The sequence below is a fragment of the Eleginops maclovinus genome, chromosome 2 (assembly GCF_036324505.1).
Source record: "Eleginops maclovinus isolate JMC-PN-2008 ecotype Puerto Natales chromosome 2, JC_Emac_rtc_rv5, whole genome shotgun sequence".
NCBI lineage: Eukaryota > Metazoa > Chordata > Actinopteri > Perciformes > Eleginopidae > Eleginops > Eleginops maclovinus.
Genome location: NC_086350.1, coordinates 21,848,985 through 21,911,307, shown reverse-complemented (window position 1 = coordinate 21,911,307; position 62,323 = coordinate 21,848,985). Strand labels below are relative to the sequence as shown.

Below are 62,323 nucleotides of genomic sequence, written 5' to 3'. Positions count from 1 at the left end.
AAGTTGATGCTGTATGTTTGAGGCCATGTCCGCGATACGGTGACTCACAGTGTCGTTTGACAGTGGGATGGTCAGCAGCTTCTTTGCAGCGGCCTCTCCGATCATCTCACGGCACATATCAACAGCGGCAGGCAGAACCGACTCCTCCGCTATGGTGAACGCCTTCTTGCTCTGTAGCCACACGTCTGGCTACGAGGTAGCTGGGTGCACATTTGGAGCTGCCAGTCAGTGACACGACCGACCTTTTCTGCATCTGCAGCCCATTTTCTTTTCTTTTGAGAAATTCCACCGGCTTTCCCACGAGCGTCGGGTCGGCCGCTGTAGTTTTGAGGGCTTTAGTGCTTTTGACAGCTTTAGTGCCTTTGACAGCGTTAGCCCACACTCCACACACTGGGCTCTCGGCACTGCCTCGGTGCCTCCGTTTATGAAGCCGTGTTTTATATAATTGGGATTGTACCGACGCAAAAATGTACTCTTTTATGGGGGGTCGGCACGATGTTCGTAATTTTTCCCTTTTTAAAAACGTCTCCATAATTTTATATATATATAAAATGTTATATATCTATAAAATATATATATATATATATAGCGTAGAGAAAAAGACAGTCTTCTTCTCTGTCTATTGCAGCTTGTTAAACAACTGACTGATGCATTACCGCCACCACGTGGTCGAAAGCTGCATTGTAACTGAGCTTCTCATGGATAACATATCTCTGGTGTCTTCAGTTGATAACCTTCAGTTGATAACCTTCAGTCCCGCGGCCCTTGCGGCCCACAAGTGCAAAACTGAAAGTGTTTTGCGACCCTCTAGGTGGCGCCGGCGGCCCAAGTTTGGGCCGCGGCCCTACGGTTAAGAATCACTGCTCAAAAATAATTTGTTTTGGGGTGTGATGACAATGTTGAGCCTCTAGGGGCTGCTATTTAATCTTAACAGGCCCTGCAGATGGGGAAACAGCCTGTGTGTGTGTGTGTGTGTGTGTGTGTGTGTGTGTGTGTGTGTGTGTGTGTGTGTGTGTGTGTGTGTGTGTGTGTGTGTGTGTGTGTGTGTGTGTCTGTGTGTGTGTGTGTGTGTCTGTGTGTGTGTGTGTGTGTGTGTGTGTGTGTGTGTGTGTGTGTGTGTGTGTGTGTGTATGTGTGTGTGTGTGTGTGTGTGTGTGTGTGTGTGTATTCGCCATACTTTACCACAACATAGATCATCATTAGGCATATATTGAGTATTACGTTATATGTTTGTGGCTTTTTATGAAGTCAATGTTCATATATGATAGTACATGTGTGTCAAAGTGAGGTCCCTGCGGACACACATCTCCCCTCTGGGGAACGGATGACTTAAACGGAAAACATAATTACCCAGAGGGCCCTGGGGTCGAGAGAACTGGCAGTATGCCGATTATAGCGCAGCGCCCCCCATACAGAGCTCCTACAGTACGCCCTTACACCAGACCGTAGGTGTGTAACATGTCTGGATTTGTCTTACACTCAAACACATGTTGCACATTAACCTGTCCACTCCTTAGTATACTACGGAAGAGTATTAGGGCCACATGAAGAGAAAATATTTTTGAAATTTCTGAGAAAAAAAGTCAGAATTTTCGAGAAAAAAAGTCAGAAATCTGCCAGGAACGGCGGAAGTGGGCTACGAGCAGTGTCCGAACTACGGGGGGACTCGGGGGATCTGAGACCCCCTGAAACTGACAAGAGATCCCCCGAAAACATGATTTGGGAAATGTTGGGGGGTCTCTAAAATATCAGTCAAGTCAAGCGCAAGAGCAAGCGCCCCCCCCGAGAAAAATGGGACCCCCCGAAAATCTCGGCATAGTTCGAACACTGGCTACGAGTCCCTCCCAACAGAGCCTTCCGTAGAAGTGGGCTATGAGTCACTCCAGTTACAGGATGGCATGAGGAGGGCATCGGGATCGATCGGCATGCCATGGCTGTATCAGGTGAGTGAATTAACTTATATGAGGTGATAGTGTTCGTTTTGTAGGCATAGGTTAGTCTAGCTGCTTACTATGATTGCGTAAACTCATACCAGAGACGGTATATGAACTATCGTTGCCCATACAGCTCTGTTAAATCTCTGTCATCGCTGCCGTCCATTTGGGCTTATGTGCTGATGGCTGCATTGATATCTTTAAGAAAGACTCAAATGAATCATATTCATCAGGGTAACTTAACGCATTTGTGGGTTAATATAGGCCTACTGTAGGCCTTGTGCTTTCCTGCGATGTTAAGCCGGAATGGCAAGCACGTTTTCCATTGAGCCTGTTGTCAGTTAGGTGTCCTTCGAGCTAGGTAGCTTAACGTGCGTCTGCACAGCCCAAGTTTCCCATCGATAAAATATCATGCCACTTTTTAATTGACAAAGTTGATTTTACTGAACAGTGTATTTCAGTTACTTGCATAGGCTACGTCCCTATCAGTGCTAATTTCAAAATACAAAATGGACAGTTCCACGTTTCTACTGTTCCTGTAATTGTCCTCTGACATGCGTGGTGTAGTTTTAAAATGAAATATCAGCCATATACTCAACATACAGCCATATAATATTTTATTATGCATGGGCAGCATACTAATAAGGGGGAAGGCCTATAGAACACAATTCTGTAATAAAAGTTTAGGGGTTCAAGAAATTAAGATTAGACTATACCTGTCGCCCGTATAAGACAGATAAATAGCTTGATAAACCCTGCTATGGGTTATTATTTACCCATCTTAAAACTGGCGTTTCATTTTGTGTGACACTTCACCTGTCATCTAGCACATTTAGTACTTCAAGTAAAACCAGCAGCACTTGTGAACCACTGCTGATAAGAAAGTACCGGTACCTATTGAATAGCCCATATTCACCAGCATTGGCAGACAGTGCAAACAAATATTATTGTGTAAACTGGTCATAGTGCAACGATTACATAACATTGTTAATTGTGCTGCATCTTCTTTACAGGACTATCCGTGTCCAGTGTCACTGTGTCTGATTTCCTACGCCCACGAGGAGTCCTAGAGGAAGTAATAAAACACTTAGAGGAGGACAAGGTAAAGTGTGTGTAAACGTCAGTCTGTGCTTGTCTGGACTAGTCTGTGACATGAATGTTAAAATGTAGAATGAATGTAAATGTAAACACCAAATGTGTGGAACTTTTACACATATGCCTTTTACACATGCCACACTCACAGAAGAACACACTTACATATATATACATAACATATAGATACAACAGTCACATACACTGAGCTTTAGTCATATCTATTTGTTATTGTGAGAGTAAAACAACTTACATTTATTTTGATAATTTCACAGATTGACAAAGATGTCATTCCCTGCATGGAAGATGGAGACCTGGCTAAATACATTTCCTCATTTGGGGATCGTCTGGCATTGAAGATTTTCTGCAGAAATGGGACAACACAAAAAACCAAAATGGGTCTTTTTGAAAAGCTTAGGGTCAAGCTTAAGAAGCGAAATAATGCTGAGGAAAATGAAAATAGGAAAACAAAACAGGCCAGAAAAGCTGAGGAAAACAAAACACAAGATGTAGAGCCAGCTGATTCATCATCAGGTTCTTCAAACAAGAGGCGGAAAGCAACCCATCGAAAGATTGAAATTGGATGGTTGCACTGTGAGGGAGAACAAAGGAAACAAATACGAGGTAAACAGGGAGGAGGGACAAGAATGGTACCTATTGGAATAGAATGTGGAATGGATGAGGTCCTTCAAAAAGGAAAGAGGCTCTTCTTTCCAGATGGATTGTCATCAAAAGGACATGAATCTGAGTTCAACTTTGAATTGAGGGACTACAAACAGAACCCTGTCCAAGAGGATGTAACCGTTGGATTTATCTATGATACTTTGTGCATGGGACGGTTGCGATTTTATGTTGCTACTTCCCCCAAGGAGTTGAAGGATGATAGTGCCACAGATGGTGAAAAATCAAAATGCGGTGTAATAACAATAGATGAGGATGAGGAGGATGATCACCAGGACTCACATGATGCTTCACAACAGGATGATCTTCAGTGTGATTCAGAGCAGAATAAAAGTGAAAGAGTACAAGAGGAAGAGGATGGTGTTACAATCACTGGCATACGATATGGCACACTGTTTGAATGTGACCTGGTAACTGACATTGAATCAGAAGTAACCTTTGGTCCGTGTTGTCGTGAAATTGAAACTGACGCTGACGATGACACAGAACCATTTGATTTTGGGTTTCAGCCCCAACTGCAGCCACTCATAACCTCGGATGTTTCCTCGTCATTGCATTCTGCCTCCTCACTTCAGCAAGTCATGGACCCACCACCTGAGCAAGCGCTCTCCACATCAACAGTATCCAATGATGCATCTCCAGCACAACTACCTGGCTCCACATCACAGGCCAGTCTCGCCAAAATAATAACCATACACCATAGTAATTGCCCTGCTCACTGGTTTTAACCAGTGCAGATGTGTGTAGATCTCTGAAAAGGATCAACGCACACAGGGCTCCGGGACCTGATGGCATCCCTGGCCGTGCTCTCAAGGTGTGTGCAGTTCAGCTGGCAGATGTGTTCACAGACATTTTCAATAGGTCACTGCTCCAGTCTGTAGTCCCCACATGCTTTAAAGAGTCCATCATTGTCCCTGTCCCCAAAAAGACAAAACCCATCTGCCTCAATGACTACCGCCCAGTTGCACTCACCTCCATCATCATGAAGTGCTTTGAGCGGTTAGTCAAAACTTTTATCACCTCCTCCCTCCCTGACTCACTGGACCCCCTGCAGTTTGCCTACAGAGCAAACAGGTCCACGGATGATGCCATCTCCCTCACCCTCCACACTGCCCTCTCCCACCTGGACCAGAGGAACACTTATGTGAGAATGCTGTTCATTGACTACAGTTCAGCATTCAACACCATTGTGCCCTCCAAGCTCATCATTAAGCTCAGGGACCTTGGGCTCAACAGCGCCCTCTGTGACTGGATCATGAGCTTCCTGACGGGCAGATCCCAGGCAGTGCGGATGGGGAACATCACATCCTCCACCTTGACCCTCAACACCGGAGCCCCTCAGGGTTGTGTGCTCAGCCCTCTCCTCTACTCCCTGTTCACGCACGACTGCGTGGCCACACACAGCTCCAACACCATCATCAAGTTTGCTGACGACACGACCGTCATCGGCCTGATCACAGACGGCGACGAGACGGCGTACAGAGAGGAGGTCAGAGCCCTGACATCTTGGTGCCAGGACAACAACCTCCATCTCAACGTCAGCAAAACAAAGGAGCTGATTGTGGACTACAGGAAGAGGCAGAGAGAGGCACACACACCCATCACCATCGACGGGACTCCTGTGGAGAGAGTCAGCAGCTTCAGGTTCCTCGGGGTAAACATCAGTGAGGACCTGACATGGACACATCACACCAGGGTCATATCCAAGACGGCTCGACAGCGGCTCTTCTTCCTCCGCAGGCTGCGGAAGTTCAACATGGACTCCAGGATACTCTGCAACTTCTACAGGTGCACCATCGAGAGTATCCTGACTGGCTGCATCACCGCCTGGTATGGCAGTTGCACCGCCCTCAACCGTAAGACTCTACAGAGGGTGGTGAAAACTGCTCAGCACATCACCAGGACGGAGCTGCCATCCATGGAGGACCTCTACACCCAGCGGTGTAGGAAGAAGGCCGGTAGGATATTAAAGGACCCCCATCACCCCAGCAACAATCTGTTCTGTCTGCTGCCGTCTGGCAGACGGTACCGCAGCATCCGGACCAAGACCACCAGACTCAGAGACAGTTTTATACCACAGGCTATAAGACTACTGAACTCCTGAGCTGTGTGAATGTCTACTCACATCTTTTTATAGTACACACATACATATATATATATATATATATATATATATATTATACACATCTGCCATACATATCTGTTTATAGTACACACATACATATATATACTGTATATTATACACATCTGCCATACATATCTGTTTATAGTACACATATCTATATATTGTACATATCTGCCATATACATCTGCTATACATAATATATGCATCTGCCCATACCTCCTCATTCAACAGTGTAAAGTGTTTAAATACTTTCAATGTATTCCACATATGTATATATTTCACATCCTCAAATCTTTATTGTTGTTATTGTAAATATTCTTCTCTCTTTTTGCACTATTTTATTTATGTTATTTGCACCATGTATGTGGAGTTGTTGGAGGAGCACGCGACATAAGATTTTCATTGCCAACATATACGCTGTATCTGCTGTGCATATGACAAATAAAACCTTGAAACCTTGAAACCTTGAAACCTAAATGAGTTGATTAAAGGGTTCATGGATCCTACTTTGCTCACCCGCCCATTAATTATGAGAAGAATACTTCCAGATAACAGTGTAGAAAAGGGGATTGGCGAAGGTGTTGTCAGAGATATTTACTGTTCTTTTTGGCAAGAATTTTATGATCGCTGTACTGTTGGAACAGCAGTCAAAGTTCCATTCATTAGGCATGACTTTAGCTGTGAAACCTGGAAGGCCATTGCCAGAATTGTGCTTTCAGGTTTACAAACATGTCAGTATTTGCCGATAAAATTAGCTCTTCCTCTGATGGAGGACCTCTTTCATGGATCTGTGTGCAGCAACCTCCTAGAAAGCATCCTTCAGTATGCGAGTATTCAGGACCAGGACATTCTCAAAAAGTCGCTTGAGGATTTCTCATCAGTTGATCCCAGCGAGCTCATGGAAGTCCTTGAGAACTACGAGTGCCGAAAGATGATCAAAGCGGAAACGCTTCCACAGATCCTGAAGGAGATTGCACATAAAGAACTAGTACAAAAACATAGGTATGTAATTGATTGTTGGAAGCAGGTGATGCATGGAAAGGTCAACATTGCTCATGATGACCTACTGGCACGCTATCAGGCACTCAGACCCAATCCAAGACGAGTTCAAGGTCTACTTGACTTCCAAGAGGTCATGACCTCAAAACAGCAAGAGGTGGAAAACCACTTGAGAAGATATCTTAGAGAGTTAGACGAGGACCATCTCGGAAAATTCCTGCGTTTCACAACTGGTAGTGATATAATCACTTGTACCAAAATCCAGGTTGTCTTTACAAAAATGTCAGACTTCTCCAGGAGGCCTATTGGCCACACATGTGGATTTGTGCTGGAGGTGTCAGATAGTTACGATAACTTCCCAGATTTTAGATCAGAATTCAATGCTGTTTTGGAGAGCAACATCTGGGTTATGGACATTGTCTAGGCTTCTGATGTTTTGCCCTGTCACATGCATATTGCTCAGGGATGTTTTTACAGGGCTTTGAAAACGCTGCTACCTGAAACGTTAATTCTGTAACATATATGTTTATGTTCTCTAGCACTTCAGCTGTTTTTTTTTTATACAGCCAATTGTATAATTGCACTCATGTTTTATACAGTTTAGGCTATGTGTTCATTGAACACAATTTGTGTTTAGGCCTATGTATTTGAGTCTGACTGAGATTTGTATGTTTTGGCTTGTCACATGCATATTGTTCATAAATGTTTCTACATGCATTTGAAAGTTATTCCTCTTGAAATATTGATCTATACTTTTATGTATACTGTTCTCTAGCACTACATAACTTTTGTTGTATGCATTTTTTTGTATTTGTACTTTTTTTGTAAAGGTTTTGTTTTTGTAAAGCTGTCATGTTTTATATGGTGTAGGCCTATGTGCTGTTTGAACACAATAGGCCTATGTGCTGTTTGAACACAATAGGCCTATGTGTTGTTTGTTGGAACTTGAGCTGCTCAGTGTACTTGAGTACATTGAAAACAATAAGTAAAATGAGTTTTAAGTAAACGCTTTCGAAACCATTTAAGAAGTCAGTGATTTTATTTGTCACTTACATTGTTATTCAGTGATGGCATGCTGTGAGGTCTGTGGCAGGGTAAGCAGCGTGTCACAACAGCACTGTCCAGTGCAAAATCAAACAAAAGTAAGATAGATAAAAATAAAATATGTCAAGTTAGTTTCTGAGGGGGATAAAGGGATGAATTGTACAGCCTCATCACTGCTGGTAGAAAAGAACAGTATCTTCTAGTCAAAACAGTCAGAGGAAATCACCCAGTAAAGGTCGCTCAACAGACTTGCCAATCAGTGGATTAGAATGTTCAGCTTGTCCAGTATCCATTTCTCCGGTGGCATCCCCACTGAGTCCAGTTGAATTGCTCCACCAATGACTGAGCAGGCCTTCCTGATCAGCTTTTACAGTTTGTTTGTGTATTTTGCTTTCACACTTCCACTAGATGTCACTGTCTGATAGCACATTTGTAGCAGGTTACTGCAGACATTAAAGGATTTTAACTGTAGTAGAAAATACAGATCGCTCCACCCCTTCTTATAAGGGGCCTCTGTATTCCTAGACCACACCAGTCTCTCATCTAAGTGCACACCAAGGTATTTGTAGGAGTGCACAACTTCCACATCAACTCCACAGATGAAAATCTTAGGTCAGATCTTACCAACATTTACCTGAAGATGATTTTTGGGTACACCACTCAAAAAACTTGTCAAGCACCCTTTACTCTGTCTCCTGTTGCCTGTCAGTACACCCCATGATGACGGAGTTACATACTCTGATATATTAATATTGCTAATGTTTATACTCCATTTGATAATACAATTGTTCTTATTCTGTGGTGCAGGGCTACTATGTCACATTCTAAACATTATATAGCCATAACCTATAAAGTCTTACTTCTGAAGTACTTCATGTTTGTTTTCAATCTTTTTTAAGTTCAGGTTATTGTCACTTCCAACAAAAGCTGAGATCATACTGATAAATAAATATAGCTGAGTCTTAAAAAGGACCACATGAACAAAATACAAGGGCATTTTGGAAAAGCATGCAATTTAATGTGACAGACATTTTAATTTATATGCATACTATGTACATTTTATACAATTTATATACATCATCAAGCAGCATAAAATAAAACATTACAACATATTCTATGTAGTTTACATTCAGTATGGATAATGCTGTTTGTGGTGGAGATGGGCACAGCAGTGGAGGCAGAGGAGATGGGCACATCAGCCGAGACGGTGGTGATGGGCACAGCAGTGGAGGCAGAGGAGATGGCAGCCAGTCCTCAAAGATTATTTCGTATCTCCTCTCGTAACAGTGTGTACAGTTCAGCAGCATCAAACGCATCTTTAGGAGTGTCCCATCCATTTTCCTGCATCAGCAACACTGACAGATCAAAGACATCTTCATCACAAGGCAATTGACCCTTGGGTCTGCACTCCTCCTTGCAAAAGTCGATTTCCTCTTGATCAAACAACTTCAGTCTGTCCTCTCCACCAAAAATCTGTAGGGCTGTGTAGAGTAGGACTGGGCAACCCCCAGAGTCACCCCTGGATGGAACTGGTCTGATTCGATGAGAATTCCATGTCCGTACAACCTCGTCCAGCTCTTTCTGCAAGACAATGGATAGTGCTTAATTAGTCTACATGATCAACTGATTTTGTCAATGACGATACATCAAAATCATTTACTGTGTATTTTTACAATATGACACAGGAGCAGTGTTTTGATTACCTCCATGCAAAGTAGTAGCCAAGGGTTTTTTTATGGCCTATATTGCCTGTGTGTGTGTGTGTGTGTGTGTGTGTGTGTGTGTGTGTGTGTGTGTGTGTGTGTGTGTGTGTGTGTGTGTGTGTGTGTGGAGAATTATTGTCTTGATGCACATATAACCTACCGGAAGTAGTTCGAGGAAGCAAAATTGCATGAGACTCTTATCCACAAAATCCCCGGAGAAGTGACCAGCATCTTGCACCGATTTGAAAAGGCTCATCCAAAATCGGACGCTCTGCTTTCGAAGGATACCCCACCAGGATTCGATGCGCTGATTCGTACAGGAAGCTCTTTTCGCTGGCAAATGCATCGCCGTGTTCTCTTCTTAGGAAGTTTTGCATGCCCTCAACGTGACCGTTCTCAGTGCCCCTGTCAGCTCGCAGCCGCTCTGGACAGCCCCCAACACGCTCAACACACTGGAGGTAGTAGGAAGCAATGACTTTGGGATCATTATTGGTGGTGTAAGCCTCCATCCATAAGACATAACGACTGTAGCCATCGATGCACCCGTTGATGCAAATCCCAAATGGCTTCAATTTGTCATATGAATCCATATGCCAAAGTGCATTAGGCCCACGGGTTGTATACAGGCGCCGCCTCAGACGATGGGCCTGTCTCATTTCTACCCCGTGTGGATCAAGTGCTTTGATGATCTGCCTTACTGTTTCTTGCGAGACTACCAATCCCCTCTGAACTGCTCGAAGGTGCAGCCAACGATACCCCTGCATCTGGCCATTTCCCCTCAGTTCCTCCTGCACGAAGGCTATCACTTGGTCTATGTCGGTCTGATTACGCCTCCTGAAAAGACCAAGTTTGCGTCAACGCCTCTTTAACGTACGGATAGAAATAATAATATTGTGATTCTGCGCCAAGACACCAAGGATCTCCTTGTTATTTAACCCAATCCTGAAATAACACTCAATTAAGTCTACCATTTCAGCAGCAAACCAAACACGAACCAGCTCTGTTGTGAAGGACTAGTAGCCCACTACTTTAAAATACTATATGTTAATCTGTTGAGAATTTTCAGAAATACCTTACTTTAAATTAAGAGGCTTGAAAGTCCTTTTTTAAAATTCCTACTTATAAAATGAAAAGTGGATGCCATTATTCTTTCTCTAAAAAAGGGAACTAAGCGTTTCAGCTTCAAATCAATTCAAAATCAAACATTAAGTTGAGGCTATTTCAGTTTAGTAAGTTGAAATACTGTTTGTGGTTCAAAAGGAGCAGCCTTGAAATATGAATAAGCAGTGTCAACTAATTTAGTGAAATATTTGCAGAGACTGTATGTTGTCCCCTGATGTTGTGATGAAGAAGCAGTGATTCACACCAGGGGGCTGCAGGGCACAGCATGACTGTACTGAACAGAGGCACCTTGGGGTAAGAATAAATAAAAACACTGGTCTGGATTAATCCTGTCATGTAGGTCCCACTTGCTGAAATTTGCAGTCACCCTAAAGTTTTAATAATGCATTATTTCAACCTGAATTGTTTTCAGAGACTTCTATACAAACCTTTTAGAACAAGTTGTGTCATAGCAGCAACAGAAATAACACATTAGAGAACATATATATTTTAAAGGCAATTCTGCATGGGCTTAAATTTACTTTGTTGCCTAGAACGTTTTTTTTTTACCTACATTTTGTTCTTGTTACCTTCACCAGCCGTATAATGTGAGCCGCTATTCCAACAACAAATATGCAGCCATACACATGATCTGAGGCCTGTGATGTAAAGCAAAGAAAGAAAGGCACCAGGTATGAAAAAGATAGATTTATTTAATGACAAATTTAAACAGAAAAAAGTCAGGGAGTTGATGGGGAGCAGCAACATCACTGAGACTCCACATGAGGAGAAGGGGAGATATGATTGGCTTGACCTCCCTCAGACAAAAAAAAGAAAAAGAAAAGACTTACCACACAAACAAGAGGACGGAGAGACAAATAGATGAGGAAAAAAACAATCCAACTCTGGGGCGGGGGTGTGGTGGGGGCACAAACCGTCAGAAGAACGACACAACTTGCTTTTTAACTACAAACACTGAAGTTTAGCCACAAGTTTTACAACTGCCTTTTAATTTTTGTTTTTTTAAAGTCATTACAAAAAATGATAATTATGATAACCCCCATTTAAGAATAACAATAGCAACATTTGTAACGGTAGAAACTGTCCCTCGTTCCTGGTTGGGTGTTCAGTCATCAGTGGTTGAGGTGGAGGAGAAATGAAAGAGCAAGAAGGGAGAGTGAGCGCACACACACACACACACACACACACACACACACACACACACACACACACACACACACACACACACACACACACACACACACACACACACACACACACACACACACACACACACACACACACACACACACACACACACACACACACACACACACACACACACACACACACACACACACACACACACACACACACACACACACACACACACACACACACACACACACACACACACACACACACACACACACACACACACACACACACACACACACACACACACACACACACACACACACACACACACACACACACACACACACACACACACACACACACCTCTCCTCTCCTCTCATACAAAAAAAAGACAACTAAAATAATTAAAAAGAAACAGACTTAAAAAATAAACCCCAAAAGAAAACTGACTCGACTGAAATGTTTTTCTTTCCTCGTTCTGAAAAAAACAACAAAAAAAGGACTCCTCTAATCCTCGGTCAACAATGCTCCGACACGCGATCATCCACACGCAGCCTGTAATGCAGGGTGTGTTTTCGTGTGTGTGTTACACCTCCACTTTTACCCGTCCAGTCCCATGAAAGTATTATTCTCTTTTAAGGATCCAGGGCCGTTGTAGCTGCGGGGCTTTCCAAATCCATACCGTGCGAGAGCGGGAGGAATAACTAGTTATGACGATGGTCTACTATTTAAAGAGCGTCACAATCTTTAGCCTCGGGTGGAGCGAGTGAGGGATGTTCTGTGGAGCGTCTGCAGTCATGGACATAACTGGGTGGCTATGGGTGCTACAGCCGTCCAATCACAGGTGGAGATAAAACAGCCAAAATCTGCGATATCCCGGGCGCTAACAGATGAACACACGGGTGTGGAGCGTTTAATCCAAGAGGGAGTTTGAATACAAACAGCAGGGAATGGTGGGGGGTGTACTGACCGGGAGTCCGTGTTGTGGTATAGCTTGAGCCTTCCTCATCGTGTAGTCGCCACAGCACGTTTGAGAGCATCTGTGAGTGAAGGGCGGGGCTGTAGTGTGTAAAATGCCAGAGGATGACTGAGGGGAAGTAGACGGCGACTAACGGCGATATTTGACTGAACAGCTCGTCAGTTTGGGTTTGGTGACCGAGAGAGGGCGGGACCTGCATGTGCGTGCATGCGTCTCACATATATATGTTTAGAAGTCCATCACTACACAGTTTTTTCCTCGTGTTTATGCATTCCTCCATTCATTCATCCATCCATCCATCCATCCCCACCCCTTGGCTGCCCGATCAGACAGTCCAGTTCCACGTCTCAAGGGGTGAGGCAGAGAAAGGGGGTGGGAGGAGACGCTGTGAAGTCACAACGAGTTTGACCCCCTTAAAAAAATGCCCCCCGGACAATCTGTAACTTTTTGACCCTCTTTTTTTCTGGAAAAGTTTTTCTTAGCACATGGAGATGGTGACGTTGATCCCCAGGTTGCCGTTCTCGGCGAACAGCTGTGCGATGGACGTGTCGAACACCAGGCAGTCGCTGTTCATGATCGCCGTGGCGATGCCCTCGTGGATGGAGCGCGGCGTGGCCTCCCAGGTGAGGCGGCGCCGATGCCCGTTGAGCTCCAGCCGGTAGGCGAAGTTCTCCGCCTGCTTGCGGGTCCCGATGAGCTGCACGATGGCGAAGAACTGCTGGTGGCCGTCGTACTTCTCCTGCTTCTCCAGCACTAGCATGAAGTGGAAGCCGAAGCAGGACTGCATCATCACCCAGTCCACCGCGCCCGGGAGGTTGATGTCCGTGGCCAGGAACACGATGTCCTCCCCCTGGAAGGACACATGGCAGAAGCAGGTTCATTAACCGGTTTTCTTGTAGTAATACATTTGTAGGTTCAATACCAAAGGAATGACATCATCAGGGTCATTTTCTCTCCACACAGAGAGAAAACACTCCGAAAAACCTGACTTTGATATAAATTATCAGTGCCCTTTAATTTGAAATGATATTCATACTGATGTTTCCAGATTTGGAAGGCAGTGCCAGATTAAAATAGAGGGAACAGACTCTTAAAACTAAGACATTTGTAGAACCGGTTTGGCTAGTGATAAAAGCATACAAGAAACTATAGCTCTAATGATAAATACATCCACAGTTTAATTTGGAGACCTGTAGAACAATTCACCCTTTCATCGGGATGTGAAGCCAATACCCCCTTAACCTCATTCGTGAAAGTCTTCCTGAGAAACCTCACTGTAATCCTTCATTGCTATCAGGGAGCAGAGGAAGCTAAGTGGAAGATGTCTGACCTGCAGCGTGGTGATGGACTTGTGCTGGTGCATCAGGTGAGGCATGACGGCGTCCAGGGAGCCCTGCCACTTGCAGGAGGCGCCGGGACAGGGGCAGGAGTACGGCCGGAACTCACAGAGCTCTTCGTGCTCCGTCTTGTCGGTGTGAGGCAGGGTGACGTCGCAGCCCGACGAGGCGTACTTGCAGGGGAAGAGGACCGAGTTCGCCACCTTCTCCATGGCCAGGTTCCTGATGGAGCCCAGGGGCCCTCGGCAGGTGGGGCAGCAGGTGAGCTTGGGCCGGCAGTTCGAGCATACCTGGGAAGGCACACGGAAAACAAGTCAGCGTTTTCATCCACAACTTAGGAGTTCAGCGTGAAATTTCAAGCAGCCAAGATTTGTTAGCATAGCCTGGCTAATTCTTTCTGTACTCGTCTAAAGATACATTCCTCAGTTTACTATACCTTTCAAAAGCCAACACTTAAAAACAACTGACCTTTAAGTCTGTGTCAAGGAACATGTTCTTCTAAATGACACTCAAGGTGAAGAGTTTTCAGTCTGCTGAATCAGTCCACACATTTGGCAGCCATTATTAATATTTGCAGCTGATGCCAAAGAAAGTCTCTTTAAGGACGACTATTCTACTATATTTTGAGATTTGGAACGACTTCCTGTTCTCGCGTTGAAAGCAGAGGACATTGAAGGGGAACTGTTTCAGCAAATACAGCTCAAGACACATCTATTTAGATTAGCTTTTTTTTGCGACACACGCCTTTAAATGGTCTTTTAGTCTTTATAATTGACCTACTTTTATTATTGTTTTATTTTATTGGTCTTAACTTTATTATTTATTCAACAGTTTGAACAACAAAATGTCATTTTAAGTTTGTCTTTTAATATTTTGACCCTTTATTATAATTGTGAAGTTTTTTTACCATCATCCTTTTACATTTTATTGTACAAGTCTGCTTTTATTTTGTATCTTTGCATCAGTCATGTGTCTTATTTTTCCTTCCTGTTTATTTTTAATATTTGATATGCTGCATGTCTGAAAATGTCTCAACGTCTGATCTGAGGGGAATTTCTTGTCGTTTGTTTTTAACCTGAGTTGTGTGCCATTTTGTAAAGCACTTTGAACTGCACGTGCTGTATGAAAAGTGCTATATAAATAAAGCCTTTCCAAAAGCCATACATGTTATAAAGTACAGTGCTTAAATGTGTGACGCCGTCAGCTATATAACATGAGACTGTTGCATAAAAGATACATTGGGATTAATGTTATAGCCAAGGAACGTTTCTTGGGGCATATATTTTTTTAATATTAGTAACAAATATGTTGTGGGTTTCTCATCTGCAGACTTTATTTTTGATGACATCACAAGTTGGAGACTTAATTCTAGTAGCTCGAATTCAAAAATCGCACAAACACACAGGTAGTAGTACTAAAACAGCAGAACGTTCTCAATGGCTTTAAATGCATTTAGTCCTCAAAAACCAGGGTAATTTTTAATGTGATTAGGGCCGTTAAATGAGCACTAATGAAGCCTCACTTGTTCGACAGTGAAATTAGCCAAGTAATAAAACTACTCAATCCATGAGGAAATGTTGTTTAGTTAACACATTTTACTTTATGCAGTGACAAAATATAATGCAAGTAACACTCTGGGTATCAGTCTAAAATGTGGTGCAACAAGCAGCTCAATGGGTCGCTATCATTTTTTATCCATGTCTGAGCTCCCCGAGTCCCCTAAAACATACAACTGGTAAAAGGGGCTTTTATCCACTGCCCTAGAACACCTTACCCAGAAAAATGAGAGGCAAACTCAGTGGACATTTTTAAACAAAAGCTGAAAACATACTTTAATTCAAAGCTTTTAATTAGCAATATCCCTCTTCTATTGCTTTTTCATTTTTGATGAATTTGTGTATGTATTATTCTATTTTATTTATTAATTGTATATTTTTTCTTTCTTTTATCGAGTACTTTTAGAATTTATGCATTTGCCAAGAGGTTTAAGATTTGACTTGAATTAAATGTCCGTTGGTTGTTTGTTGAAGCGCTTTAAGCTGCATCCTGTGTATGAAAAGTGCAATAAAAACAAAGCTTTACTATAATTAAAAGTAGTAGTACATACCAGGTGTCCAGACTGGCACTGCAGGATGGGGGGGAGCACATAGTCGAAGCAGACAGGGCACTCAAACAGGCTGGCCAGGTCGCTGTTGGAGGCGGTGGTGCCTGACAGGGTGGGGACGCGCTGGGAGGGGGGGCACTTGGAGGTTCCAGTGGGCAGCGCGGTGGCAGTCTGGCGACTCATTTCTGAAGCAGGGAGAGAGGGAGAGGGTCTGATGAGGGTTTCGGAACATCACATAGCACTATACGTGACATCACTTCCTGCACCTCTGAGCTCTGACCTCTGAGTCCCTGGCTGTTTACCTCCGACACATCTGCATCAACACTGAGGGACTCGGCTAAAAAGGAGAGAGTGTTAAAGAGTGGTAAAAGAGAAGGGGGGGGGCGGCGTGACCACATGGTGAACTTCAACATTGCTTGGTGCTCCTAAGCGTAAATATAGTTTCTTTACTCTGGTTTTTGTTCAGTTTTTCATTGCTGAGTAATACTGTAACATAGAAGATATTGTAGTTATTATTTTTTCGTAGAACCAGTCCCCAAACTTTTTTGAACGACAGATCAGTTTCAAGCAACACAATATTTTTCACGGACTTCAAAGTATGGTGGGATACAGGGCTGTCGGAGCGGCCCGGGAACGCCTAACCAACATTTGCAGCAATCATAAGGGGCCTTTCATATGCAGCGTTTCTGTGTGCTCGAATCAATACTGGTCAACGTAGACGCCTCTTACGGCGGTGTCCTGATGCGCTCGCTTATGAAATGATGACAAAAACCCAATCACAGCTGGAATATATATTTCCCGTTTCCCCTAATTTCTGAAGTAACGTATTTTGTGACTGAGATGAGCGTCTTGACATGTGTGAGACACAGACGCACAAAATAAAACATCTTTCAAACTGAAAAATCAAATGTTTTATTATTCAATCTTTCTGTGCGGCCCGGGACCAAATGACCCGGCCGTGGACTGGGGGTTGGGGACCACTGACATAAGATATCTCCATTGATATTCCCCTCCTGAATGTTCAAAGCTTCTCTGTGTCATAAACAGCTTTTGCTATCAAGTGAGTACCACTAAAAGTGGGGTTAATCACAAATCAAAGGGAAAATCCCTCTGCTTCCGTAAAGGGAACCCTGGCCATGCAAAACTTTATTAAAATACAGGATGGCAGGTCTCATATAATTGATCAAAGCTTGTTATGGTTTTCTGTGATTTCTTTTTCCCCCTGGTGTGACCAGCAGTGGGATTTTCTCAAACTCAGTCAGTCATTGTCAGACTTCTGCATTCATAAGGGTGGCTGTATTGCTGGCTCCCACAATGCTGCAGTGCTTCAAACCAAAGTGAATGCTTCCTCTGCTGGTTTGGACACAATTTATTAGGAGCATCTTAAGGGGCTAAAACCCTTTCTTTACTGCTTTATGAGTAAAGAGTAGAGAACATGTCCATATTCTCTTTGCCCGGAGCCCACCATGTGCAACACGTCTATTATTTTCCCAGCAACTTTTCATGGATACTCAGACTTTCTTGGTCTCATGTTTAAAAAAAGAACCACCAGACAATAAAGTGAGCTCAGATGTGGTGTGCTTGTGTGTGTGTGTGTAGCTGCTGTTTCCTATCGTGCTGAGCAGTTGTCCTGGTAACAGGTTTGTGGTTAAGTATGGGATGGCCTGTGGAGCAGAGAAAAGGAGAGGGGTAGATAGGAGCGGAGTCTAAACGATGGGCAGGACAATAGGTGTGTGCTAAGGGAGAGGGGGCAGCAGGAGAGAGGGAAGGCGGAGACGTGGACAGTAAGAGCGTAAACTTAAGAGGAACACGGCAAAATGAGGTCGGGTTGAGAGGACAATGGAGGAGGTGAGGAAAAGGAACAAATGTGCAAAGAGTGACAGTGAGGAGATAAAAAGGGAGGAAAGGGCAGGGTGATTAAGTGGGTGTCAAATGACATTTCTTCTCTTGGCAGTAACGGGTTTAGGTGGTATGACTGTGCATGCCTTTTGTCCCCAAATACTCTATCGCTATCTGGCCTAGCTCATGCTTTTTATAGCACTACCCAAAGACCGATGCAGCACAGAGAGGGGAGAGGATAGTAGGTGTGGGAGGCGAAGACAAAAGAGAATCTGATGGTGAGACAACGCAGCAATATGTACACAGACAGAACTACAGCTGGGGAATCAACAGCCAGCAGCACAACTCTGCCAGGGCTGTAGTGATGGCTGCACAAGGCTAATTTAGCAGCTTATTCAACATGTTTGCAGTGTTAAAAGAAGATTCTGCAGATATCAAGGAGCATTAAAGGTGGTCTTTGCACGAGTGTTAAGGAATATGTTCTTAATGCAGCACTTAAGTCTTCCTTTTGATAATTTGATGAAATATATTGGACCATTTGAGTAAATCTATCCAAAGCCGAGAATTGTTTGGTTTGGCTTCCCCCTTGTCTCATAAGGATTAAATCACCCTGCAGCTCTTCCTTATATGGGTCACTTCGTCTCAAAATGATGAGGAGGTGTAACCTTCCTAAACCCTGTGTGCACAGTGTGTTAAATCCTGGCCAAAATATCACAGGAATGGTCAGCGGTAGTGCATTTAACCTAAAATATTCATGTTCTGCCATGGTCTGCAGTGGTGCAAACAATATTTGTTTTTAGTGTACGGAATTAGCTAATCACATGAATGAGCTAAACTATGTTTAGGACTGAGAATATCGATTTACTTCATATTCTAAATAACATACAAAATATTTTCCATCAGGGTTTTGGGTTGGCCCAAAAACAATGACTGTTAAATGAAATGTGCTGCTTTTAATGACGTCGTAATGACCTGGATAAGCTTCCCTTTTACGTCCGGCTCGGCAGCTGGCAGACCACCTCTGTCGGTGCATCTGTTGGAGTAAAGCGTGCACACATGCAAACTGCAGAGGTTCAAAAAACTGGACCTAATGTAAGACAGTGTGAGCTGGATGTTACCGTGTTTGCCGGCTTGTAAACACATCTGCTGTGGTGGAGATAATGCCTGAGCGGCTATAAATAGCACTTCTTAGCGGGCTAGCATGCTAGCAGCAGCACTAAGAGCAGTTGGACCAAATTAGCTCAGGACATTCAGTTAGGCCAAGGCCACGGTCACAGTCGGCTAGCATGCCTGATAAGAATAACCTACAGTGAGCTTTGGTGCAGGCGGCACTCACTGGATAATAGCAAGACAATGCTATCATCCAAAGAGTCATTTGCTGTAGATGGGTGGGCTTATGAGACATGTAAGTATTGTAAGTATGTTTTAGTGTATGGTATCCATGTAAAAGTTTTAGAAAAAAGGGAGTTAATATTCAACTGTTAAACAAATCTTATTCGTTTATAAACAACTGCGTGAAACTCAATGATGCTTGTCACTTAAATAAGAATAGCTGATCCCCCTTAACGATCAGTCCACCTTAAGTCAGTTTGAGCTTTTTGCTTCCCTTTAACTCGTCTACAGGTAGTGGTTTTGAGACTTAGAAAAGACCGGGAAAGCAGCTGCATGTGTTCACAACCTTGCAGGCAGCTTCTAACCCAACACATGAGCGGGGGATTTGGTTGTGCAGCTGGCGATTAATAGTGCATTTTACCTTTTTGTGCATAGGGTTGTAGCTTCACAACTCAACCATGGCAGCCCTGCTCGCAAGGCATGGGTAGCAGCTAATGATCGGATACCTAAGGTCAGCTATCGGTCGGAATTTTTCCAAATTAGCATTTCTATCTTACAAAAACTATGTTATTATGAAGGAGGACTGTGTTTAACAAGCCTTGATGGTGACTCAACTAGTCTGTCAGTCACAACTGCCAGCTGTGTGTGCAGTGTGTGAAACACTGCAGGGACATGAGCTGTGAAGCATGACGTCAGAGAGAAATGTGTACGGCTGGAAGCATGATAATAGGTTTTTATTTTATTTTAAATCAGATACATTCTCTTTTAAATCAGGCAAAAGTAGCCTAGAAGAAAGCAATGTGTTACAGTTGATACAGCCGGAGTGCTGGACAGTCAGCAGAATTACTGTATGGCTGAAAATTCCCTACTGAAACACACTGGACTTCATCCAGGAGGCCATGAAAGACGGGTGTTGTAGTCTCACGGCTGAGAAACGTTTAAGCCGACACACCCAATTTTAATTCAACCATGAGGTGTTTCATCTGTTCCGAGCTGATATAACAACGTATGATAGGAATTCTGAAGTGAGATTCCCACTCACGCATTCTCTCAGGAATTTTTGAAAACGCCAGCTCAGTTGTGATTGATGTGATTAACACGTTGCTTCTGATTGGCTGAGCTACACACACTCTGGGTCTCGGGCACGCAAACAGCAGAACTGGGGACAGTATGATGGCAAAAACATTAAAGCATGTTCCATCCACTTTAAAAGGTCATGATGGTTTGTGTAGCTTAGTTGTTAACAACCAAGAAAGTTCATTCTGATACAAATCTCGCCTAGCTGCGTTAGCTAGCAGCACATAAGGCTCCAACAAATAGCAACAAGCCCAGCGTAAGAGAGCCAGTAGGGGGGGATAAACATAATATCACTTGTCCAGTTGGCACATGGGGGTGTAGGAAGTGACACTGGCAAGATAAAGGAAAAAAGTATGTACAAGCAAGCCTCAGCACCCTTTTGTTGTAAGCAGGTGTCTCAGAAAAGGCTTTTACAGGCTGGATTTACAGTTACGAGAAGCAGCAGCTCATTAGGGATAATACCTCTCCAGAGAGAACAACATTACACATTCAAGAAAAAAAAAAGGCACAACAAAAAGGTGTGAGCTCATGTTTTCACCCCCTCCTTCTCTCAGAGGAGACAGAAAGAGTGAGTCAGCTAAGCAGATAGAGAGAGTGCAATGAGCACCAACTGCTTTGTGTCGAGGAGGAAGGAGGAAGGAGGATGACAGAAGGAGAGCAGACACAAACAATGACTGGGCAAAACGTCCTGTGCTCAGACAGAGCACCAAAATGGTGAAAGGGAAAGTAGAAACATGAACAAATTTGTGTTTAAAAGTGTGTTAATACAACATTTTTTAACAGAAAGGCAATTATACAGCTCTTACAAGAGATGTTAAAGAAAACAAGTAAAAGGTGCTTCATTTGGCTCAAAAGGAACAAACTGGAAATCTGGCAACAAAACAGACGGTCAACGATTGTCATTAAACCAGGTTCCTACAGCTTTCGGCAAGTTGGATTAGATACTTTTTAATTCATTTATGAAAACTTGTTGTGAATAAAACTCTTCTTCCAATGTCTTAACATTTGTAAGGCTTTTTAAAGAATGATTGATGACACTTTAATACCAAGGCCAAACATCTGAAATTATTGATTTAAATGCCTTTTCCCTCTTTTTCGGGGATACTCAGAAACCCTCTTAGACATAAGTGTAGGACAAAGAGACGTAAAGAAAAACACCAAAGAAACAAATACCAACCTTCGTCCATAAGATTTCCAAATAAGGCGGTCGTCTTCTCTTGAAATGTGGGGACCTCTGAAAAGAGAGAATAGGAAAAAACAGAGGGTAAACAAACATGATTTAGAGGGAAAAGTATTTTTCTGTCGGGGAATTATGCCTACCAATTACTCCACAACCATACACTTACGATAAGCCTGAGGTAACAGATGTTATTCACCACAGACTGACAGTAACACATGAAGCAGATCTTATTTACACCATGAGTCTCATGTTTATGGTTTATATCTCTGCTATCTATCAGAGGAGGAAGGGCACTTACATAGACTAAGCAGTTCTCCTTCGAGGCATTAAAGCCCTGCAGTGCTGAACTTCTAATGCAATGTACATTAGACTAGACTACTACAAATCATCGATTCTCACTTCCTGGCACTGTTTATTCATATTGCATAAAGCAGATAAGCTTTATACGGAAGGTAAAAGTGTGTGGCCCCTAATTATGGAGTTATGATCCTAATATGCCGATGCATTGCTTTCCAGACGAACAGCTGCTGGAGTCTTTTCACCAACACGTCTGGTTGGTGCTGAAAAACGGTCACTTTTTTAACACATTGCTGCCATTACACCACGCAGATATAATGCTGGAGTCAGTATTATGTGCAACTGGCATTCAGAAGCTTTTTCTTTTGCAGCCAATTAAACCATTACATAGTGAAGCAAACTTTCAACTGAAACAAACATAACCCCTTTTATTATTATTATGTGAGAAAGAGCTTACTTGTGACAGAACTAGGGATGCACCGATTGAAAAAATGTCGGCCGATGTTAAGAATAATAATTTTTGCCGATACCAATGCCCGATGTTTTAATATGTACACTATAATAATAGAATAATGCAGACTAAGCCAGCCTACCCCTTTAAGAGAGAGAGTAGGGGATGTGTGTGCATGTGTAAGAGCGAGAGAGTTTGAGCGAGCCATAGTACGTTTCTGGAAGTTAACGGGAGTAGCAGCAAGTATTACAAAGTCACAAATATCAACAACGGCCTCCCAAGAGCACTGAAGAATGGATTTAATTTACCGATCCTGCAGACACCCGCTACACGGGGCGGAAGTCCTACAGCATGCGCAGCAGCAGCTCCTCACAGAGGAGAGGAGAGCCCGCCCCCCCGGATGACTAAATTACGGCAGACCCACAGTCACTGTTCTAATCCTTCAAAAATGATGCCCTGACTTCAGATTTGGTCCGTCAGATTTAAAAACAACGATGCTAAAGTGACTTCTCCCGGTCATGTAGCACAACATATACATCGGTGACTGCCATCGGTGGTGTCACCTTATTTTACCGATGGTGGTAAATGGCGCTAACATCGGCCGATGCCGTTGTCTCACCGATGTATCGGTGCATCCCTAGACAGAACTCTAAAAAAAAAACAAAGGTCACTTCTGAAGTGGAAATCAAAAATCATGGTACATTCAAATTTGGAATTATCAAAAGTAATTCATCCAAAATAATGTCAATATGTGTACATTTAAGAGAAGAAGCCCACCAGCTTCCCTTCCACTTGCAACACGCAAACCCAGAGTATATTTTCTAAACAGCATGTACCTGCATAGCTTATTGAGTCAATTGTTGTGGGGAAAAACTGAAAAGATAACATATGAAAACTGCTGTGACATTCCCTCAGCCAAGTTTTCATATCCACAAGGCAGAAAAGCAAGAATGGTGTACTCATGTAAACGTTACACACTTTGAAAGCATACTTGTTTCACAGAAAACTAGGGAAATATCCATGTTAGCAACATTTAAAGGCCTTTTCTTATAAAGTAGATGGCTTAATCAAACTTCAGCAGATTAATAAGAGCGTTATGCGCTACACATGCCAGAAGATGTTGCACTGGGAAGGCACTGACTCTTTTCTGTTTCTCCTGTTATCAGAACTCTCGGCTAGGAAAACTTCCTGTGGTTGGAGCTGCACTATGAAGTAGGATGTGTTTTTAAAGGAATAAGCTTTGCACAGGCTGTATCTCTGCTGAAGCCAATGTCAACAGAAGAGTCGTCTCATTTTCACATATCACAGTTTTTCGCTCACATCGAGCTTGCAAAAATTACATTGAATGCCATTGGAGAGTAAATAATAAATAAAATGATGAAACAAGTTGTGGGGTTGTCTTTCTACAGCTGTGAATTGGACTAAAAAAGGAAGCTTTTTTTAGCCACATGTTTTAAAGAGTTTGATTTAAGCATATCACATTAGCGTCAATCAAAGTCGTTTCAAATAATAGACAATGTAAATAAACAGCATTGGAAGGTATAAGGAAGACTTGTAATTCATTTATACTACTTTTACAAATGTTCTAACCACATATTATTTGAAATTACTGGTACTTTCAGAGAAAGATATTTACATATCAGTGTTATATTATTGCATAACTGTTCGTCATGTGTTAGACTTGGTGTGGGTACATCATCAAGTCATCATTTTGGTATTGTGATAACACTCCCCTGAACTTCTTCGCCCTTCCCCTATACCCGCGGTACAAACCAACATATGACTTCAATCCAACTGATGGAACCCATGACTGAAGTGAGTACTTTCCTCCCCACATACATGTTCTGTGGGAAACAGTCACGTTAGTTCTTGCTGTGATCTGCTCGTCGTACCGTCTATTTGAAATCAAATTTATGATGGCTTTCTATGAAAAATGCATCCAAAAGTATATCTTCTCAAGGTCAGATAAATAAAGTGTTCTCCACTGCAGCTCAACAGACAAACACGGTCAAGGAAAGTACAGATGTGCCCAAACAAAAGGCCTTTCCCTTTGGAATATGCACTTGATTTGCCTAGTTTGGATGAGCACCAGATAAATACTGAATACTCCAGTCATGCTTATATGGGAACGCAGCGTGTGTAAACCCACATAAACATTGTCATTGAAAAATTGGATTATTATAGTGCTTGTAAACCAAGCCGCTGTTGCGCTAATGGATCAGCACAAATTAAAGCAACCGTCCGGAGGGTTTTAAAATGCATCTACATTTCCGCTTATCAAACACTAACAAAGCTTTCTCTGTTTCAGAAGAGGGAGTCTGACTTATTTGAATGTGCAAAGTATTTGTGGTTTTCTGTTTCACAGCAGACAGATCCCCAGGGAGAGGTCTGGCTCTACTCCATCTAAACAAAGCCCTAATCCAAAATGCTTTAAGGTTTACTCTAAGTCACCCAAGTCAATCTGCAGCGAGCGCCAACTTGCCCCGAGACAAAAAACATAAACATTCGCACACTATAAAAAGACACAACAGACAGATGAAAAATGGAAGAGGCAAATATTCAAAAGATACCAAGACCGCTGACTTGACAAAGAAGCCAAGAAAACATGACAGAAAGGAAAAGAAACAAGGAAGGATGGATATGGGATAAAGCTACAGTAAAGAGGATATGGAAGGAGATGAGATAAAGAGGCAGATAAACAGAGGACAAGCAGAGGGGGAGGCAGAAAACAAGCCAGGCTACAATACAAACATGCCACTCTTTGTTCTGAACTCATAGCCCACTCTTCTCTCCATCACACACACATTGTACAGTTTTAACACACACCACCAAATATACATTTACCATGAACACACATGGCACGCTCGCTTCAAAACTCTCCTGTACTCAGCAACATGCGATTTAGCATACTTTCTGTCAGGACGGCTCCCTGAACACACCGAGTCAATTTATCAACCTGACAAAGCCGGGCTGAGCAGAGGAAAATATGACGCTTTGCAACACTGCAGCTGCAGCTACAAGGCTCCAGCTACAGGTCACACACGGAGCTAATGAGGAGAAAAGGTGCAAATGTTTCCAGAAGAGAGTTGGCCTTTCATGTGATTATTATCTTTTCATTCACCTTTAGTCCTGTGCACGCTACTTGTGGCTACACACGAGAAGAGTCTGAACAAGGAATTCCAGGGCGGAGCTTGCAGGGCTACGCTAGCTGGCTTTGATTTCACTTGGACCAGAGACATAGGGGTAGAGCGCTCACGCAGCCCCTCCACTCCATATTTCTCTGGCCTTTTCCATGGAAACCGCACTGTTGCTGTCCAAAACACACTACAAAACAGAGGATCACATTTCTTCCATCTAGTCCCCCGTTTAGGAAGCATATGCTCATGAGGGTCCAGGGAGAGCTGTGATGAAAGAATGGGAGCTGTGTCCAGACAAGGGCAAAAATAAAAAACAGGAATCCAATACACCGGCTTTACAGGCCAAAATGGGAGCCAAATTAAGAAGGAAAAGCAAAAGCAGTTTTCTCTGAGCTGTGCTTCCTGTCACACTGAAACCTTGCAAAATAGTCAACAGTCTGTCAGTGTGTGTGTGGTCAGTCTTCCACTCCCTGGCTCCTCCCAATCAGCCACTAGGAACTAAAGGAAACACGAGAGTTTAGCCAAAACAGCGTAGAGCGTCTCTAACACTGGATAATGATGCTTTCACAAAGTTCCACCTTTCTCCAGCTGCCAGCTCTTCAGGGACTGCAGCTCTAACAAGACATATCCTCTTCCAAATCCATTTTCCAAACCGCACAAAAGCACAATTCCCACGGAGAAGGAATGCTTGGTTTCTGTGGAAAACCAATATTTGATGTTGTAAAAAGGAGCTGCTGGAAGAATAATCCTTTTGAGTGGAAAAACAAACCCTGCTCTCTCTTGCTTTCCCGGTGGAAGAGGGATGTAGCTCACGAGAGAGGAAAAGGAGGGAGAGTCCCGGACAAAGTAACTCTCCCTCTGACTTTTCTCTGCTGTGTTCTTTTATTCAGGCCATGTTCTCTCTGTCCCCTGGAGTGTGTAGGTGTCACTGCTGCTGGGTGTGTTTCTGTGCGAGACACAGAGCAGCTTAGCCGGCATCCAATGTCAGTCCAAACAGAGCAGGCTCACACACTAACCTCACAAATAACCTCTTCCTGTCGTCGACACATCATTTCTCTTTCAGACAGACTTTCAATCGATTCTTTACTAAATGTATTTGCCCCGCTACACTTTATCTCTCATGTCAGTAACTCTCCTTTCCTCTCTGCTCCTACTCTTTTGCTCTCCCTCAGCCTGCATATTTTGCCGGACATTCTCTCCCTTTCTCCCACTTGTGTTTCTTTCTCTCTGCCCCCTCCCTCCCTCCCTCCGCCCGATGCTGTGGTTCTGCAAGTCTCAGATTTCAGCCTCGTCTGGCTGGAGGCTGCACCAGCAGCTGCCCTCGTTGACACCATACCTCACTTTCTCCCTGCCTTTTCTTTGCATTCCATCGTTGTATTGCCTTCCCCTCTCACGGCTTGCCACAGTGTTCTAGGTGTAAGTATCAAATTCCATCAACTTCTCACCACCAAAATTGTAAAATGTGAAAAATTGAAGCGTGTTTTACAACGGAGTGCAGGCTTCGGCGAAATTACATGTTTGCAGATCAAACAATGTGACATTTTCCTAAGGTCATCTTCACTCATGATAAAATGTGAACTTGTTACCCTCTAGAATCTTTCCAGTAGTGCAAAAATGTTCACCCCTCCATCACACACACACACACACACACACACACACACACACACACACACACACACACACACACACACACACACACACACACACACACACACACACACACACACACACACACACACACACACACACACACACACACACACACACACACACACACACACACACACACACACACACACACACACACACACACACACACACACACACACACACACACACACACACACACACACACACACACACACGCTCAGGGGGGCTGAGTGGATGGACTGTTTCGTACTTTATGTAAAAAGAATGTCATGTTTATAGAACAGACAACAACAAACCTTTACCAAAGTGCTATGAAAAGGAGAAAAACACAGCAGTAGATAAGAGCATAGGTTCATTTTCAAACCTGGGATGAAACATATAGCTCTGAGCGAATTGCTAGGTTCAGGAAGAGTTGGCCTAAAAATTGGATTTGAAGGACAAATTATGAACGTGATTCTATACGACCATCTCTTCTTATGGTGCAACACCGGCATCCTTCAGATATAACATCATGCATGCCTAAAATAAAAGATTATTTATGATTAATCTTGCAACCCTTGGATTATATGAACTACAATGGCTACATGATATTGGGGAAAACTTATATTGTAATGTTTATGTTCTGTGAGAAAATGTGAATATTGCAAATGTGTCAAACTAGTCAAATATTACTTAGAGTCATTGACCTTTTCATCTATACAGTTCTAAATTATCCTTATTTTTTTAAAAGATATCTCTCTTTAGTTTAGATTAAAAGCTTCTTTAGGCGTGTGCTGCTTCAAAGAAGGTAGGAGACACGCTGCTGCTCCCCCTCCCATGCATTCTGTTCCCCATCGTTACACTACATCTGTTCACATTATCCCCACACAATATAAAACATAAAGCAGTCAGAAATCCAGCAGCAGAAACTAATATAGGCACAAAGAGAACCCACTGTGACACACACACTGAGCTATAAAACAGCACTAGTGACACTAGCCAATGCCAAAAGTGTGTTATTAAAGGGGCAGGGCAGCAGATACAACAATGAGCCATCTGGACCAAGCAGCAGACAACACACACACACACACACACACACACACACACACACACACACACACACAAAGAGTAGGAGCAGGGTAGAGATTATTTACATTTCAAGCTTGATATTTGTCATGCCAATAAAGCATTACTGATCTGAAAATACAGAAGAAAGAGAAAACATGATGTGTGAGTTCTAGAGCGTGCCTTGGCACTGATGCTGGAAATGTCGAGCCCACATTTCCAGATGAAATGACTGCTGCTGTTTCTCCCAAAAGAGGTCCAGCTTGTACTAATTTGATAAGAGAAACATTTTATTTACTGTAGTCTGTGTAATTGTACAAAAATAATCCATTTAACACCACTTTGGGAGATCTAATTATCCCACTTGAGATTTCATTGGTTCATCATGAGTACATCTTGCAGCTGACTGAGGTGAATGTAGCATTAACATACAGAATGACCCCTGGGTTATAGGTCAATGGGGGGAGGACAATGTGAAGTCCATTTAAAATCTTTGACCTGATAGAGTATTGAACCACCACCTTTGATAACTCCATGTCTAAGAGGTCACATTTGGATGTGAAATAAACACAACAACGCATGATGTCTACCATTTGTTTAACAACTAGATAGTGAATATTACTGGTTACTGCGCGTGTGAAAGAGACAATGGACGTTTTGCATTTCACAGCCAATTCACTTTTAATGAGAGGTAGTCCCTCTGTCTGTTCAGAGCTAGATGTGGTTACAGAGGAAACCACTCAAGACAACAGAAGACATCGGGAAGTGGAAAGTGTTACCCAGCCTTTCTTGGCTTCAAGCTTTCTTAAGCTTAGGTGTAGTTGCAATGCATTTTCAATGGGTCCTGCAGTTTGTTTAGAAAGTGTTCTTGTTTTAAGCAAAGGCAAAAAAGATCATTAAAACTCATTCTTGTTTTGGATCCGAGACTTTGTGAACTAGTCAGAGAACACCACACCATGTATTCAAACTAAGGACATTTTGTTAGGCGTGAGCAGCATGAGCAGCACAGACCAGCCCTGTCTCCAAAAGCATTCCTGAATGAAACTCAGCATATCCTTTAGTTAGAGGGTAATATTGTACCTTCTTTTTCGCCTTGGCAGACACAAGTTTTCCACAGTGTGTTTTCCACTGAGTAACAGTGAAGCTTAGCAGCTTGTTACCATGGAGAAGCCACACAGAGCTTGGGATATCAGGGGCAGGGGCAAAATTCAGATCCACAAACACAACACGGTTTGTGTTTAAACAAGCAGACAAAGACTTGCATCATGCGTGAGAGAAATACGGTGAGCGGTTAAGCAAGCAGGGACTCCCTTTGGCATTAGTAACAGATCTAGAATTACCTCAATATTACAGAGCCAATGAGTCCCTCTCTGTTACTCCCTCTCTCTCTCTCACACATACACACAGTCACACACCATCAGGCTGGCAGGAACAGCTGTCACTTATGAGGTAGAGATGAGCATTATTCAGTGGACATGTGCTGCCGAAAACCAAATGTCTGCTAGGTCATAGACACATGCACGCACATTACATGTGCCTCCCCCCCACCTCACCTCCTTTATAGATTCAGTTTCGCCTGAGAGCACCAATAGAGTTGTGAAGTGGCCCCAGGGCACCCCTGTTTCTGGAACTGAACATCTCATTCATCTTTCCCACAGACCATGTTACATGACTCACAGTTGGAGCTCTTCTATGGTTTGGATGGGGATTAAACTCGGCTGCTTAAATCATCAATACAATAAAAATAAACCTACAGCCTACATTTCGAGATATACTGGATTACATGATCTCCCTTTCTAATCCTTGTTTGTTTGTGGGTGAACTCCACTTCTACGAATACTTTTGTTCCACCCTACATCAAAAATCAAAGCACTTTGGATTTGTTAGCACTCTAACTTATGCCTCTTTTCCATATCAATGGCAGCCAATGCTAATTTGTATTAAAGACATTATCAAAATCCTTACCCACAGAGGTATGCAGGTATATCTTCTAGTGTCTGATTAGCCAATCTCTATACATTTAGTCAACAAAACAACATGTTACATATAGACCTATTTCAATATTGTGACAACCCCTTGATATCATAAAAAGGCTTAAGATCTAACATAAAACACAACCTGTGAAGACAATCCCCTCTGTTATGCAATGGGACACTGGTAATGTACACACTTTTGTATTTAATGCAATCACAATAAAAAACCTGACATGCTGAAGAATTAAAATCATGATACCTTCTCAGGTCAGAATGGCGATGCCCTGTGCTCAGGTCCCATGCTCACAGCGCACAGAAAGTAATTAGCCAGTGATGTCTTTGGCTTTTTTCCTATTCTCTTTAAATGAACACGGCTTTGAAGCATACACCAAGTTAATCAGCTAGCTATTCATCACATAACCAAGCCTTAATTTCTTCTCTATGGCAGAGCGATAAAAGGGCACAAAGGTACTATTACCCCCCTGGTTTCGTTCAGTGTGCAGTTAGTTCCACTGCATCCTCAACTGTCTGCATGCTTAGTGATTACACCATTACCCTTTGCAAAACTCCCTCTGTAAATGAAATCAGCCACCAAACACACAGAGGGAAATACTTAAACACAGCCTGGAAAACTGTTTCTAACCTTTATGGTTCACAGAAAGGCCACATACCAACAAAACCATGTGAGAAAGGGTCACAATTCAGCACAGTGCTGACCTGTGTAATGCTGCTCTATTGTGAACCTACACAGCGTAGGATCTGTGAATATTAATTAATTTGACAACAGGCTAACAAATGTATGCGAATACAGACGAGGTGATCTAATAACATTCAGAATCTGTTTTATCACCAATTAGTTACACTCATACGAGGCCATCGTATAGCTCAGTGGGTAGAGCAGGCGGCCATATACTGGGGTTTGATCGCCATGCGGTGGACCGAGGTTCGAATCCGGCCTGAGTCCCTTTGCCGCGCGTCTTCCCCTCTGTCTCCCCGTCTCTGAACTGCACTATATTAAAAAGGCACTGGTTGCTTAAAAAATTAAAATAAAATGAGTACTATTATAAAAACTATTGTAACAAATAAAAACAAAGACAATATTTACACAAAATAAAATGAAGTGAGAGACTGAGTGCAGTCAAATATGAGATACTGTATTCAATTGGAGAGCTGTGCAGATTTAAAAACAGTTAGTGTGAAACAGAAATGTGCAAAATCTTGGGTAAGATTTTCATATTGGCATACGTTGCTAGAGGTGAGCAGTTTTGCAATTCAACAGTGACATTTGTATTTTTATTGAATTCTGTAGCTTGAATGATTTATCCTGATGTGGATTCTGATGATTGTATTCTTTTTTTAAAAATGGCAACCCTGAAGCATCAAACCACGGTATTTGAAAAGGTTCCAACCCCAAAACTGTTCCTGAGTTTGTGGCACTTTACCTTCCAATTAAACAAATAAAAAAGCAAGCCTTTTGTTTATAACATTTTACATAGGGTGTTACCAGTTTCTCAATCTGGTCCCTATCACTGTTAATAAACAGTGCAAGTCGTATAAAATTGCCAAGTGTGATTGAGAGAGAAACGTGTGTATAACAGCAAATAGCAGATGTGTTAGCTGTGTGTCGCAGTGCAGTGTTTACTGTTTATTCTTCTTTTAATAATAGCTACGACTCTTCACAACTCAATCTGCACTCTCTTCTCTTTCTAGCCACCAGCTGATAAAAGTGAAGGGGCTGGGGTCGGAAGTTAGCAACAACAGTCCAGGCTGACCTTTAATGTGTCCAGATATTCCCATAACAACAGGTGTTTATTTTTGTTAAAAAAAGAATAGAAAGTCTGAAAGAGCAGGGAAATAACTGTCAAGTCATATTTAAGTTGCTTATTCGAGTTGATATTAGTTTAATTGAGGGGTAAATGCATCATATGTACCTACATAAGATAATGGACATAAATACTTGCACATTTATATATATAAATGTGCAAGTATTTATGTCATATAATATACATAATTATTCACATATGAATACATGTTACATGTTTTAGCTTTATTCTGATGTTATTTTAATTTATACTGTTACGTTTCTTATTATCAATGTGTGTACTTTTACCTGCCATATCCTTATTGATGTTGCTGCTATGACACCTGAATTTCCCTATGGGGATAAATCAAGATGTTCCTATCTTATATGTGCATATGATATTGTCTCATTGATCACAGGGTTCTGAACTTGTGATTCATAGCGCTTCATTTACAGTAAATAGTATAGGTATTTCATTAGGATGTGTCTTTCCTATCATGACATAAATCCCTGTCATCTTGGCATCTGTCAACATCATCCACATATGAAAACCTCCTAGGTGGCTACATTACCAAACGACTAAGCCTCTCTAAATGCTAAGGAAAACCCTCGGGTCAAAACAAGTTCATCTCGCCTGCTGCATAAAAGACATCCAACACACAATACGAGCACACTCAGCAAAAAACAAGGATCTATTATTTTCTTCCTCGGGATAGTATGCAGGTCTTTTTAAATCATTACACCTCATATCAAGACCACAATAGCAAAATGTGTGATTCACATCCACTTTACCCCGAGCAGATGCCCAACAGGTCATAATACATATGATAAGGTAAGGCTATTACCTGAATTTATTCTCACAATTCCATCTCATCCGGATCCTGGACACTCTTAATTGCAGTTTCAATGTAGCAACAAAAAAATAAAATCACAAAATTGGTGTAGTGTGTTTTAAAAGCACTAGCCTATACAAAACTATAAAGCAGTGTTTTAAAGTTATTAATGTCAATTAGGGCGACTGGGATTAATGAAAGAAATTTAAATGAACCACCTTGCAGCACCAGATGGATATAAAAATAATTACAAAGTATGGACAGATGTGTTGTAATTCCAATGTTTCGAAACAAAATGGGACCATCTCTCTCCAGATCAATGCCATCCAGCTCCCAGGCCAGCCTTGAGCTTAAATGGATGAAAACTGAATCTATATTTGGTGTAAATCATCAAAGGACGGGACACCCTGCTGCTGAGCAGACTGATGGATGCTAATCCTCACTGTTGAGAGTCAAACCCAGGCTTAATGTGCACATCTTTAAAAATACAAAAATTAACATCACACACATCATTTCTTTCAATAATAGGTATATCTTTGTTTTGTATTGGCTGACAATCTTCCAATCCCCATAAAACAGTACTATGTATGTGCGCCTTTTTAAAATAGATACATTTAAAAGCACTACAGCATTTCAACAAGCTGTGCAAAAAGTAAACATGAAATGAATGTAAATAAAACCCCTTGTTTTTGCTATTAATAGTTTCAATGTGACCATCAATAAAGGAATGACATCAAGCTTCTTCTTTTAAAGCTTAACTATATATGTAATGATTCAACAACTCAAATTGAAGTAATGTCTTCCACAGGAAATTGGTTAGCTAAGTTTACCAGCAGCTGCTTGTGTATAATGTGCTTTGAACTAAGTATTGAGTAGTTGTCATTAATATGATGGAGTCACACTATTGTAGCTAAGGCTACAGTCGAACCCTTTTCAGTCGGTTTAGGTTAGGATTCTCACTATTTCAAAAGTTATGATTATCATGTTTTATGCGTATGCAAGTTGTACAAGTTGACAAAAATACACTGAAACTAAACTTAAATTGTTGTACTTGCTGAGAAGCCTACCTGGGTATCACTTTAGGGTATTCAAATAATTTAACACTCTCACCAGCATGTCATATGACTACTTTGACTCTTTAAAAGTGTTGCAATGACATGCAAACATCTTTCTGAAAGAGTACTTGCATTTAACCTGTGTACAACTTTTGATAGCGTTGACAATGACTTTTCACTCTTTATTCCCTATGTTGAAAACATACTTTCCAGCATTTATCCATCCCACCTCAACCTCTCTAGAGACCGCGTTAGCCAAAATGACAACAAACAAAAGGGATCATTGATAAGACTCCCTTACTTGAGTAAGTTAAATATAGGGTCATACTGAGATACAGTTTAGCCAGCATATTTCATAACACATCTACAGGTGTCCACGTTACCAACACAAATGAGACCTGCTGCACTTGCACACAGTGGGAACATGTTTAAAAGCAGATAAAGCTAAGGAACAAGATCAACTAAAAGCTGACATTCACTCGTCCTCCCCTTAGGGACAGGTCACACACACAGTCACGGTGGATCTCTGACAGCAGCCGCAGTCGTTACTGAGAGTAAACACTAGTCATCACTTCCTCTACAGCAGTCTCTTAACCAGGTTATGCCAGTAACGTTGCTACACAAAACAAAGCCATGTTGAGTTTCTGTTGACCTCAACTAACCTGCTTTGAAACCAAAAAGGCCTTGCCTGACAAGGCAGACAACGGCGTAGCCTAGCTGGCATCAACTGTTACATACATACAAGGCCTTGTCTTGCCGTAAAGCAGTACCCCATAGCATACAAGCTAGCTGAATCGGTGACTTGTTAGCTTAGCAGGTATGTGGACAAGCTATGAAAGAGATACCTTAGCGTTTTTCCTGCACAGCTCTGAGTGTGTTGACAACCACGTTTGCTCGCCAGGCAAACTATTTCACTGCATATAACGGTCATGTGTACGTTTTTAACGTCACGACAAAAACAAGCTAGCGACACGGCTAGCCATCCTTTTACCAAGCTCAGCTAGCCAACACTAGCAGCGCGCTAATGAAGGAAGCTAACGTCTGCTACAGCAGGGCTGTTGTTTTCCCCCAACAGATACTACTCTCGAAAACCCGATGTTTCCCTCACCACGGCACACCCGCTTACCTCGGACGAAATATCCTTCAGTTCACTGCAGATAAATAGTTGACTGTATGGCGAGGTGATAGACCCAGGGTCCCTCTTTATCGTCTTTCATTCGTTAGCTCGGTGTACACATTCGCTCCTGGAGCAGAGACGAGACGCCAGGCGTTAAGTACCAGCCACCAGAACGCGCACAGTTGTTGAAGTTTGTCGCGGGAGCGCGCTCTGCACGAATCATACACACACTGGCCTCTTTATTAGGTACTGTTGTTTAACTGCTCGTTAACGTAAATATCTAATCAGTCAATCACATGACAGCAACTCGATGCATTTAAGCATGCAGACATTGTCAAGACGACCTGAACAGGGCATCAGAATGGGGAAGAAAGGTGATTTAAGTAACTTTGAACGTGGCATGGTTGTTGGTGCCAGACGGGCCGTTCTGAATGTTTCAGAAACAGCTGATCTACTGGCCTTTTAATGCATAACCATATCTAGGGTTTACAGAGAATGGTCAAAAAAATGAAACATATCTAGTGAGCGGCAGTTCTCTGAACAAAAAAAGCCTTGTTGATGCCATGGGTCAGAGGACAATGGACGGACTGGTTAAAGATGATAGAAAAAAGGCAACAGTAACTCCAATAACCACTAGTTTACAAGCAAGGTGTTCAGAAGACCATGTCTGAATGCATGACATGTCAAACCTTAAAGCAGATGGGCTACAGCAGCAGAAGACCACACCGGGTGCCACTCCTGTCAACTAAGAACAGGTAACTGAGGCTACAATTGGCATGGGCTCACCAAAATTGGACAATAAAAGATTTGGAAAATGTTTTGGGTCTGATGAGTCAGACATTCGTTAGGATCAGAATTTGACGTAAACAACCTTGAAAGCATGGATCCATCCTGCCTTTCATCAACGGTTCAGGCTGTTGGTGGTGGTGTAATGGTGTGGGGGATATTTTCTTGGCATACTTTAGGCCCCTTAGTACCCAATGAGTATTGTTTAAACGCCACAGCCTACCTCAGTATAGTTACTGATTATGTCCATCTCTTTATAACCACAGTGTACCCATCTTCTGATGGCTACTTCCAGCAGGATAATGCGCCATGTCACAAAGCTCAAATGATGTCCAACTGGTTTCTTGAACATGACAATGAGTTCACTGTATTTAAATGGCTCCACAGTAACCAGCTGTCAATCTTATAGAGCACCTTTGGGGTGTGGTGGAATGAGGGAATCGCATGATGGATGTGCAGCCGACAAATCTGCCGCAACTGCGTGATGTTATCATCTCAATATGGACCAAAATCTCTGAGGAATGTTTCCAGCACCTTGTTATATGCCACAAAGAAACTCATTACTAGCAAAGTTTGACTGATAAAGTGGCCGGTGAGTGTATATTGTAGGTTATTCATTAATCAAAATGATGATTAATCATTTCAACATATATATACAGTATATATTTGCATTAATTCATTCATTTCACCATTTACTGTTGCATTCACTTATCCAGTTCAAAGTCAAAAACTGCACGCGTCAAAACGAAAAAGGTTATTTATAAATATTTTTAAAAGATAATGATGTAATGTACATTTTAGCAAAAAGGCAATTCTAAGGGCTGTAAAACAAAAAAAATGTAAAACAAAAATCTAAATATATTGAGATTTAAGCAACACCACAGAAGTTAATGCAACTGCAATTTCACACAGTCATTTTTAAGCCAAGAGAAGTGAAAATTAAAACAGGAATAAGAAACAAAAAATTTAATAAGACAGACAGAATAAGAGTAAGGTTACAGTGCAGTGTTGAAATTAATTATGGGAGCAGAAAGATTTTCAAAACAAGTCACCTTGAAATGAGCATCTGTACATATCCTGTTACATCCTTGATTTATTTGATATTTTAATATGTGTAAAACACATTGCATGATAATGTGGGCCGCTGTCATAATTTTAACAGAGAATCCCAGTAATATGACTGTACAGGTGTACAAACACTTCATCACACATAAATTGCATTAGCAGTTGAGAATGAAGCCCTGTGATTCAGCCTTGATACTGAGAATGCATGTAACTGTGTGAGATTAAGATTAAGAGGCCATGTAGCCTCCTCCGTAGTAATCTGGACATAAGGGAGTCTCCCAACCACCAGCAGCAGCATCAGGAGGGGGGAGAGAGGGGTGAGACAGAGAGGAGAGTTGGGAGGGGCTACTACAGGCTGGGATTACAAGCAAGGATTGCTTATGTAAGTGTATTGTCTACAGTAGGCTAGCAGGCAGCAGCCTGAGCGCATGGGAGAGCAAGAGAGACTCAGACAAGCAAGAAAAGTGAGAGAAAAAACAGATTTTTCAAAAAGTATAATCCCATTGTCCTGTCCTTAACAGTGGCTTAGGCGCTCTAAGCCTATTACTGTAACAACCATTTGCTCTCACACTAAGTACAGTACTGAATAGCACTATCAAACATGGGGTGTGATCTATATCCAACTCTTTTCTAGATGTAATGGTACAATTATTCACAAAAAGAGTATGTCAATTCATCATCCATGGATAATATGCTACACATGCTGAGTCATAGTTTAAATATACAGTATGTTATAAATTGTAGTATGCTGTGCATATTTGACTTTACATTTAATTTTTTATTAATGTTAATCTATGTAATTGTATCTTTTATTTGACATTGTATTCTTCTTTTAAAACATCTTATGTTTAAATAAATATTTTTATACATTTCTTTTACATTTAGCTATTTATTTCATTCTTAAATAATGCAACACAATATCACTTGGAATATAAAAAGTGCTCTGATTCTTTTTCTGATAAATAACACACGCAGCATATACTGCAGTGCCTATGAGACTGTTAATAGCATAGCATCTTTTTAGCTACATTAGCGATAGTCCACAGGGATCGCAGAGTCTGTAGGTCCACCACTTAGATCAAGTAGGGAATATTAAAATTAACTATTTGATGGATTGTATCCAAAGGATAAAGCCTGCTGCTTTTGCTAACGCTTTTCCTCTGACTTTGTTTTCACAACTTTGATGAATTTATTTGACTTTTGGTGGATGAACTCATATTGCAAGGAGGCTTTATCCAAATTACTTTAGTGATTGGCTGAATTTACCTCTTACACTACAATGAGGTTGACATTTTTGATATTTGTGATATTGGATATTATTCCATGGCATCTGGCACAAATGCCTAAGGATGAATTGTGTAAACCTTTAATAAGTGAAGGATTACATAGCTGCTTGCATGACAATACTTTAGTCATCGACTAAACATGCCATATCCTCGTTCTAAGCACCAACATTAACCCCACATATCATTGATGAGCATACACACCTTCTCAGCATACTATGAATTACACTATTTACCATATTAATAATATTAACTAATACTTTTCCCACAGTGCTTTACAGACTCAGACACAATCAATTATATTTCCATTTATGATGTTTATTCGCACCATGAAAAGAATACAGTTCTGGCAATCAAAGAACAGATGAAACTGTAGAGCGGGAGCAGCAAGGAGGAAAATGTAGGAGAGGGGTTGGGGAGAGGAAGGGAGAGGAAGTGGGGCCAACCAAACCCAAGAGAATGTTAAGCTGTGCTGGTATGCTGTAGGAATCTGACTTTCTGGTCAGAAAATAGTCTAACCACATATTGTATTTTTTAGTATCCAAGTGAAAAGTGAAAGAAATTTAAAAGTGATTTTTGTTAAAAAGCAAAATGTGGAAGGAAGAGAAGAATGTTTGAGAGAAAAGGTGGAAGGAAGTGAGGAGACCGAGGTGGTAGATGTTTGGACTAGGGAAGAAGAGCAGAAACAGAGGGTGGAGGGGAAAGACACATTTTAAAGGACATAGAGAATGAGGGAGTGGGAAAAGGTGACTGGGAGAACTGTTCATCAGCAAATTCCAGACATGACAATGTTTGGCAGTAGATGCTTATCCTGAAACTAATTCAAATGGTTGTTGTAGGATTTCTAGTAGCTCCTCACAGACGCCTTGTTTACTGCTCAGATTCTTCTGGAAAATCCTGACCTAACTGGTTTTGAACCCCTTTCCTTCTTCTAAACTCTAGCTCCAGTTGGCTGACTGCAACAGGGGAGGTCAAACGTACGAAACAGCCGAGTATTAGCATGCAGCTGCTTCAATTGGAACTGTTATTTTGCATTACTGTGTTGATGCTGTTGTTGTGCCGCTGTGCAAAAGCACCTCTCTCAGAATATGTTTTTGTAAAATTGTATGATTGTGCCTAATTGTGGCTGCTCATATTGTGCATAAGATACCACCAGGATCTCATATCTGTAAGCTAGGAGCTAGGAGCTGATTAGCCCTGCATGTCATAAAGAAGGGGGAACAAATAAATACACTTGGAAAACTCATCTGCATGGTCTCTTTGCAGAAATCATGACTCTGTTATACAAAATAAGCAACAGACTTCTTTCAGAGTAGTTCTCTATCTACGTATCACTGTGTATCTACCGCCAGATGTTAACATCAATGGCTTCTAATTGGCTAAGCCTTAGCATTGGCTAACTAAGTTGAGCTCAAAAGACAGGAGAGCCTCTCTCCATGAGTTATATGAACGAAAGGAAATTGTTTCAATATGAAACAGCTTAGGCCTACAACTAAGTCTGTAGATAATCTTAAATAGCAGGTAATTATTTTTTGAAAAAAAAACATCGCCGTTAGATTATTTGCATTTTTTACCCCAAGGGCCATCTAGTTCCACTATGCAAGAGAAGGCAGAGATTTCTATGGCTGATTATATCTTAAAGCAGGGGTCTCCAAACTTTTTTCACCGAGGGCCACATACAGAAAAATATACGGAGATCTGGGCCACTTACACAGGTGAATATTGCCTTATAAGTTATAAGCTAGCAAAACAAATCAAATGCAGGTGAATAATGCGCGATACTTTCAAATGGTTTAAGGAAAAAACAGCCTATATCCCGTCTGTCTTTAGGGTTTCATTTATTTTTGTTGGCAGCTCATTTCTTAAAACAGAAGCCTCAGATTGCTTATAATAACAGTAAATATGAAGGCTCAATTTCAAGCTTATTTTTTTTTAATCAACTAAGATTTGTTGACCGAAATTATTTGAAAATTGGGCTCATTAACACATGAATACTGTCTCATATATTTGAGAAGTACAATATAAGACAAGCAAGAGTTTAATTTGTGGGCCATATTCCATCATACTTTTAGAATTTGCTGAGGGCCGATTCAAAATGGCCTGGGCGGCACTTGGCCCCCGGGCCGTAGTTTGGACACCCTCTGTCTTAAAGCAACTCAAACCATTAAACATCAACAACATGAAATAAGACCACAGGCAATAGGGAAACCTTTTCTTTTATTTCAGCCTGAACTATTCCTTTATTAGTGAGCTTTACAGGTGCTAGTAGATTCATTTGATTCTTTTAACAAAGACAGGCTAGCTATTGGCAATGTTTCTGTGTTTACACTATGCTAGACTAAGTTAACTTGCGGCGACTTCATATTTGTGTCAGGGTTTGGGGAAATAGGACCCAAGTGCAGCAACAAAGGGAGGCAGGTATGGGTACAAACGAAAGGCAAGCTTTATTCCAAAAACTGTTTTACAAAAATACGAAGTTAGGAAAAATCCAGGACATGAAAAACACTTGACTTGAACACATGAAGACGATAAATCCAGGGCATGAAAACCCTTGACTTGAACACATGAAGACGATAAATCCAGGGCATGAAAAACCCTTGACTTGAACACATGAAGACGATAAATCCAGGGCATGAAAAACCCTTGACTTGAACACATGAAGACAATAGGGAAATCCAAGACATGAAAAACACTTGACTTGATACATGAAAGACGACAACGAGCTGACAGAACACAAGGTGAAGCAGGACTAAATACAAAGACACTAATCACAACACAAGCCACAGCTGGAGAGGGGAGGCAGAAACACTAGGGCAACAGGTGTCAACAATCAATCAATCAAGGAAGGAAGGAAAACCAAAAGACAGGAAGTAAAACTACACATGACACAACAGAGGGAAAACATTTCAAAATAAAACAGGAAACAGACAGAAAACAAGGATCATGGCAGAACCCCCCCTCTCAAGGGGCTGATTCCAGACACCCCAAAACAAAGTCACAAAAGTTCAGCAGGGTGGGTGGAGGGGGTCCGGAGGCGGGATTCGGGCGGACGACCCGGGGGCAAGGCAGAGGATGAGAAGGGTGTCTCGGCCAGACGACCCGGGGGCAAGGCAGAGGATGAGACAAAGCACGGACAGGCCTTGTGGCAAGGGAACTCCGGAGGCCGGAGACATGGGCGGAGGCCACGGCGAGGGAACTCCGGAGGCCGGAGACATGGGCAGAGACAGGGGCGGAGGCAAGGGCGTAGACCATGGCGAGGGAACTCTGGAGGACGACCTGGAGGCAAGGCAGAGGACAAGGAGGGTGTCTCAGGTGAACGGCCCACAGGCAAGGCAGAGCATGAGACAGAGCATGGAAAGGGCTTGTGGTAAGGGAACTCCGGAAGCCGGAGACATGGGCGGAGGCCACGGCGAGGGAACTCCGGAGGACAACCTGGAGGATAGTGGAATAGCTCCGGAGGGCGGCGAGACAGTTCCGGAGGACGGCTTGGAAGGTGGCAAGACAGCTCCGGAGGGCGGCCTGCAAGGCAGCGAGACAGTTCCGGAGGGCGGCCTGGAAGGCGGCGAAACAGCTCCGGAGGGCGGCCTGAAAGGCGGCGGAATAGCGCCGGAGGGCAGCGAGAAACTTCCGGAGGACGGCCTGGAAGACAGTGGAACAGCTCCGGAGGGCAGCGAGACAGTTCCGGAGGACAGCCTGGAAGACGGCGGAGTAGCTCCGGAGGGCAGCGAGAAACTTCCGGAGGACGACGGGCTGTATGACGGGCTGGAGGACGGCGAGACGCCTCTGGACGACGGGCTGTAGGACAGGCTGGAGGACGGCGAGACGCCTCTGGACGACGGGCTGTAGGACAGGCTGGAGGACGGCGAGACGCCTCTGGACGACGGGCTGTAGGACAGGCTGGAGGACGGCGAGACGCCTCTGGACGACGGGCTGTAGGACGGCGACAGGCTGGAGGACGGCGAGACGCCTCTGGACGACGGGCTGTAGGACGGCGAGACGCCTCTGGACGACGGGCTGTAGGACGGCGAGATGCCTCTGGACGACGGGCTGTAGGACGGCGAGACGCCTCTGGACGACGGGCTGTAGGACGGCGAGACGCCTCTGGACGACGGGCTGTAGGACGGCGAGACGCCTCTGGACGACGGGCTGTAGGACGGCGAGACGCCTCTGGAGGAAAGTAAGGAGTGCCTGGAGCAGGAGGCGGCAGGGCCACCGAGGAGACAGGAGCACCAGTCGGCGGGACCCCCGACGGGACATGAACTTCAGTTGGCGGAGCCCCCGACTGGACAGGGACATGGATTGGCGGAACCCCCATCGGAACAGGTGACGGCAGGACCCCCAACGGAGCAGGTGCAGGTGTTGGCGGGACATGAGCTTGAGTCGACGGGACATGAACTAGAGTCGGCGGGACCCCTGAATAGACATAAGCGTGAGTCGGCGGGACCCCGGACGGGACAGGCGAAGGCTTCGGCGGGACCCCCGGTAGTATTGGCATCGGCTGGACCACCAACGGGACATGAACTACAGTCGGCGGGACATGAGCTTGAGTTAACGGGGCATGAACTTGAGTCGGCGGGACCCCCGACAGGACAGGGACATGGGTCAGCCGGGCCCCCGACTGGACAGGGACACGGTTCGGCCGGGCCCCCGACTGGACAGGGACATGGATCGGTGGGACCACCAACGGAACAGGTGTCGGAGGGACCAGCGACTTGACGGGATGAGGAGTTGGCGGGGCCCCCGGCAGAACAGGTGACGGCGGGACCCCCAACGCAGCAGGAGCAGGTGTTGGTGGGACCCCCATCGGAACAGGTGACGGCGGGTCCCCCAACAGAACAAGAACAGATGTCGGCGGGACCCCTGACGGAACAGGTGTCAGTGGGACCCCCAACTGGACAGGCGACGCTGGGGTCGACTGGACAGGCGAGGCTGGAGGCGAGGCTGGAGTCGACTCGACAGGTGAGGATAGAGACGATGCTGGAGTCGACTGGATAGGAGAAGCTTGGGTTGACTGGACAGGCGAGGGTGAGGTCGACTGGACATGCAAGGCTAGAGTCGAGGCTGGGGCTGAGGCCAGAGTCAAGGCCGGATTCAACTGGACAGGCAAGGATGGAGTCGAGGCCAGAGTTGACCGGACAGGCGAGACCGGAGCCAAGAGGAAAGGCGCGGCCGGTGTCGGCACGGCCGGAGAGGCCGGAGTCGACAGGACAGGCTAGGCCGCCGACAGGACAGCAGGGGCTGGAGTCGTCCGGGCCGCCGACAGGACAGCAGGGGCTGGAGTCGTCCGGGCCGCCGACAGGACAGCAGGGGCTGGAGTCGGCCGGGCCGCCGACAGGAAAGGCGGGGCTGGAGTCGGCCGGGCCGCCGACAGGACAGCAGGGGCTTGAGTCGGCCGGGCCGCCGACAGAACAGGAGTAGCTGGAGTGGGCCGGACTGCAGCTGGGAGCATAGCGGCCAGGGCTTGGCCTGGAAACATGGCTGCTAGGGCCGGAACTGCAAAACTTGAGCCGGAAGCGTGGCTGCAGGGGGCTTGGCTGCAGGGGGCTTGGCTGCAGGGGGCTTGGCTGCAGGGGGCTTGGCTGCAGGGGGCTTGGCTAGTGGAGGCTTAGCTGCAAGCCTGGCCTTGCATCCCTTTTGAGCCCGTTGAACGCTCCGCGGGCCACCAAAGGCCAGGCGGGATCCCAAAAAGGGGTCCACCAGAGGAGCTTTGTTGGGAAAGGCCCGAGGGCTAGCATGCCTGGAGCTAGCAGGCCGGGAATCAGGTATGTTCTCATAATCACCTATAAAGTCTTTTTCCCAATCCGAAAATGAGCCCCTTAACCAGGGCCTTGACGTCACTTCTTGGTGCGCCATGGCCAAGATACACTGCCTCTCCCCTTTACTTGAGGCATATCGAGACCAATTCTTTAGGCAAAGTAATCTGTATTTCACCTCATGTAGCTCAGCTGCTGGGTCCATCTTTGGTCAGTTCGTTCTGTCAGGGTTTGGGGAAATAGGACCCAAGTGCAGCAACAAAGGGAGGCAGGTATGGGTACAAACGAAAGGTGAGCTTTATTCCAAAAACTGTTTTACAAAAATACGAAGTTAGGAAAAATCCAGGACATGAAAAACATTTGACTTGAACACATGAAGACAATAGGGAAATCCAAGACATGAAAAACGCTTGACTTGATACATGAAAGACGACAACGAACTGACAGAGAACACAAGGTGAAGCAGGACTAAATACAAACCACTAATCACAACACAAGCCACAGCTGGGGAGGGGAGGCAGAAAGAGAGGGCAACAGGTGACAACAATCAATCAATCAAGGAAGGAAGGAAAACCAAAAGACAGGAAGTAAAACTACACATGACACAACAGAGGGAAAACATTTCAAAATAAAACAGGAAACAGACAGAAAACAAGGATCATGACAATTTGGTAGACATTCCAATTTTTTCAATCATTTAACTCTTAGCATATTTCCCTGTCGAAAATGGCTGTTACACATGGGTTTAACATGATAACAAGAGAATGACAACACTGAAAAAGGGATTGTTTATTTGAAATAAAAAAGCTTTAGATTACATAATGTCATGTATTTCCTCTCGCCAGCCCACCGTGTAGCCTAAAGTCTTCTGGGCACCACATAACTTAACAGGAGATTAATGTTATTACTGTATGTGATTTTGAAATACGTGTTATAAATGATGGTCTATGGGCAGTGATCAAAGCACAAGTGCAGTATAGACAGCATTGTCTATGTCTTTATTACCATAAATACAGGGTGGTTTGTGACACACAAAGAACCACAGAGCAACAAGAAAGGATATCATGAGTCTGACACAGAAAAGCAGGGAAACTGAGGCACAGACAGGATTTCGGATTTGAATAGCCTCATTAAGTATAAAAACCACATGGGGACCAGTATTTCCCCATTTTCTCTTTCAGGAGTGGTGGGTGTAGGCACTTCCTTCACCCACAGGCCTGAAAGACTGCTATTTTTGTTACAGAGCATTTGACAGATTGCCATTTTAGAGGGAAAATCCAGATGAAAAAAAAAGAGATTACTTCACACATAATGACATCAGAAAATCCATTTGAAATGAGAATGAAATATGCTAAACCCAGGCCAAATCAATTACACCTGTATCCCTATGTTTGCTGTGTTTTATGGATGATGCAGGGTTTTTCTGTAACATGGTTTTGGATTGCGTAAAAAATACAGTTGTTGCAGATATGAAAACATATTCTGTGATTTAAATCCAATATTAATGCTTACCTAAAAGTAAGTGAAAATTGTAAAGAATACAAAACCAAAAACATGGGTGCCTTTGAACAAGCCCTCTGGGTTATTCAAATGATTTTTTGTAAAATTGTCCATATAAAATTGTTCTTGGGGTGTTTTAATATGTACCAAGAATATAAAACCTAAACAAATCAGGGGTTTAAGAGTTTAGGCCTAATGCTGTGTCTCCACTGGCCTATTTCTCTACCTACAATACTGAGTTCACACTGAGAGATGTGAACAAAAAGTTCAGTAGGCCTCTTTTTAAAGTGATTTAGTACTACAAACACCAACACTGTTAGCTAGCTAGCAAATGAATCCTGTAGGCCTAATAACGCTTGCTAGCTAACAGAGTAGCTAGCTAGGTAACAGTGAATATCTTTCATACCACTGAATGCACGACCGCCATTTTTAAACACACATTTTCCAAAATGTGCACTTTATGGAAGCAAGTAGTATAGACAGTTTTGGAAGTGTGCTAGCAGTATTATTTTAATCAAGACACGATTATATGTATCATAGGCTAAACATTCACAGGGAAAAAAAAATATTTATTCTGCTCTGCCTGTAGTCAAGTTCATCAGTGTTGCTGCCAAACTAGATGTTATAGTTATACTGTAGGTGTTGCATGCAAGTGCCTCTTATGGCAACAAGAAGCACCATAATCTGTCCCATATTAGACTGCCTGGCCTGTAGGGAATTCCCCTAAAGCTATTTCTCCTGGCTGAAGCTGACCCGCATATGATTAGCATCAGTATTTTCCCCTGAAATCGTGAAATTATCTCTGGACACACACATCGTCAGTGTTGGCAAGCTACTTTGCCTGAAACCCAAGCCACATTTGCATAATGAGAGACAGATTTGTGAGCAACATGTTGCTTTGCTGCTCCTTGTCTGTTTTAGTGTTTCTTATGTCTCTGAAAAAAAGGATTAAACGGATAAAAATAGTATTACAGTCTGGAGGTTCCTGAAAAAAAAACTGAATTATCCTGGGTAGAAAAAAACCCCGAAGTTCACATAAGTGTGTGCTTGGCAAGGATCAGGATAAATCTTATGCCTGAAACTCAGACCACATACTTTTGCATGGAAACAAAGCAGCTGAAAGGAGTGAGCTCCTTATATGAGCATTTACCTCATACCTGTGTGATCCCTACACCTACAAGGCCTCCCTTTAAAATCCCTCAATATCCAATAACAGGAAGTGCAATATTATGTTTCAGTCAGGCAGGATTGATTTCCTTTTGGCAGCAGTTGTGTTTACAAGGACACAACCTTTAACCCTGGGGTTTTTAACGGACACATTTGGTAGGCTATTGAATTGGTTTTAAAAGTCTTAAAAGTCTACTGTCTACTAAAATATCTAATACCATTTGATGTACTAGCTGAATGTTTCACTTTTGTTTTTAACAATATACAGCAAAAATAAAGCTGTAGCTTTATACAATATGGATGTTGATACAAGGTGGAATGTGAAAAGGAATGCTTGTCGGTCAAATGCTGTTCACAACCAAACAAATGTTTTCAGTTATTCAGGTTTAATAGACCTCTGCTCAGGTTCATGTTAGGTGAAGCTAAGACTTTCTTAAGAGTGTGCTTAACATTAATAAAAAAAAGAGGTTGTTGTCCCTCACAGGTGAAACAAACTAAACAGCGGGTTCATTGACGTGTAAGTTGAGCAGCTTGTACACAGTACATCCACATATTCCTGGAAAGGGTTTTTAACAGGAAGATAATTAAATAAGTAAAGTGTTTGATTGATGTGTTGGCTCTTAAAAGAATTACCTCACCTGCAAAATAACCTCTTATACAAAAATGACTCACCACGTGTTAAAGATTTTTTTTTCACGTATTCCATGTTAAACAAAGAATCAAATGATGGAGAAATACTTTATATATTACATTTGAAGTAAATTGGGCCAAACAAAAACATCAGTGTACAAATTCTGACACATATTGTGCAGTGTTATCCAAGTCTCATGTATGCCATACTACGCTAACTATTACCTAATCATATGCATTTTCCCAAAAATCTCAATAATTAAAGAGGCCCTATTATGCTTTTTTTAGGTTTTCCCTTTGCTGTAGTGTGTTAAATAGTTTTTGTTTAATGTTAATGGTGTGCAAAGACTGAAATCACAAAGTTCCTCTCCCGTACTCTCCCCCCCTGCCTGAAACGTCTCCATTGGACTATTTGTTTACCTCTGTGACAAAGTGACATCACTATGTAACCTTCACGCTTCTATGGGTCTGCCCCGTCTGGTTTCAGACAGACAGTGAAAAGAGGTGCTGTAGCACAGGAAGTATGAGGAAAATAAAGAGCTTTTTTTTAACATTAAAGCTGGTAAACAAATCACAATAGAGACACAAAATACAAATATGATCCTGAAAATATGCATAATAGGTCCCCTTTAAAACACTTTAGACAAGCAAAAATGAGCATGGCTGTTTTAATAAAGTTTTGCTGCTATTAAATGTGCCCCCATCTACCTTAGTTTATCATCAGCTTTCTAAATTTGTTACGCCCTTTGTTCACCCTTTAGGCATGCAAGACAAACATATTTTCTTATACCAATTATAGCTTACTTAAAAAATTATTTCTTAGTCAAATATCCCTATAAAGCAAAATTTGGAGATACACTCCCTGAGGTCAATAAAAAATGAAGCAGCAATCAACAAGTGAATTGAATGCATAACAGATTTCTAACCCTTCCTCTGCTTCCACAAGTGAAAGTTTCATTCTCTGCGGATAAACATGAAAACGAGAGAATTATTTAGAGAATAACTGATGCAATAGACTTTGACAAAATCCATTCCTGTTTCTAATTACTGATACTTTACTGTAGCCGTAAGCTCCATATGTCATCCTTCCACATCCTGCCTCAGTTATCCTGTCAGGTGAGGCCCTGCCTGATGTACGACGAGTCCTTCACATATGTTTAGTTTTTTCTCCTCACCTTCTTAAAGCCTAAAATGTTAAAAATATGCAAGTTTTGACACAAACTTAGCTTCCACATTTTTTGAATGTGACATAATGCAGACATGGCCATAAATCATTATTATTACATTAAATACTTCTTGGTGCTTCTTATGTGTTATATGAGCTATATGCATGAAAAATAAATCCTCCACAGGCAAACTTGTACAGTATGTTATCTTTATAGATATGTTAGGATTCCATCAGACTTAAAAAAGATCGTTAGTCCTCTTATTAATGTTGTTAAACATAATAAACACAATAACACAGATGCTTTTTTGTTACAAAAAGTTTTAAACACACCCATTTTACAGCTCATTTTAGTTTTTCTGAAGCAGGCTTTGAATCCCAATCAGGAGTTATAATTTAGGCTTGTGACTAATAGTAACACAGAAATGTGTTAAAAGTCCATGTTTAATACGTGAAAATCACAGTTTTGCCAGTTTTTTATGCAACAATTATACCCTGACAACCCAACACACCAGGATTACTTATTCATCATGCCTAGGCTTTGTAAATTTACATTATCCTCTATTCTTAGCACACTAACAGTGTTTGGAATCTGTTTCCGTGTGTTTTAATAGAATTTCACACTGCTCACGCAATAAAGCTAATTGAAAACAATGCTTGTAAAAAGAGCTTAAGGTGGCGGCCTGTAGATGTGGAGTTAATATTAAAGGTCAGAGGCTTCTTCATTACTACATATGGTCTTTAAAACAATAAACCAACCCATATATTTAAATGTCTATGGGACTTTCAGACACCTTCATTATGGAGTGGTAAAGACGTAGAATTAACAAAATAACATTTGAAAAAAAATAGTATATCAATGATGTACAAGAATAATAAATATAGAAGTGAATACTAACACAATAAGAATATAGTATATCAACATATGTACAAGATACATACATAATACAAAAATAAAAACAGGAAAACTACAATAACAAATCTGTAAATAAGTAACAGAGAAAAAATACAATGCAAAAATGCAATACCATTTGAAAATTCAAGCAGAGAACACGGCTGTTGTGGCTATTGCTGAACACACACTGACCCCTAGTGGATAATATGCAGAAGTGACTCAGTGCTGCTATGCTGACGAAGGAGTTTCTTTTTTGGTTTCTTTAAAACCTTTTTGCAACCAATAATAACTCACAATAAGTGAGTACTAATGTTAAGATAAGGAATTTGAAATAACGGCACTGTAAGTCCAACATTCTAGCTATTTATGGAACTAAAAGTGAAGCAAAGTACAATAAAATGCTTAATTAAGTGACCAAAATGTTCAATTTAAGTATGATGAATGGAAAACACAATCTTAACATTTTAAATTATAAGATTAAAAACACACCCCAACCAGACAACAAGATGTCAGTGGCCTGTCAATCACAATGTAGCCACGCCCTAAAGCATATCTTGCTTTACCATCCATTTAAGTCTAATTACAACCATCATTTACAAAAACAACACCAGATGTATACTGCAGAAGACTTATGCTAGCAATTGCGATCATAACCTCATCGGGAAAATGTTTACTATTGTAATAAACTATGTAAAAGCCTATTTTCTCATAGTCTTCTATACAATTGAATTTATTTTTGAAATAAGTGATTCACTGCCTGCTAGCTATTAGGACCCTTACAAGACCATTTCTGCTTCACTCTTCAGACCTGGAGGGTACTGTTTGAGTAGCATTAGAAATTTCATAAAAAATAAACCTTAATAACCACGTATATTTAAAACTATATGTACGGGAAACATTAGTGAGCCTATGGTAGCACTTTAGTGTCACAACCTACCATGGAAAACAATCACTTCTGATTCTGAACAAGGTGTGCCATAGCATAGAATATAGTACAGAATTATTTCAGTAGGGGGCGCTCAGCTTACACACAGCTCACTACTGCACTGTGGTTGTGTCATCATGAGAGGAGATTTACTGGACCAGTGGGAGAGTCTCTAACATTCTTATGTTTTCATGACTCTGTGAACATGTACCAGGGGATGCATTGACCAATACTTATACTGTCATTCAAGGTGGTAAAGTTCAGAAAAAGTAGTGGCTTTACTGGAAAGATCAGAAGGACTTATAGTAATATAAAGAGGAAGAGCAGCGTGTGGAATTCTGTATGTAGTTATTGATGACATCCGTAATTTCTTCCTTTTTTGACCCGAAGCAGAAGCGAATGCCCTTAACTTGAAGCACATTCATGCAAAACCTTCAAAACAAAAGGCACACACCGTTTTCAGGCAATTCCACAGTACAAAGACATGCAGAGAGGATAAGTGTGCACCTTTGAAACATTAAAAATCCTGAATATGATAAAAGTATGAGAGGGAACTTCTGTTTCGTATTAAACTATTTCTCTTTTGTATTTTCCAAAAGAGAACCATAACTACTTTGCCTAAGGTTATGAGCAAATATTTGTAGTCACACAACTGAAACCATTCAGTCACACATATCAAACAGGGAGGTATCATAGATACAGGATTTCATACAAATGGCAAGAGGGCGCTAGGGCTGTGCAATTTAATCGATCCTGCGATATATATCGATATTTTGTTTCCCGAGAAAGTATCGATATTTCAGCCGCGAGTATCGATACATTAAGTCCCATTCAAATCCCCCGTGTTCCGCCTGGCACTCTGCTCGCTGCCCATTACGTCAGCCAGCCGCTAGTGTCGCTGTAGAGCATTTCTAGATACACAGATCTAGTGTGTCTTCTTCTCGCGGTGTGTGCGAAGCGGTTCAGGAGAATGGCGGCTGACATTAACCCAGCACCTCCGCGCTTAAAAGCAGATGTGTGGGAGCACTTCGGGTTTAAAAAGAAGAAGGAAAGTGACAATTTAGATAAAACTATTGCGGTTTGCAAGCTGTGTCACACAAACGTGAAATACTCTGGAAATACCACTAACCTACGAACCCACCTACAACGTCACCACCCGGACAAGGTAATGCTAACTGAGGAACTCAAGAAGCTGCGGCCACCTGCTGCACCTTTTAATTCTCCATTGTCCATTGTGATACTGCACTTTATGTACTTATGTTTCAAAGGCTTGTAAGCTACAGTTTGCACTGTTTCAATAAATGAAACTAATTTCCTCACCACATATTTTGATTCATTTTGTCCAGCATTTGCAAGCTGTAGACTCTCTGTCTAGTCAGAGCCATATATTGCGTAATTGATGCTTTCAGTTTTCAGTTGAATTAATTCAATCCAAGTCAATGGAACACTCACCAAAGATGTCACCAAAATCACACTGTCCCTTTAAAATCTTTCAGAAAATGATGTAAGTGTATCGAATTATATCGAATCGTATCGAATCGTATCGTTGGCTGAATATCGTCATATATATCGTATTGTGAGCTGAATATCGTGTATCGTATCGTATCGTGAGATTAGTGTATCGCTACAGCCCTAGAGGGCGCCAACATGTTGAAAATATAAACTATCCACTCGGGAACAGAAAATCTGGTTTGGGTTAAAAGAGAACGTGGGAACCAATACATTTTCATGAGAGTTCTTTAAGGGAATAATTCATGTTAAACAGCAGTGGCGGCTGGTGGATTTTTTTCCAGGTAGGGCTGTGCCACATGCAATCAATTTAAGCAAACATCCCAGTTTGACTTAATGCCAAAAAAACCCAGGACTTTTCAGTGTTAATTTAACAGTCTTACATTTTAATGCCTCCATAAACAATTTAAGCATTTGAGACTGAGGACTATGTACAACAACTTAAAAACAATGGCATTAGCAATACTGGTGAGAAAATGTGCATGATTTTTTTTACAGTTTATTTGCAGAAGAATTTTGCTCTTCTCTCCTTTCTTCTCCATGGAGAGCATAGCCAGAGCATTGAGGCGATCCTGTGTCACGGTGTTTCTCAGGAAGGTCTTGATCCTCTTCAAAGTAGAGAAGCACCTCTAAGATTCAGTTGTTGTCATGGGTGTGGTGATGAGGATCCTGAGAAGACTGACAGTCTCTGTGAAAGTGCTCTGAAGGTTGTTCCCCATGAAAAACTGGTACAGAGACACTGCACCACTGCAAGCATTGAACTCACTGTTATCATAGATGAGGGACAGTTCGGTTTTGAGCTTGGCCTTGTTCAATATGGGGTACGTCTGCACTGTCGCTTCAAGTGCTGCTTCAGGGAACTTCACACTGTGTTGTGGGAACATCTCTCCATGCAACAGTGTTGCGCTGATGATGTTCTGAGTGAAGGAGAACCGCTCCTTAGCGTGCATCAGGATGGTATCACAAACCTCATATCATTATCTAAAATTGCAATAAAGCTGTGAAAGTGATGCAGACTGCCTGCTTCATCATTCGGCCATTGTGGCAATATGATATCCTGTGTGCAATGTCGGTTTAGGATTTATTTTGGCTACATACCACCATACTGAAAAATATTCTAGGCCAAACACTGCAAGATCACAACTTACCTCTGTATCTTGATGGGCTCCTGCGGCTGGTCAGATGCACTCAGAGAGGAAATGGAGGCCCTGGTCCAAAAGATAAAGTTTAGGTTGCTAACTTGCCATCAAACTTATTAATGTTCAATTATATTCATTGAATGCAATATACTCATTGTTGTTTACAGTATATGTATATAATTAACTTTAAACCATTTATTTTTTACTTTTGTCGGTTAAAAAAATGTATTTATATAACATTCATTAGCCAGATGCAAGGTAATTTCATTCTGCTGTGCACTTGTCCTGTGTATAGTATGAATAACAACTAGGTCGAAAATAACCTTGAATCAATAAGAACTAAACCTCTTCTAGAAATTGACCTGGTGGACACCTGAATAAGCCTGTTATTACAAACTGTGTTTATTAACTACTTTACCTGCATTATTATCCAAATCTGAGAGTCTTCCCTCTTTCCTTTTTAAATACTAAAACAAATATAAATGTGATGTGATACATGATACTCATTCACTTTGATGGCATGGCACATTTAGACTGAACTGATTTTTTCTAAAAGCTTTGTCAGCCAAAATATTTACCTGACTGTTTACATCAGGGGTCTCAAACTCAATTTACCCGGGGGCCGTTAGAGGTAGAGTCTGGGTGAGGCTGGGCCACATCAGGTTTCCCACAAGAAAAGTACTAAAAAACATTCCAATGTTATCAAAGGTCTTTATTTTTATTTTTTAACACAAAATAAGATGAAAAAATAAATTAGCAAATTCATAAGAAAAAAACAAATCAATCAGTAAAAAATAAATAAAATGAAAATAATAATAATAATAATAATACAGCAGATATAGAAGACTGAAGAAACCACATATAGTTGCTGACTAGAGAAATGTAATTATTATTATTCAGATTCTAATATCTGTATTAACAGTTCTTTAACATTTAACTTTCTGAACATGAATGGAACATTGAACATAAACTGTTCTGAACATGGCTTCTTCTGCCTACTTCTTGCTGCTAGAGATCTGGCAGCGCTTCCTCTCGCATAGCCGAGCCACATTTGGCTTAAGCCAAATTTGGCTTAAGCCAAATGGCTGAGGGGCCAGCCCCATGCCCGTTGAGGAAGACTGCTAGGAGAAGCAGGACCATTACTCAACACGTACAGGAGGCGATTTGGAATGTACCAGACAGTTACAGCGCTACCATTGTCATATTATGTCATATCATGTAATAAACACGCAATAATGTTAGTTACGAAATAAAATACATATATATTACTTGTTGTTAGTGGAAATCAAATTATTGATCATGTCGTGAGCTGCGCCGCAGCGGCCACTAGCGGTGGGCCCGGCCCCACCGGCCCCTAATGCAGAGACGCACGCCCCTGTTAAGGACAAGGGGGGACATTGCACTGGAGAGATCCAGACACTCAAAATGGACAATTACAATGGACTGAAGGATTCTGAACAAGGACGCTGTGACAAAGTGTTCAGATTCGACACCTCAGCGACCCTACACTAAGAGTCGTCAACGCTGCTGCTGCGGAGCTGCAGTGTGAACCACTATTGTGTCTTTTTCTTACATATATTTGTATGAGTTATACTTAAACGTCCATAATATTCTCTTTTTATCAACGTATGAGGAAGGATGTTATCTGATATTGAGTAGATATATTGGGACCTCAGATGTTTTCTTTTTCTTTAACGCCTAGGGAAATTGGGTCTAGGCAGGGAAAGGTCCATTGGAAGGTGCGATGGGTCGACCAGCCAGAATTTGGACAGTGTTTTGATTTTAGTTTGTGAGGTTTCCATATGTATTTGCTTAAGTTATATTCTACACATATTGTTATAATTAATTAGAGTTCCTCCTTTTAATTGGTCTGGAGTACTTTGTGTGGTCGCCTTAGGCAGAGGGGCCGTGGGAGAATTGTCTAGATTGTTTGAGGGTAACTTGGGAAGATGGCTGCCGGACGGGTTTTTCGCTCCCCCACTCCATAAAATGATAGTAGTGTCAAAGGTGTGCTGTAGAAAGCATGTATTGGAGGAATTGTTATCTCAATCAGAATTGTAATCATATATGGTTTATTCTTTTAGTTTTCGAAACTCTGTGTAGTCTCGAAGGGGGGAATATGTGGTGTAATAAATCTGGTCATATATAAAGGTAGATACTCTCTGAGGTCATAGGTTGGGTAAGATAAATGTTGGGTGATAGGAGAGTGAAAAACAACATCTGGAATACATTAGGGGGCCCCTATGAACGGACACATGTCACTTTAGTGGGGCACGCATTGTTATTGACCACCTCCTGTGAGGACACACACTTTGGACACGCACACATATTTTCTCCTATAAATTGCATGCACAAAGACATTACGGGGGGACTTCCACAATTGGCTCTGGGAACCTCGTATTGCCCGTGTTGGTGTATGATACTATGCTGTTGTAATAAACCTTATTATATACAAGCTGGTGTCTCCGGAGACTTCTTCATCATGTTCACAAACATCGAGATATATATACATACAAGATAGACCTCAATATCTTAGGTCAAACTTAACATTTCAATGCAAAATGAATGACATTCAAATTAAACTGAGCTATAGCCTAGTTTGTGTTTAGTGTTAGTTAGCTAAACTTGGTGATTATACCCGCTAACTACCGTTAGCATGTTAACATTGTCATTGGAAGAGCTTAGCTTGCTGGCATTGGCGCTTAGCTTAAAGCACTGCTGTGACTAGCCTCACAACACGCCAGCAAAAACTTTATTTTTGCTGGTTTTAATCTTAATGCGCTTGTTCCCTATCAAAGTAAACATTTGATTAAAGAAAAGAAAAATACAATAAAAAAAGTATTTAAGTAAATACAATGAGGCTCAAAGTATTTTGATAATTGACACGTTTTGTCATGACTGACTTGTATAAGGGACCTTTACTCATTACAACCATTAAGACATTTAAAGTAATTGTTGATAGTTAATATTATATATCCAAAGCAGCCTGTTAGCTTAGCATATCAACCATATTGGAAAACAGGATCAGAAAGCTAGCCTTACTGGCCAAAAGTGGAAATTAGTTTTCTTTCCAATAAATACAGAAAAATGGGTGATGGTAAATTTATGATCATCACAGTTGTTACCTTTAACAATACATTAAAGAGAAATAAGTTCAAACACTTGATGAAAATGAAAATACGGAAAAAAGGGAATGTAGAAGTTTTTTTTATTTAGTTTTTCCACATACATAACACCATATTTGCACCGTAGCAAAAAAAAAAAGCTTTTATTTACAAAAAGAAAATCGATATACACAAAAGAATTATAATACAACAAAAGAGAAAATCCTTCAGTTATCCTTACAACAACATAAGTACGAACAAAATTTAGATTTTGACACCTTGTGAAGTTTTTGTGCAGATATTCTTCTTCTTACAAGGAGATAGTCTGTGTATTTTACAAAACTGATGCACATCAAATATGCAAGCTGCGGCCAACATTCTCTCGGCATATAAAACTGATTCAAGCTTTCTGAAGACTTATCCATGAAACCTTGTTTTACACCATTAAGGACCCTCAGTGCATTAAATGTATCTATTTAACACTAATTACAAAAGTAAATCTGTCTCTGAAGATTAACTTCTGGTAAGCTAACCTGTGGAGTTGTTGGAGGAGCACGCGACATAAGATTTTCATTGCCAACATATACGCTGTATCTGCTGTGCATATGACAAATAAAACCTTGAAACCTTGTGGTGTGTGATTTTAAAGTTGGTCATTTAACTTAATTAAAAAAGGATGATTTAAACTTTTGTAGTGTTATGGACTGACATAACTGTCTGAGGCGGAGGACTCATTAAACATTTTAGAACAACATACTGATGTAGAACAGTGACAGAATCCTCCCGAGAACAGTTCACGGTTTCGACCTTTAACAAGTAATGCTTGGAACATATTTAACCAAAGTTTGACTGCCCGGCTCCATCATAGCTTATCAGAGCAGCACATTCAGTTTCAGCTCCGGAGGTCTCTCAAATCAACATCGAGAACATGGAGATGGTGGTTACAGTATGTTTTCATTTCTTTGGATTAACGAGCCAATTTCTGCCCAACATTGAGGTTCTAAATGTAAAGAATAATCAATTAGAACAATCTCAAAACACTAAATTGCTGACCTGAAAAGAATAATACTTTATACACAATTTAATCTTTCGTTGTTTTGAGATTTTAGGAAGAATTTGTAGTATATAAAAGCATCAGCTGGATCTAGTCTGGTAAATTACTTTTGGAATGTAGGCCGGGGAACATTTTAAAGCAATAAAGATGGGCAGTGGGGCTTTGATTTGGAGGAATTGAATGCTAAATGAGAATAATTCAGTCAGTTTATATACACACAATACAAATGAGGAACTCAATCTGAAATAATGAGAGAACCTCACATTGTCATAACTGCCCATCGTTATTCCCTTAAAATATTGCCGTTAAACATGCCTAAAAGGTGTTTTTTCTTATATGGTTAGTGGCAAAAAATGTTGTATCTACTATACTCTTATGACTTTTGGGGATTTATGTTGGACATTAATTGTCACATAGTTATTTTATGATTTCATAAAGCTTCCTGAAAATGCACTGTAAAGGAAAAGGTGGGAGAAACCCTCTGAACAGCTGAAACGGTTCCCTGACAGATGTAAATACCCTGGTACTGCCTAATAGTGAGTTCACTATTAAAAAACATCACAAGTGTAATTAATATGTTAAAAATATAAAACACATGCAAAACCTGTCCCAAATTGTATTCAGAAAAAGTTCAGGGCTGGTATATTTAGAAAGGTGTTAAGAGTGTGGTGGTAAACAGGGTTCTGGAGAGGAAACCCATCTGAGCTGAGCTCCAGTTGTTGGTCCAAAATGTTTTTCTTCTGCTGATGTTCCAACACGTAACGACCTTGGGACTGTTGTCAAGGATCTGCAATGAATTATTACCATCGGAACAATATAGACTTTGTTGCTTGACATTTATTTTTGGTTCTGAATTCATCAGTGAGTGTTACTTAAATCAATTTAAGAGGCAGGAGAGAAAAATATTCAAGAAAATACACGTGCCGATAGCAGCTAGTTTGATGACATACCAAAATGAAAATAAAAATCACTCTTTTCTGTGCCCTCCAAGCTGGGATAACTGGTAAAATAAATTATTTTTTCAGCTGACACATATTCTGCACATGTGTTCATATGTTCAGAGGTTTATTTTTTTTATCCCAGCAGCAGCCCCGACAGGGCGTTCAGGTCTCTCATGTACGGGTTGTCGCTGAGTATGCGGTCGATGCGCTGCTTCTGGTCGGGGAAGATGTCGTAGAGCTTTCTCTTCAGCTCCGAAGTCTCCGCAGGCGACCGCTGGGGAGGCGGGGAGGGCGAGGGGGACGGGGAACGGCGGGGCGGGTGCCACTCGGGGGGACCGGAGTGGGGCCAGTGCGTGGATGGGTGGGGTGTCAAAGAGGAAGGGGGTTGCGGCGTGGAGGCGGGGGTCCGAGGAGCTGAGTGGAGGGCCTGGACGTAAAGTGGCTGCTGCTGCTGCTGCTGGGAGGACGGCCGGAATCCTGGGGCTCTTATAGAGGGAGGAGTGGGTGGGGCCCTCATGACAGGAAGAGAGAACATGAGAGAGTGTGAAAGGTGCAACAGGCCAGCCACAGACTGCAACACAACCCGTATAAACATATCGATTCAAAAAGGATTGTTTTGCTTCTGCGTAAAAAAAGGAGTCCTTGTGTACCAACGTCTGGAACTGTGGCGACAGCGAATAACTTTAAAATGATGGGAGAACTATTTTCTGTAACTGTCCAGGTCTGTTCACATTTTCTTTTCCATTAACCAGTCTTTATACACTTCTAGAGCCAATAGTGTGTTCCCTTTAGTGTTTATTTCCTGTCTGTCTTCTGATTTCTCTACTCCAACTCTGTGTCTTTTTACCTTGTTCCTTTCCATGCACTGTTTTCATGTTTTAATTCTCCTTTATTTATTTTCTTACTAGACAGTTTAGCCAGCACGAATCCCAAGTGATGTGCTCTCCACAAATATAAAAAACAACATTTAACAAGTATTCCAGGGTGTTTTCTTATTTAGGAAGACTAATGTGTAAAACAGCTAACGTTAAATTGACCGGACTTCTTTCTGCGTATTGATATGACTGTACATGGTCCTTTGATCAGAGCGTTGTCAGTAACGGTCTGCTATGGAAAAAGGGGGAAAGTGCTGGATGTCTTAATGTACCAATCAGAATTGAGTATCTCCCTAAGCTGTGCAATTACAGTCTTTTTTTAATATAACTGCAGGTATTTCCACTACAATCATAAAAGGATATATTTCACAGGTTTTTGCTGAGGTTAAACACATCTGCTGATAGAACACACCTGTTGTCCTTACACAGGAAGAAGTCTAGATGTGGTCCATTTTTCCCCAGAGGGTCATCAGGGATCATGAAGTGGTCCTCCACAAAAGTAAACTGAAGCAACCTATCAGTGAAAGGAAGAATAATATCACTATTTGATGAAGTGAAGTATGATTTTTATCTGCCAGGATTCAGGTGTAGGCGCTACAGAGTGTTTACATCCAGATGGCGGAGTGCCTTGTGGACTTTCCAGTGTCATGCTGGGTAATGGAAACGTAATGACTGACTGGCTGAGCCATGTGTATGTCATTAACAGTCACCTCTCTTGAATGATCTTGCGCCAGGTGTCTGAGGTGTCGACAAAGTCCCTCAGGTTGTCATTGGTTACGATGATCCCGTCTGTTTTTTCGGCTAGGTGGAGCAGGAACCTAACAAAGAGAGAGAAAGAATGGATTAGACACTCGGGAGTTTCGCTGCGGTCAAAGGTCAGAAGCTGGTGAAATTCACAGGGAAATACACTGTGATGAGCAAAGTCTGGCTTAAGCAGAATGACAACATAAAATAAATCTAATAAAATCATAAAAACGCCACTTTTTTTTTTAACTTAACCCATAAGAACCCAGACCCATTTCTACTTCAAGGAAAATTAAGGGTAGATAGATAAGACTAAATGGACCTCATAGAAAACATTTCTGATATAGTTTTTCCCCTAGGGTCAGATCTCTGAAAAGTTACATTGGGCATTAATGGTAAAGGTATTCTGTATATTTTTTATAATTTAATAAATGAAGGTTTTTTTGTTTACTTTTTTTTAACAATATAGAATATATGAACTCAATATATTGTAATCAGTTCTATTAACTGAGCAGATCATAATCATATTTCTTATTGTGACATATGATTTTCTGAGACATTTTAAGGTTAAAGTCCCGATGTGATATTCATGTCACAGCGATTTGTATCTTATTTGTTTCATATCAATTTGATCAACAAATGTTTTCACAACAGCTTTAATGTAATAAAGAACTTGTTATGTAAGCATTATACATCTTAAATGGCTTTAATCTTACCAGAAACAAAAAACAAGCTTTTGAAAATGAGCTACTTCAGTCACATGTGTTAGCCTGGCACACAGACATCTTGTTGTTATGGCAACACAAAATCACATGACCTGGCCCATGACCCACGATGATGTTCAGCATGTGTCACCAAGGGACTTCATCTTTTAAAATCAAGGGTAAAGCTGTATAAGGAACTTTCCAGAACAATTAAATGTCCTGTAACATCACCGTGGGTTCTTATGGGTTAAAATCAGTTGGCTCCGTAATAGTAGTCAGTTTGACCATCCCTGTTATGAAAATACATTACGACTGTAGTTGGTGATGGGTGGGGTGAGTAAAGGACACAATGTGGGATATTGGCGTACTAGAGGAGGAGATAAGTTCATAATGGAACCGAAACGCCCAGAGATCAGTCAATGGTTTGATCCCAGCTCTATCGCAGCTTGAGTGACGTCACTGCTATACGCCTGCATCTCCAGTCTGTGTTGTTTTAGCCGTCTGGATATAAGGAATTTGAGGTTGGTGGACTCTCTCCTCAAAGGTTAAAGACTGTGTGTGTGTACCTGTCGTCATGTGAGGATATCCTCTGGCCACACACCTCTCTGGAGGGAGTGAAGGAGAGCAGTCGTAGGTCTTCTAGCTGGTTTAGAAAGTGTTGCTCTGCAAAAGAATATGTTTATTTGTTATATTTATACTACAAAAGAATAGAAATGGAAAAGCAAGAAAACCCACAGAAATAGATCCTGCATGCTCAAACATGCAGGTATATAAATTGTTTTAAAATGCGGTTAATTTCTTCAAATTTGTAGATTTTTTTAGCAGGGTCTGATATGAAAGCAAATTCAATTATATTTATTTAATTAATTATATTTCCACTTACTACAACTATCACTTTGAAATTCAGTTTTGATTTGATCCCGTGTACATGGTGTATAAAAATGTCTAAAATGTTATTTTACTTCACTCAAACAACCTTAAAAGCTAAAAGTCAGCACTTTTACCTCCTGTTTCTTTTATTTTGGCACTTTTTTCAACAGATGACAGTGTTGAAATGAGGGAGAGAGAAAGAGAGGGGGGTTGTGACAACCACAGATCTGAAGGCCAGACTCGAACCAGGAACATTATTGTTATGTAGCAGCCACAAAGCTATAGGTCAGCCCTGTGTACCCCTGATCATGTGTACCTGTTGTGAGTCGGTCCCTCTTCTGACGCCACTGGGGTACAAACACTGTGATCTCCCTGTGGCCCCGCCTCCAGAAGGTCTCCACCGCCAGCGCTATTCCACGACAGGAGAAGAACCGATGAAGGCCGTGACTGGAGAGAGGAGGAGGAAAAGAGGAGCGACACGGTGAGGAGGAGGGACACGTGGACACATCAGTAATATGTCTGACAACCACTGAGCACTGAGACTGATAAGCAGCATCTCCAATGCTTCAAATGTTCAAAGTTTAATGTCATATGCAGTGTTGGGGAGTAACGGAATACATGTACCGGCGTTACGTATTCAGAATACAAATTATGAGTAACTGTATTCCGTTACAGTTACAGCTTAAATAGATGATATTCAGAATACAGTTACATTGTTGAAATCAATGGATTACATGACGGTACTTCTCTTTTTCATGAGTTTATTCACTCTCTAAATAAATTAAGGCATCTTGATGCATTTCCCTGAAGCCCCAACATGAAAACGAATGAAAATGAGCTATTTGAATTGCGTGATCAGTTGCCTACAATGGAGTCCGAAGAGGAGCAGCTAGAGGTAGAGCTGGAGCCGAGCCAGCACAACAGAGCCAGGGCAGGAATGCGTTTCTATCTTGGAAATTCAAACAGCATTTCACATTAAAGAAAGAGAAGGGAGAACCAAATATAACTGTGCAGTGCAACCTCTGCTTGCCGTCAGCCAAACTCCTTTCCGCATCCAAAGACTCCACCTCCGACCTGAAGAAGCATCTTCAAGTATTTTTTTTTTTTTTAATTAGCCAGGGGTAGTCATCTGCTGTAGTTTTACTGGTCACCTTGCTATTTTATAGTTGTA

The 62,323-nt window shown here is 41.9% G+C and overlaps 2 protein-coding genes across 4 annotated transcripts in view; both read right to left on the bottom strand.

The window, feature by feature from the left end:
- Window positions 1-12,138: 12,138 nt before the first annotated feature.
- On the bottom strand, window positions 12,139-35,260 carry siah1 (siah E3 ubiquitin protein ligase 1). Of its 2 annotated transcripts, XM_063896909.1 has the most exons (6): window positions 25,555-26,737; window positions 21,683-21,739; window positions 16,538-16,594; window positions 16,261-16,442; window positions 14,147-14,443; window positions 12,139-13,666 (listed from the first exon to the last, which is right to left on the bottom strand). In XM_063896909.1, exons 1-6 carry the CDS (start codon window positions 25,808-25,810, stop codon window positions 13,295-13,297), a joined length of 1,221 nt encoding a protein of 406 aa, XP_063752979.1. In that variant the 5' UTR covers window positions 25,811-26,737; the 3' UTR covers window positions 12,139-13,294. The 2 variants fall into 2 exon arrangements, with proteins under 2 accessions (XP_063752979.1, XP_063752970.1); XM_063896900.1 differs by lacking the exons at window positions 16,538-16,594; window positions 25,555-26,737 and adding an exon at window positions 35,053-35,260 and having other exon boundaries at window positions 12,141-13,666.
- A 20,791-nt stretch (window positions 35,261-56,051) lies between these two features.
- n4bp1 (nedd4 binding protein 1) overlaps window positions 56,052-62,323 on the bottom strand; it is a 21,138-nt gene continuing 14,866 nt past the window's right edge. The window contains exons 8-12 of one of the 2 annotated variants that reach the window (XM_063896651.1): window positions 61,469-61,599; window positions 60,849-60,945; window positions 59,545-59,652; window positions 59,247-59,348; window positions 56,052-58,471 (exon numbers count right to left, since the gene is read on the bottom strand). In XM_063896651.1, coding sequence (XP_063752721.1) covers window positions 58,093-58,471; window positions 59,247-59,348; window positions 59,545-59,652; window positions 60,849-60,945; window positions 61,469-61,599 — 817 coding nt within the window. In that variant the 3' untranslated portion in view covers window positions 56,052-58,092. The remainder of the gene's footprint in view (window positions 58,472-59,246; window positions 59,349-59,544; window positions 59,653-60,848; window positions 60,946-61,468; window positions 61,600-62,323) is intronic. The other variant, XM_063896656.1, reaches the window with a different exon arrangement.

Coding starts and splice junctions, on each gene's coding strand:
- siah1 (XM_063896909.1), bottom strand. CDS start 25,810: ATGCTTCCTAAACGGGGGACTAGATGGAAGAAATGTGATCCTCTGTTT. Junction 14,444..16,260: donor AGTGCCAGTCTGGACACCTG/GTATGTACTACT, acceptor GTGCCTTCCCAG/GTATGCTCGAACTGCCGGCC. Junction 13,667..14,146: donor AGTCCATCACCACGCTGCAG/GTCAGACATCTT, acceptor GTGTCCTTCCAG/GGGGAGGACATCGTGTTCCT.